We start from the raw sequence: 71,428 nt of genomic DNA, 5'->3' as shown, positions 1-71,428 counted from the left end.
AATCTTGTGTGTTGGGTTATAAAATTGAGTTAAATTGTATTTGAGTAAATCTAATTTGATCCATTTAATTAAATGTATAAACTATAAATCCCTCAACTCTTAGCTTATACTTTTATTTTTTGAATTTGTGTGATCGTGTAACAAATTTTGTCCGGTTATATATATATATATATATATATATATATATTATTATATACATTGATATTTGTAATCATAGATTATACAAGTGTTGTATAATCATTTAAAAAAAAATATAATTTATATAAAAAAATTAATTTTTTAATAATAATTAATTTTTTTATCTAAAGATTGATTTAAATAGTGAGATAGGATGAGATGGTTTTAGATAAAAATTAAATAAAATATTATTTTTTAATATTATTATTATTTTAAAATTTAAAAAAATTAAATTATTTATTATATTTTATATAAAAATTTTAAAAATTTATAATAATAAAATGAGATAAAACAGTATCCGAATCGAAACCATTTACTAATACATACGATACCAACAGAAGACCACATTTACTCCGTCGTAGCAGCGAATCTAAGGAGCTGACGTGTCACTCGAAGATACTTGGGTTGTTCTATGTTTTTTGGTTAAGGTTTGGGAACACGAGCAAAAACCAAACATCGTTATCTCCCCCTTCTAAATTTCCACACATCAGTCGGTTATCACTTGGTCAATTGCCCTCATCCTTTGGACATATATAAATACGCACACGATATTTCACTGCATTTATTCGTCCTTCCATTTGGAACAAAACCCTAAGGGTTCTGCTGGGAACCATTAGCCGCCGGATTGATCTCATCCCCCCCCAAGTGCACTCCTTTCTCCATGATCACGCTGGAACGCTCCTCAGCTCAACGCTGTTTTCTCTGATTTTTCTCGCATCAGTTCTCTTGTGCTTCCGTTTCATGTGGGATTTTTGATGTCACGTGAAAACATGTTGCGCAAAATTTTTTTTCTCTGGTAAATTTATGGAATCGGTTCGGGTAGTTGGTTGCTTGATGTTCGGCTGTGGTCTCATCGCTGATTGTATAGTTTGAGAGTAGTGAAAATTTTGGGTTTTGATTAGGTTAGAAGCGAGAATTATGCGGGTGTAAATATAGGGTTTTTTGTTTAAAGTTTTCATTTTGTGATTGTCTTAGGGTTTGGTTTTTGAAAGTGGGTATTGGTCAGTTCGTGTTGTCGTTGAGAGGGTGATGATCAATTTGGGGCTAAGAGAATGTTGAGTGAATTGGGAAGGAGACCGATGCTTGGAGGTAACGAGGGGTCATTTGGGGATGAGTTGGAGATGGAGATAGGGTTGTTGCTCCGCGAGCAGCGTAGTCGGCAAGAGGCTGATGATCTCGAGCTTGAGCTTAATTTGTATAGAAGTGGATCTGCTCCTCCGACTGTGGAGGGTTCATTGAGTGCAGTTGGTGGGTTGTTTGGTGGTTCTACTGCTGCTGGTGGCAGTGGAGGTGGTAGCACCTTTTCAGAGTTTTCTGGGAGTAAGAACGGAAATGGATTTTCGTCCGAGGAGGAGCTTAGGTCTGACCCAGCTTATCTTTCATACTATTACTCGAATGTGAATCTGAATCCGAGGCTTCCACCTCCTTTGCTTTCGAAGGAGGATTGGAGATTTGCACAAAGGTTGAAAGGGGGGAGTTCGGTCCTGGGTGGGATTGGAGACAGGAGGAAAGGGAATAGAGTCGATGATGGTGGCAGTAGTTCGTTGTTTTCTATGCCCCCGGGGTTTAATGCGAGGAAACTCGAAACTGAGCTTGAGTCAGACAAAGGACATGGCTCTGCAGAGTGGGGTGGTGATGGTCTGATTGGTTTGCCGGGTTTAGGACTTGGGAGCAAACAGAAGAGCCTAGCTGAAATCTTTCAGGTGTCTTGCTTTTTTTTGCCTGTATTAAAAACTGTTTGACTGCCTTTGTTGGTGAGATCCTTGTTTTTGTGTAGTATCGAGCTGTTAAAAGTATTTTTCACTCTTGGATCATCTGTTGTGACAAGCCGAAAATCGTTTATGTGATCGACGATATAGCTAATTGAACTGTATCTGACGGGGATGCAAATGTGTGCCACTCATTTTGGTTTGCACCATTCTATGAATCTCTAAATTGTACATTTATCATGGCTACACGTCTCTGCTATCAGTTGGAAATTCCAAGTCAGTAGGATCTCTACTGGAAATTGATGTTCTTGTAATTAAGAATCAAATGAAAATTAGTTAATCATGTCGTCTACAACATATGAAGTCAGTTTGATAAACCTAGCTTAATGAATCTATACTATCAAAATGTCAGTTAGAACAGAGGATTTCGGATTTCTCCTTAGTGACTACCCTTCTATTATGCAAGAGTCAAGATTGTAACCATTAATGTAAGTTGAACTTTTGGATTAGGTGAGGTTGTTTACCATAAATACCAGTTGATGTCCTTGTTTTGGGGGATTTATATGAGAAGTGATTATTATTATTTTGATAAGTAATAATATGAAACGTGACCATTAAAGTGCGAGGCTATGAAATGTAATGGTTGATGAAAGTTCTTAGTCTACATCTTGCTGTTGACTTGAATTCCCGATCTTTGTAAGGTCATATTTTCATTTTCACCAGTTTTTGTAACTTGTAGTGCTTTTATATTCCTAGATCAGATAAATATGTGAATATTAGTTGCCTGTTTTAAACTCTTGACATATCCTTTCATGGTCTTAACTACATATTTGCTTGTATATTAGGTGCCAATATTGAGTTGACTGCCCTTTGAGTACTTTGGGCCTTTAAATCTGCTTCAAAGGGCCTTGAAATCTGCCAAAAGAATGTATCTTCCTTTGTCTTCTAGGTTATTGTTAATCATTAAATTTTAGTTTGCGTCTCTTTTTGATCTCTTGTATTGCTTAAAGTATGGCCTCTCTCTTTTCTGTGATCAATGTTGTAATGTTGTTCAACTCTCTGCTTCATTAGTTTTGTTCTGAAGGCATATGCTTTTTAAATCTAAGGTTCTTGAGCAGCTGTTCTTTGTTTTGCATGTCTATCTGGCTTACCATCATCAAGTTTGGTTGATCATTATTACACTGATGGGCAAGTTCCCCCTAGTTTGACTTGTCTACTCTTTTCCTCGTAATTTTTTTTTTTTTTTTTTTTTTTTGTCTTGGTGATTTCTAATCTAATAAATGTGCAGGATGACTTGGGGCGTCCAACTCCTGTCACTGGAATTCCATCGCGTCCAGTCAGCCGCAATGCTTTTGATGAAAATGTTGAAGCAGCAGGATCCGCTGAAGCAGAGCTAGCTCATTTGCGCCATGAATTGAAAACGTCTGATGCTTTACGATCTGGTGCAAATGGTCAGGGCTCATCTGCTGTCCACAATGTCACACCTTCTTCATATACATATGCTGCTGCTCTTGGTGCTTCCTTGTCAAGAAGCACAACTCCAGATCCTCAACTTGTTGCTAGGGCTCCTAGCCCTTGCATCACTCCTATTGGAGGAGGCAGAGCTAACACATCTGAAAAGAGAGGCATTACTAGTCCAAATTCATTTAATGGCATTTCATCTGGCTTTAACGAGTCTACAGATCTGGTGGCTGCTTTGTCCGGCATGAACTTGTCAGCTAATGGTGTTTTGGATGATGAAAACCATTTGCCATCACAGATTGAACAGGATGTAGACAAACAGACAAACTATCTATTTGGTCTACAAGGTAGTCAGAATCATATCAAGCAACAAGCATACCTTAAAAAGTCAGAATCTGGGCATTTACATATGCCTTCTGCTCCTCATTCAGCAAAAGTGTCGTACTCTGATTCGGTTAAGAGCAATGGGGCTGGGTCAGACCTGCACAACTCACCCTCGGATAGGCAAGTGGAACTGCAAAAATCTGGTCTTTCTTCTGGTAATTCCTACTTAAAAGGATCTCCTAATGGTGGAGGTGGATTAGCTGCTCAGTATCAGCATGTAGATGGCACGAATTCGTCATTTACTAACTATGGTTTAACCGGTTACAACATAAATCCAGCTTTGGCATCCATGATGGCCAGCCAAATTGGAACTGGTAATCTGCCACCGTTGTATGAAAATATTGCTGCAGCATCTGCTATGGCAGCCCCTGGGATGGACTCGAGAGTTCTTGCAGGAGGTTTGCCTTCTGGAGCTGCTGCATCTGAAACACATAATCTGGGTAGAATGGGCAACCAAATGGCAGGGAACGGCGTTCAGGCATCATTTGTTGATCCGATGTATCTTCAGTACTTGAGGACATCCGAGTATGCAGCACAGCTTGCTGCTCTCAATGACCCTTCTTTGGATAGGAACTACCTAGGTAACTCATACATTAATTTACTGGAGCTCCGGAAAGCTTATCTTGGGACTCTTCTATCCCCTCAGAAATCTCAGTACAGTGTTCCATTGAGCAGTAAATCTGTTGGTTCTAATCATCATGGTTATTATGGAAATCCTGCATTTGGTGTTGGTATGTCTTATCCTGGAAGTCCAGTGGCAGGTTCTGTTATCCCCAACTCTCCAGTTGGACCTGGTAGCCCTATGAGGCACAGTGAGCTGAACATGCGTTTTCATTCTGGCATGAGAAACTTAGCAGGGGGTGTCATGGGACCTTGGCAACTGGATGCTGGATATCACATGGACGAAAGCTTAGCTTCCTCCCTACTAGAAGAGTTTAAGAGCAATAAAACTAAGTGTTTTGAGCTTTCTGAAATTGCTGGTTATGTCGTTGAATTTAGGTATGTACTGGTTATTGATTTTCTTGTGCTCTATTGCTGTGCTAGCTTCCTGATTGATTTCTACCGATAAAAAAAAAAAGCTTCCTGAAATTGATTTCTGTGGTTTTACATCTTCTATGAGCAGTGCGGATCAGTATGGGAGCCGATTTATTCAACAGAAACTTGAAACAGCAATGATAGAAGAGAAAAACATGGTTTACCAGGAAATTATGCCCCAAGCTCTTGCTTTAATGACCGATGTGTTTGGCAATTATGTTGTTCAGAAGGTAAATTACATTTTTCTTATTCTCAAACATATTTAGTTTATATTTCTTGTAAGATTTAATTTAAGTAACACTGGGTAGTTGAATACAGTTTTTTGAGCATGGACTTCCATCCCAGAGGAGGGAATTGGCTAACAAGCTTCTTGGCAACGTGCTGACACTGAGCCTTCAAATGTATGGTTGTCGAGTGATCCAGAAGGTATCAATAGTTTTGTGACTTGTCAACATTTTGGTGTTATGATTTTGTTCCCACTTAACCCTTTGATTATATGATTGTCGAATGATCCAAAATGGTATCAATAATCTTTTGATCTTGCAACATTTTTTATACTATTGTGTTGCTGAAAATTTTCATGTATGGGTCTCTATCCATAACGCACTTCAGGCATGCACCAACTCTTCCTTCATTTTTTTCTTTTGACTGTTAAATCATTTGTTCTCGTTGTTTGGTTGTAATCATTCTTTTTCATAATTTTCTTTCAAGATTGCCTTTTGGTCAATTTAAGGGTTTCATCCCAAAAATTATGGTATAATTCTGATATTGGTTCGGCATGAAATAGTTATTTTGGCACTATTCTATCTTTATAATACTCCTTTAAACTGAAGAAGCTTCAGTCATATCTATAGCTGTGTTTTGGCACTGATTTTTCTCTCTACTTTTGTTTGCACTTAGATTATCTTGCTATACTATGCTCTTCATCTGATTTTGTCAAATGCTAGTGCTGATGACCAAATGATGTGATTATTATGAGGGGTTTTATGGAAGGATCTGGCCGTGACATGATTTGTTTAACTGTTCAGGCAATAGAAGTTGTTGATCTGGACCAGAAGATCAGAATGGTTGAAGAGCTTGAAGGTCATGTCATGCGCTGTGTACGTGATCAGAATGGGAACCACGTCATCCAGAAATGCATAGAATGTGTTCCCGAAGATGCAATTAACTTTATTGTCTCAACATTCTTTGATCAAGTTGTCACCCTTTCCACCCATCCATATGGTTGTCGGGTGATACAGGTTGAGAAATGTTTTACTGTTTAATTCTAGGTTTTGATTATTTCATTTAAACTGTGATTATCAGTGGTTCCATAACAATATTTACTTCATATTGCAGAGAGTACTAGAACACTGCAAAGATCTAAATACACAAAGTAAAGTTATGGATGAGATTTTAGGAGCTGTTAGCATGTTGGCACAAGATCAGTATGGCAATTATGTTGTTCAGGTTCATATACTTTCCTGCATACTGTCTGCTTGGACTCATTGCTTGAGGCAGATATTGTTATGGGAGTAATATAAATTACCATATCATGTTCTGTACTTGGACTATGCCGTTATTATCAATAAAATTTTACTTCTACTTATAAAAAAAATGATTGGAAAACTGCTACTAGTGTCTCAAAGTTGTAACATGATATTGCTGCTCACCACTTATTTTATTTGGGAAGGTTTGTACTATCATAAACTCTTCAATTTTCTAGATGTTTGCTCCATCAATTATTCCAATGATATTAGTTTTTGGTGTTCAACCTTTCTGGTGCATGTGTCACTTTTCTGTTAGTGGTTTGATCTTTATCTACGCTTATCTCAGATGCTAGCTCCTCGTCTCATTTCATTATCGACAACCCAATGTTTTGTTTTTGTTTTTATGCTGCTTTGAAGTCCCATTTGTTGTTCTAATTTTGGAGCTTCCAAATGTATGTTTAATTTGTACCATCTATTCTAGTTTTCATGGATACTTCGTTGATCTCTTGCATTTTTTTAACAGCATGTACTGGAGCATGGAAAGCCTCATGAGCGTTCTGCTATAATTAAAGAATTAGCTGGAAAGATAGTTCAAATGAGTCAGCAGAAGTTCGCCTCTAATGTTGTGGAGAAGTGTTTAACTTTTGGCGGTCCTAGCGAACGCCAGTTACTAGTGAATGAGATGCTTGGTTCTACTGATGAAAATGAACCACTTCAGGTTTGTCCTATCTTGACATGCCTTTAAATACAGACATCTTAAATCTATTCTTATCTTGTATATGTTATGCAAAGGAAAACTTCTTATAAAACCAAAAGAGAGTTGTTTCCAGCCAGTGAACTTGGGGTTTAGAGTCTCTTAGCGTGACAAAATGTCCCATCACCCATGTGAATATTTTATATGGTGCAGACCTTTGTCGTGCTTGAATCAAATTATGGTAGCTTTTAGAGGGGTCATTCAGCCTCTTGAGATGTGATGTTCACATAGGGTGGTGAAATGATGATATTCTGGGACCCATCCATTATTTTATCAACTGAAACTGCGGTTTTATGGTAGAAATGCAAAGATATTCTGTTCAATTGGCTTGCGGTTTCCAATAATGTTTTTTGTAATGTGAAGCCTGCAATTCCATAGTCTCTCAAAACATCAGAGCTTTAGTTTGTACCTTTTTGAGACGACAAGAATTAGATCATAAATCTGAAGATGTGATGCTGACTGAGATATCAGGGTATACACTTAAAAGGAGTTCTGAGGTCTTCATATCAAGCTGGAGTCTTAAGATCTTTAAACTTGGTTTTCTGTGTTCTCTTAATTGGCTCTATTTTGTTTTTCTGAATCATCTGATGATTTGAGTAGTGTGATCCGCAAACTGTGCTATTTCAATTTAGTTAATTGCATGTTTCTCACCTTTCAGAAAAGTGATTCTGATGATAAAATCTCATGTCCTTAAGAAAATGAATTCTTCAGTTAGCTATCAGATTTTTTAAGAAGAAGAAAATCTCGGTTGCTGATGTTTCCATGTTATGTTGCTTGTGTATCTTTGTTTTGCACTATTGCTTGCCATTTTTCCTTTTCATTTTGTCCTTAGTTGTTTTTCATTTATTAACCAGGCAATGATGAAAGATCAGTTTGCAAACTATGTTGTACAAAAAGTGCTGGAGACTTGTGATGACCAGCAGCGTGAGTTGATACTTTCACGAATAAAAGTTCACTTGAGTGCATTGAAAAAATACACTTATGGAAAGCACATTGTCGCGCGTGTAGAGAAACTTGTTGCTGCTGGGGGTATTCCTTCTTCTCTAGTTATTTTTTGCTTTGCATGAGTTCGTATTTTTATGTACTTTTGTGAAAGCTTATTTGTTTATGTATGTATGCATATACATATTTAGTTGCATTTTTATCTATTTGTATTCGCTTGCACACGTATTTTTGCGATTGCTAGTAGATTGTTACTGCAATTTATTGTGCCTGTTAAGCTAACCATGTGTGTATTCTTGAACTCCCACGACTGTTTCACCGAGGTCCTTCATGAGGTAAAACATTGAGTTTATTCTATGAATCAAAATAATTGAACATCTTCATTCTCATATCCTTTTTGTAGTTTGGCCTCCAAAAATTTGTTATTACGCTGTATTGTTATGAATCCATGTTGTACTTGGGTACACCCTTTGGTTTCAATGAATTTGATTGCTTTTATCTTTTATTTATTTATCTGTTTTCTTCTGGTTTAAAGAATTGTAGTGGATTGATCATATGATTTTCCATATGAAAATGGCTTTGTAACTTGTCACTTAAAATGCCTGCAGAGAGGAGAATTGCCGCTCAGTCTCCACACCCTGCTTAGGCAGCGTAGGGAAAAAGTTCTGTACAGCTAACTGAGGCTAGTGTGAGCTTCCTCTTTTCCTCTCTTTCATCCCCTATGTCTAGGCTTATGACTCTACCTGTCTGTTGAAACAGGTACGAGCTGATTGAAAATAAAGTTGTTGCTTTGTGCTGGAAAACTGTACATTGTGTAGTTTTTAAGGTTATTATTTAGATAGAATCGAGCAAGCCAAGATTCGGGTGTGAATGCACACCTGATGCGCCTGCACAGGAGATAAAATGACTATACAAGTTTTTTAATGGTGTAAAAATCATGAAATGTTGAGGTAGTTTTCAAGTTAACGCGACTGTACAAATGTTGCCATGTTAAGAGCTGTTTATGGTTTTAGGTGAGGCCAGAGATATGTTCAATGTATGGTTATTGACGTTTTTTGTTTCATCATATTACAATTTTCTTATGCAGTCTAGTATCTTGCTCTCAACTTGTGTGACAACATTTTTCACTCTTCTTGGATTATTTTGTTATATCATAGGACCTTTAATTCGTGAATGAATATGGTCTTGAGTGATATGTGGCCCAGCCAATAGCATAGTTATTATTTCACCATTCTCTCCAATCACACTCGAAAATCTGTCACATTATTTAACATTTTGACTCACGATCTTAGTCGTGGCACAACGTTTCAGTGTAGTCATTCTAACTGGTTCTACTCATGGAGAGTAATGTTGTCTCTCATCCATCTAAACCACTGGGACTTGAGCTGGGACTTGAGCTAGAGAACCAAGTTACTAAAAACATCATGGGTCACCTGTTAGGGAGAAACTCATTAGACATCCATCAATAGAATTCTACTTTTTACTTTTTATTTCTATTTTTCAGAATTTTGGCTTTTTTTTTTTTTTTTATTAAATGAAAATGACTTTTCTGAAGAAAAAATAATCTTTATTGATGGTTGTCGAATAGGTTGCTAGGTGTCATTTTCCTTAGTAGTAAGACTAGAATTGGGTGGTGGAAATGAGTGAATTGGTGTACCTTGTCGAGTTGAGTGTAGCCACATCAAGTAGCAATGTTGTCCTCAAACAATATAGCCGTACCCACTTCCATAAAACCCAACACTAACTGCCCACAGTTACCAAGTATACATGATGTTTCCATGAATCTGATCAGATTTTGTCTTTTTTAAACGAGTTAGTCAGTCACAATTTTGGTAATCCAGGCACCATAATCCTTGTAGATGCCAAATGGAATATCAAATGTCTGAACCAAATGTCCTAAAAAGTAAGTAAGTTTGTTTATCTTTAATTTGAAAGCGAGTTTTTGTCCCTAAGATGTCCTAATGGAAGACTTGGGAGTAGAGAAATAATGCCAAATACTTCAGCAACTCTAGAAAACACCGCAATGATAGAGCCTTAAGGGCTCAGATAGAGAATTCGTGTATAATCCTCATTCTTCTGCTTCAACTTTCATGATCTCTTTATACTATTGCAAATGTCACTTCGCATTCTTCCCAATGAACTACCAAAGAAACTACCTCAACTTTCACTCCCTCTGTAACCATTTTCCCTTAATTCATTTCTTTTTGAAGTTTTGGATATCTAGGACTTTTGTTTGCATTTAGATTAGATGATTGGAGGGGACACCTCCCCTACTTTTGGACCATATTTAATTATTCAATATTAGTTATTTGCTTAAAGAAACCAACAACTTACAACTAATTAATACTTGCTTCCAAGGAGCCAGAAAAAAAAAAAAAACATTGAACTGCCAGCTGCAAAAAAAAAAAAAAAAAAAAAAAAATATATATATATATATAATAAAAAAGAATAATGCTGGGGTTACCAAAGAGCTTAAAACGCTTACACTGAGCACTCTAATAAATCATCATCTGTCTTTTGACCGAATCCCCTAGGCCCAGCCATTGCTCTCACCTTCTCCTTCTTTCCACTCTTCTTTTCGTTAGCTGCCTCTTCTTTCTCGAACTTCTCTCTCTCTCTCTCTCTCTCTCTTCTGAAAGAAATCTGTCACAGCTACGTAGATAACCTCAGACCCAAACCAACTCAATTTAGCAACGACCCCCCATCCCAAGTTCGCAGTTGTAGCCATTTTTTTTTTTGTAGCCCACTAATACGTGCAAAATCATAATTTAACATGGAAAAATATGGAAATTTGGAAAGTGGATTTACCCCAACAATGAGAACAGACAGACCAACAAAGGCAATGAAGAGAAGAAATGATGCGATGTTGGATAACACTATCACCACTCGTGGGTACTATATCTTGTGAATTCTCTAGTTGGGGGGCGGGGGAATTTTGGTGGCAGAATTTATCCTTCAAAGGCAGTAGAGACTCTCCAAATTTGTGTGCTTTGTCGAGTAATTCTATGAGGTAACTTGTGTGAAATATTGGTTCTTTTGGATAAGAAAGCACGGCTGTTGAGGTAAATGGTGGAGAGGAATCATGGATGCTGAGAAAACAATGAGATTCTGCTTTGAAGTTTGAGAGGAAAGGTTTAGGAGGTAAAGATATACCTGTGCTAGTCATGGTTGATATGCTGCAACCACCTCTCTCTCTCTCTTTCTCTCTCCTGCAAAGTCTGTAGTGGCAAAAGCAGCCTCGGTGTCACCAAGATGGATGGGAGTGTAGAGTGAAATTTAAAGCTACTTGGTCATTACACTTGGGTTGCTACCCACCTATATGGGCGGATAGCCACCCATCCCGCAACCTGTCCCCGCTTGGGCGACGTGGCTAGATCCGCTTGGGCGACGTGGCTAGATCTGACCCCCCCCCCCCCCCCCCCCCGGTTACTTTATCCTTGTCCACATCCCTAACTGTCTGCATGCTTTTGTCAGGCGGGCAAATTGACATTACCGTCTAGCCACCCCATCCAACAATAGATTCTTCACAAAACAATCGAATAAAACCAAAAAGAAACTTCATATCTATGTATAGATCTACTTATTTGTGCACAAAATTGTGACTGTGACCCACGTTCACGACCATGATTCATAAAAAGCCCATAGACCCACGCCCACAACCATGGGTCATAAAAACTCACAAACCCATGGCCGCATCGTGGTCATAAAACTTACAAATCCACGACTGCAATTATGAGTTTTTAACTTACATATTCATGATTCTTACCCATGACTAAGCCATGGTCGTACCTTTGTAGATTGCCACTTGGCCATGACCCATGACCACGACTTGGCTAGGGGTGGAGAAGAATAAGAGGATTAAGAGGAGGAGAAAAAGAAGAAGAGAAGAAGGAGGAGAAGGAGGAGGAAGAAAGAAAGAAAGAAGAGGAAGTATCGCAAGAGACAGGTCTTGGTGTAAGAGGAAGGGGAAGAAGAGAAGAGAAGAAGAGAATAGAAGAGAGAGAAGAGAGGTGGGTGGCTAAAGGAGAAAGAGAGAAAAAAAGTTGAAGTTTTGTGGTATTTATATAGAGTTTATATATATATATATATATATACACACACACACACACATCTACCTGTCCATGCCCGCATGTGTGTTTTTTAGTTAGGCACCCCACTTGCACCCATATCTAGAAAAGGTGGGTTGCCTGCCTATCCCTAGTTTGATGGGCAGATTGGAAGAGCGGGCCAGGTTGCAGGGCTCGCCACCCAACCCCAATTACACTATCCTTTTTGTCTTTTAACCCATTGGTCTGTGAATTATCAAGTATTTATTCTCAGAGCTTGGCACAGCTTTTGCACATTGGTAAGTTTGAGTGTTGTGATCTAAAATGTGATATATGATAGATTGAAGCTTTTAATTTTTTGTTTTTGAAAGATAAACCCTATCATGTTAAACTAGTTACATAATAAGCGTTAGATTTATATAGAAATTTTAGGATGTCAAATTTAGAAATTTATGTGATTTGATGTGATACGTTAAATATACTTTATAATTTGATGTATCACATAGTCAATAAGTCATGTTGATTTATATATTTTTTAAATATATGTATAAACCAATAATCTATTTAATATTATTACCCAATTATCCAACCAATTTCAGCGAGCATCAACTAAACACAAAGGATTGACTTTGTTTTCACAGAAAATGGTGTTACTGTCTATTTTCACACGAAATGCAATGCAAAATCAGTAGAAACTAAAAGTAGATATTCTGGCAAATGCTTTGTTTGAAAAGTCCAGTCATATTTAGATTGATGTTATAAAATGATTAGCCATAGGCTCACAGCTATTATCAGAGTTGCTTGGAATCATGATAACATCTAAAAACTTGTATCTTGCAAGATGAGAGAGACCATAGCATTTCACATGTTTATAGAGAGAACTGATAGGCTTATAGAATGATTTTATAAAAATAGATGTACATACTGACGTAAGTTGACGTGAGACATTAAACTAATTTTACAATAAAAATAACTTTACAATATCAAATTTTATATCAAGTCATGCCAGTTTATAAATTTACTTTAAAATTTCTATGTAGATCACGTATTTATCTCTAACAATCATTCCCTTAGGTTAGTGATGTCATGTACTTCCATAAATGACTACATAATTAACAAAACCATTATTAATAACATAAAAAGAGTTATCAAATAAACCATGTCCTGAATAAAAACATAACCAAAGTTTTCAAACAACCAAATTGAAAAAATTGTTATCATAATATAAAATCAACTAATGTGCCTGGGACTAAGTTTCATCAGAATGCTCCATCTAAGCATGACCCACTCGCTTGTCCTCATTTTCTTTCATACCTAGGTGGTTAAAAATATAAAACAAAATTAAAACGAGTAGAAAACTCAGTAAGAAACCCATCACAACATAAACATAATAAATGTAAGGTTTTTCCAAAAATGTTTTAATGCATAATAGAATTATAAATTATGACTGTTCATATATATGCTTATGACATGCATGACTTAGAAATATATGTTTGTATCTTAAATTATCTAACTGGCTAACACACATTAATCACGTGTGCAAGGTTGTGTATCGGTTCCACATCTTATGGCCATAAGGGGAACCACTGATCGTATCATAACATACTGTGGTGGACCAAGCTTAAATCTATGGCTTGCACATCCACCCATGAGTGCATTGGTGCCATGCATTACTATGTTCATGTTATCAATCTTAATCTTGCACTTTATCATAAGAAGGCTTACATGTCTTATGCGACGTGAGATGCATGATATACGTAATAGCATAATTGGCTATAATAACAAAACTAAAAATAAATATGATTGTGTGTTATGATGGATGGTATGCTTGCATATTTCATGTCATACTTGATACATAAAAATTGGCTTCCAAATAATTGACTTTAATAATTAATCTATCTAACCTAGCTAATGTGTGTTAATCCTAATTTTATGATCAAACTACTTACTTTGTAACGATAATTCTGAAATCTCACCTCATAGCTCATCACCTAAACAAACTAACGTTCGTCACTAAATTTTCTAGAAAAACATGTCATAATATTCTATTTAATTAAATACATACCATAGAAATAATTTAATAATTATTTTGTTTTATACAAAACTAATATATGCTAATATTAAATAAATGTCCTTAACATATCTTCATTTTCAAATTATAACTAAGTAGAATAATTATATTTTATACATAATTTTCAAAATAAGCACTAGGAAATTCGGTTTATTAATATAGACTTAATCATATTTAAAGTGTTTAATATAAAAATTAAACTCTTATGATTTACTACTAGGTAAAGATTTATACTTAAAAATATGGATTAACCCTAAAAGTTCTATTTGTATAAATTATGAGACTTAAAACAAAGCCTGCAATAGAGTAAGCCCAACGTAAAATCAAGCCCAACGTAAAGCAAGTCCAAAGTAATATCAAACGAACGTAAAAGTAATAGGGGATGGGTAACGGGGCCCTGTCACCCGTCCTGGGGCAGACAAGGGCCCTTGTCTGTTAATGGGCATCATGTGATCATCCACCTGCACGTTATGAAGAAGTGGGAACGGGACCTAAGATATCTCCGTAAGTCTGGAGAGCGCGCGCGCACGTACACACATGGTTTATAATGAAACGACTCCGTTTTGGTATTCCCAAAGCGTCATCATTGTATTACAGGATTAATATATTAATACAAAACCCTAACTATAAATATCACACACACACACACACACGCACACGCACACACTCTCTCTCTCTCTCTCTCTCCCTCCTCTCATTTCTCTTCTTCCCACTTAAGAGTACTCTCAATGGATTAGTTAAAGCTAAAGTACATTTTTGATAAATGTAAGATGAATTTAGTTTTTGGCTATTCCATTCACATAAGTCTCCATATTGAAATAATCATTTTTTCATTATATGACAATAAAATAATATAAGATGAATTTGACTTTGGCTATTCACATCAAATCTCCACATTGGATTATCCATTTATTCATTATATAGTAATGAGTTATTAATAATTTCAAAAATATTTTAATTTTTTTAATTATGAATTTATTTTATTTTATCATATTTTACTATTCATAATATTATATATTAATTAGTAATCATATTCTAATTATATTTTTTCAATTGTCATTTAAAAGGGAGAGAGAAATAATTGATATAAAATGTATTTGATGTATGAATAGTTACTTTCAAATTTGGAAATTATTTTGGAAGTGACTGTAGCTAAATTCCAATTATTTAGAATTTAGCTAATCCATTATGATGCCATTTTATGTTCTAATAGCTAAATCCTCAATGGATTTAGCTTTTAGCTAATCCATTGAGGATGATTAGCCGCCGTCCTCCCTTTCCCTCTCTTCTATTCTCTTGTCCCCTAGTCTTTTCTCTTCCGTCTGTTAGGCTTTCACGCTTCAATGCCAATGGCCACCATCATCGACTTGTCTCTCATTTCTCTTATTCTCCCTATTCCCTTCTCCTCCTCCTTCTCTAAGCTGGCAAAGAACTTCTCTACTTTGTTGTGGGTAATGGTTGGCGGCTGTGAGTTTTATTTTCTCTATTGTTCTTCGTTTTCATGGCCCGTGGGTCATCTTTTGTTAGAAACCCACTATTGGTGGCTGTGACCATGGGTGACACCGTGACGGGTCTTCGAGTTTTATGGCCCATGATCGTGACCATGGGCCATGCAGATCTCTGAAGATTTGTGCATAGGTCAGTATCACCCATGACTGCAATCATGGCTCGTGGGTCTGTGCACAAATTTGAATTTGGTTTTTGTTTGAATTTGTAAAATATTGAGATCTGTATCTTAGCTTTGTGCGATTTTGTTAGGATTTTCTGTAAAAGATATGGTGTTTGGAAGCCAGACAAGATGGCCAGACAGACTGGGGGCAAATCCACCCTTCGACATCCAGACGGGGGCACCTGCCCACGAGGGGCAGGGACTAGGTCAGGGGGCCCATGTGGGCCGGGGGCTGCCCTCGTTCGAGGGTGCGGGTAACATGCCTAAAAAATAAGCCTAAAATTCATTCTACCATGGCTCACAAACTAAAGGCAGTAACGTAATTAAGCCCTCAAAGTATACATGTTTTATACTATATAGAAGCTTCACAATATCTTTATATGTGAACGAACGAGTAATTGAGCAATAGAGGGACATTTGAGACTCACTGAGAGAGAAATGAAGAACGTGTGACAAATCTGGGAGCTAAGTCAAGGAGGTCGGTGAAAAGGTGATATTCGATTCTTCTGGGACACGGTGGAGGAAATGATATGGTGACGTTAGACTGAGAAATCAATGGGAAAAAGGATGTGTGAGATCGGGTATGGCTTACCAGAATCGTGCAAAAATGATGGGAGACATTATGCAGCAGTTTTTGGGCTGTCCAACGACTTCCGACTCCTTCTGTAGTGGTCAACGACAGAGCACAAGAAACCCATGTAAAATAAGTCATTTTCAGTAGAGAAAAATGATTGAGGAACGAAATAGGGTCAACGCTTGTCATGTAAGGAGGGGGAACTTACTGTCAATATCATTTGTGGTTGTTTCAGCGATGATTTATGGCATGGCTGGAAGTTTGGTGGGTGTCTTGGTTCATGAGTGTTTGGCTCTATTTCAGTAGTTTTCGATGCTCACGACGTCGGCTTGCAAAGCCGAGCTTCTCGTTTGTTGCTTGGGCTGGTTGATGATGGGAAGAATTGGTGGTTTGGTTACAGTGATTCGTGGTGATTTGTGTGTGTGTCACAGGTGACAAGGGTTTGAACAAGTCCCAGAAGTGAAATGGGTGAGGTCGAAGTTTTCGGGATAGAAGGAACAAGGGCTTAGAACTCTGGACATGAGCTTTGAAGTATTATGGATGGGATGAGGAAGACTGTGCCAGAAGATTTATAAGTGGGCCAGGCTAATATAGAACTAGTGCTTATTTTTAATAGTAGTAATATAGTCAAGTGAAGGCGTTTATTATTGGCCGTCATTTAGGGACCATGTTATCACAGGTGGTAATAGTAATTTCTTAAGTTTGTTATTGATGCCCTTTATATGAGAAATGTAACTGCTACACATACTATGCATAATGATAAGAATTTTCCTAAATTTTCTTCTCTCTAATTTTCTGGAGGTCCTCCCCTCGAAGTGAGGTTTATCAATTCTTGTTAGTTAATTGTTACAAAGTGGTATCCAAAACCTTTGATCCTTCTTATGGTTGAAGGAACAAGAGTTAATCAATTACAAGAATGATTAAATTCCTTGAAGAAAGCAAATGAGTCACAGTTTCAGACTGTGGAAACATAAATGATGGCCTTAAAGCGTCAAACAGAGGCTGTTGCCCAGCAGGTGGCTGCTTTCATAGTGGAATTGCAGAAAAAAAATAGTCATTTGCAGATGGAAGGAACCTCGTTTGTAGATTTACAACATCCAGATCAGGCATTAGTACCAATGAGAGAGGTCCCCGCAACTCGATTTTCCTGTGTTTAATGGCGAAAACTCGGATGGATGGCTTTACAAGATAAACACTTCTTTATTTTCCATAACACTTTCCTTCATCACAGGCTACGTCTAGCCTCTTTCCACATGGAGGGTAAGGCCCTCACATAGTTCCAGGACCTGGAGGAGTCAGGTTCCATCATTGACTGAGATTCCTTTGTTCAGGCCTTAGTCATTCGTTTCGGGCGAAATTGCTATGATGACCCAATGGAGGCTATCACTAGACTCACACAAAAGGGCTCTGTTGAGGAATATAAAACACAGTTTGAACTCTTATCTAATAGTTTGAGAGGGCTATCTGAGTAGTATAAGCTCAGCTGCTTTCTCAGTAGCCTAATGAATGATATTCGACTTCCAGTCAGAATGTTCAACCCTCATAATCTTTTGACAGCTTATAGTTTGGCTAAGATCTAGGAGGAACATATGACAATTAACAAAAAAAGCACCAAGTGGCATTATACACCTTTACCAGAACTAGGAATTCTAAAACCATCATAAAAACCCCTTGATTACTCCAAAAATCCCACCAAACACTTTTTACCAATCCAGAAAATTAACCACAACTAAATGAAAGAGAGGTGAGAGAAGGCCTCTGTTATTACTGTGAGTGTAAATGGACTCAGGGCCACAAATGTCAAAAGCCAAAACTTTATTTAATTGATGAAATTTATGATACCCAGAGAAGGGGGCTAATTCATAAGTGCCTCCAGAGTTGGAGAAAAGGACTGTGGAAGAAACTCAAGAAAGCTTGGTACTGGATCTAGGTGTCCTTAAGGACAACCCAGAGATTTCACTCCATGCTATCGTGGGGTCTTTTAATCCAACAGTAGCATAATTTTCTTAGTACCAATGAGAGAGGCATTAGTACCAATGAGAGAGGTCCCCGCGACTTGATTTTCCAGTGTTTAATGGCAAAAATTCGGATGGATGGTTTTATAAGGTAAACACTTCTTTATTTTCCATAACACTCTCCCTCATCACAGGCTACATCTAGCCTTTTTCCACATGGAGGGTAAGGCCCTCACTTGGCTCCAGGACCTGGAGGAGTCAGCTTCCATCATTAACTGGGATTCCTTTGTTCAGGCCTTACTCATTCGTTTTGGGCCAAATTGCTATGATGACCCAATGGAAGCTATCACTAGACTCACACAAAAGGGCTCTGTTAAGGAATATAAAACACAGTTTGAACTCTTATCTAATAGTTTGAGAAGGCTATCTGAGTAGTATAAGCTCAGCTGCTTTCTTAGTGGTCTAAGGAATGATATTCGACTTCCAGAACTAGGAATTCTAAAACCACCATATAAACCACTTGATTACCCCAGAAACCCCACCAAACACTTTTTACCAATTTAGAAAATCAATCACAACTAAATGAAAGAGAGGTGAGAGAATGCCTCTGTTATTACTGTGAGTCTAAATGGAATCAGGGTCACAAATGTCAAAAGCCAAAACTTTATTTAATTTAAGAAATTTATGATACCCGGAGAAGGGGGCTGATGCATAAGTGCCTCCAGAGTTGGAGAAAGGGACTGTGCAGGAAACTCAAGAAGGCTTGGTACTGGATCTAGGTGTCCTTATAGACAACCCAAAGATTTCACTCCATGCTATCATGGGGTTTGTTAATTCAACAGTAACATAATTTTGTTAGTACCATTGAGAGAGGCATTAGTACCAATGAGAGAGGTCCCCGCGACTCGATTTTCCAGTGTTTAATGGTGAAAACTCAGATGGATGGTTTTACAAGGTAAACACTTCTTTATTTTCCATAACACTCTCCCTCATCACAGGCTACATCTAGCCTCTTTCCACGTGAAAGGTAAGGCCCTCACCTGGTTCTAGGACCTGGAGGAGTCGGGTTCCATCATTGACTGGGATTCCTTTGTTCAGGCCTTACTCATTCGTTTTGGGCCAAATTACTATGATGACCCAATGGAGGCTATCACTAGACTCACACAAAAGGGCTCCGTTGAGGAATATAAAACACAGTTTGAACTCTTATCTAATAGTTTGAGATGGCTATCTGAGTAGTATAAGCTCAGCTGCTTTCTCAGTGTCCTAAGGGATGACATTCAACTTCCAGTCAGAATGTTCAACCCTTATAATCTTTTGACAGGTTACAGTTTGGCTAAGATCTAGGAGGAACATATGACAATTAACAAAAAGAGCACCAAGTGGCATTATACACCTTCACCAGGACTAGGAATTCTAAAACCACCATATAAACCCCCTGATTACCCCAGAAACCGCACCAAACACTTTTTACCAATCCAAAAAATCAACCACAACTAAATGAAAGAGAGGTGAGAGAAGGCCTCTGTTATTACTGTGAGTCTAAATGGACTGAGGGCCACAAATGTCAAAAGCCAAAACTTTATTTAATTGAAGAAATTTATGATACCCGGAGAAGGGGCTGATGCATAAGTTCCTCCAGAGTTGGAGAAATGGACTGTGGAGGAAACTCAAGAAGGCTTGGTACTGGATCTAGGTGTCCTTAAGGACAACCCAGAGATTTCATTCCATGCTATCGTGAGGTCTGTTAATCCAACAGTAGCATAATTTTGTTAGTATCAATGAGAGGTACCAATGAGAGAGGTCCCGTGACTCAATTTTCCTGTGTTTAATGGAAAAACTCGGATGGATGGCTTTACAAGGTAAACACTTCTTTATTTTCCATAACACTCTCCCTCATCACAGGCTACATCTAGCCTCCTTCCACATGGAGGGTAAGCCCCTTACTTGATTTCAGGACCTGGAGGAGTCAGGTTCCATCATTAACTGGGATTCCTTTGTTCAGGCCTTACTCATTCGTTTTGGGCCAAATTGCTATGATGACCCAATGGAGGCTATCACTAGACTCACACAAAAGGGCTCTGTTGAGGAATATAAAACACAGTTTGAACTCTTATCTAATAGTTTGAGAGGGCTATCTGAGTAGTATAAGCTCAGCTGCTTTCTCAGTGGCCTAAGGGATGACATTCGACTTCCAGTCAGAATCTTCAACACTCATAATCTTTTGACATCTTACAGTTTGGCTAAGATCCAAGAGGAACATCTGGCAATTAACAAAAAAAGCACCAAGTGGCATTATACACCTTCACCAGAACTAGGAATTTTAAAACCACCATATAAACCCCTTGATTACCCCAGAAACCCTACCAAACACTTTTTACCAATCCAGAAAATCAACCACAACCAAATGAAAGAGAGGTGAGAGAAGGCCTCTGTTATTACTGTGAATCTAAATGGACTCAGGGCCACAAATGTCAAAAGCCAAAACTTTATTTGATTGAAGAAATTTATGATACCCGGAGAAGGGGGCTGATGCATAAGTGCCTCCAGAGTTGGGGATAGGGACTGTGAAGGAAACTCAAGAAGGCTTGGTACTGGATTTAGGTGTCCTTAAGGACAACCCAGAGATTTCAGTCCATGCTATCATGGGGTTTGTTAATCCAAGAAGTTTGTGGGTCTAGGCTGCAATTGGTAGGGTGGAAGTGGTTGTATTGATAGACACGGGCATCACACATAATTTTTTGGATCCAGGGGTTTTGCACAAAATTGTGCTACTGTTGGCAACAGGTAAACTTTCTATAGCATATTTCAGCCAGGCCTTGAATTGAAGGGCTCTAGCCATGTCAACCTATGAAAAGGAGTTGCTTGCCCTAGTTTTAGTAGTTAAGATGTGGAGGCCCTATCTCTTAGGAGATAAATTTACTGTGAAAAATAACCATTAGAGTTTAAAATTTCTGTTTGATCAAAAGTTGGCACACCTATGCAACAAAGGTGGATGTCAAAACTTTTGGGTTATGACTTCCTTGTGGAGTACAAGCAAGGGAAGGACACCAACGTGGTATATGCATTTTCTAGGTGCCTGGAGGGAAAAGGAAATGAAGGAGATTACTCTCATTATGGTTTCTGTTAGTACTCTTGAGTTGCTAGAGGAACTTAAGCTGCTGTATACCTCATACCCAACCCTACAAGCCTTGCTGAAAAAGTGGAAGGAAGGGACTTTGGGTCCTCAGTATTCACTTAGGGGAGATTTGTTGTATTACAAACACAGGTTGTACGTGGCCCAAGACAAGACCTTTAAAATGAAGTTACTGAACTTGTTTCATAGCAGTCCAATAAGAGGGCATTCAGGCTTTGAGAAGACCTTCCACAGGGTTAGAAGAGAGTTCTATTGGCCCGGTCTAAGATTAGAAGTGAAGTAATTTATTCGTAGTTATGACACATGCCAGTGTGTCAAACCTGAGAATAGCCTTCCAAGGGGGTTACTACAGCCCCTAGCCATCCCTTCTAGATCTTGGACCAACATTATGATAGATTTTATTGAAGGACTTCCTACCTCCCAAGGACTCAATTACTTGTGGGTTGTAGTTGACCATTTAACCAAATTCAGCCACTTTATTCCCTTATCTCACCCATACACAGCCTCTACCCTAGCCCAAGAATTCATCAAACATGTTTTCAAACTGCACGGGATGCCTACTTTCGTCGTATCTAACAGAGATAAGTCATTCACAAGCAAATTTTGGGGAGAGCTGTTCAAATAGCAAGGGGTCCAATTGGCTTTCAGTTCAGCCTACCACCCTCAATTTGACAGTCAAACTGAGACTGTCAACAAAACCCTAGAAAACTACATTCGATGCTTCATGGGAGACAAATCCAGAGATTGACCTAGAGATTGGCCTTCTGGATCCCTTTAGCCAAATGGTGGTACAATACTACCAAACATTCATCTACCCAATTCACCCCTTTTAAAACCCTTTACGGCTACCCCCACCCGGTACGGCTACCCCCACCCGAAATTACTTAGCTTTCAACAAGGAGTTTCATTGGTAGATGCAGCGAATACTAGCCTGAGATCATGGGAGCAGATGCTTCAACTGTTAAAGCAAAACTTGCAAAAGGCTTAGGAGAGGATGAAACGTTATGCTGATTTGAAGCAAAAGGAGAGAACTTCCAGTATCGGGGATTGGGTTTACATGAGGTTACATCCTTACTGATAACAATCCGTGGTGCAGAGGAGGAATGTCAAGTTGTTCCCATGATTTTAAGACCCATACCAAGTCATAGAAAGGATTGGGGAGGTCGCATCCTGTTTGGGCTTCTAGAGTCAACCGAAATTCACCCCATGTTCCATGTTAGCTTGTTGAAGAGGAAGGTTGGGCATATGGTTCAATTGAGTCCAACGCTGCCTCCGGTGGACACCTTAGGGATTCTGAAACTCGAACCCAAAGCAATTTTAGACAGAAGGCTTAGGAAGAAAGGGTGTTTCTTTGTAGTAGAGGTGCTGGTTCGATGACAAACGCAAAGTGATGAAGATGCCACTTGAGAAGGGTTTCATTAGTTAAAAAACTCCTACCCACACCTTGTTGGCAATGTGTTTGAAACGAAGGGGGCTCTGTCACATGTGACAAGGGTGAAAGGGGTGAGGTCGAAGGCTTTGGGATATAGGGAACATGGGCTTAGAACTCTGGACAAGGGCTTTGAAGTATTATGATGGGATGAGGAAGACTGGGCCGGGAGATTTATAAGTGGGCCAGGCTAATATAGAACTAGTGCTTATTTCTAATAGTAGTAATATAGTCAAGTGAAGGTGTTTATTATTGGATGTCATTTTGAGACCATGTTATCATAGGTGACAATAGTAATTTCTTAAGTTTGTTACTGATACTCTTTATATGGAAAATGTAATTGATGTACATACTATGCATAATGATAAGAATTTTTCTAAATCTTCTTCTTCTATCTAATTTTCTGGAGGTCCTCCCCTCGAAGTGAGGTGTATCAATTCTTGTTAGTTAATTGTTACAATGTGAGAGAAGAATGCTACGGAATTGTGACGAGAAGGTGACGAGAAGAATCCTACTCAAGTACTAATTGGATGATAGTAATTTTTCTTTAATCGTTCCACTTAATAGTATTTAGTGATTTTACACAATCTCCATAAAAATATCAAAACATTTTATAATTGATAGTTCCCTTTAACTATAATACTATGCAGACAAAACTTATGAAACTTCATTTTCTTCTTGTGCGTTGTTTTCCGTCTTGTTTTTCTCTCCGGTTGTTGTTTTGGAGCGAAAACAAGCTAAAAAACAAACAACTAGACAAGGACACTTTTCCCAATTAAGCACTCCTCATTTTGGGTCGTGTACTTCTAGCTTGCTTTTAAGTCTTGTCACGATCTTTGTCGGCAATTTTTAGCATAATAATTCTCACATTTTTTGAAAAAGAAAATACTTTACAATAATTTCATAAATTAATACAGGTTGATGTAATTTATTGGATTATAAAATTATTTTTATTATAAAATTGATCTAATTATAAATTAAATAAATTCACGTCAATTTATAAATATTTTTTTTTTGTATAATGTCTTTGAGATTGCAACACTCCTCTTTGAAAAAAATTGAAAAACTAATTTCCCGCAAATATTTGATATTATATCTATGTCTTAAATTTTTAATTATTCAATTTTAATGGAAGATTAGGAAGTAAGATTAATTTTTTCTGGAGTTTGTTTTTGAAACTTGATTTACAACAAATGGATTTTTCACCTTCCATTAAAAATAAATGAACAAAATCCAAAGATTATAGGAAAAAAAATCTATTTTGTTTTCACCAAAGCTAAACATATTCACTAATTTTCAGTAGAAACTGTTATTAATGTTTTAACAATTAACCCTCCTCCTCCTCCTCTTAAACCCGTTTAAATTTAAAATAAAAGGGATGGAGTCTACGGATTATAAATAATTAATGAACTTAACATAAAGAATAATCCAAAACTCACTTTCCGGATATACCTATATCATCAATCAAATAGCTATAAGTCATCCACTTGGCAAGCATCTATCTAAAGACAAAAATTCCTGAAAACTTAACAAACAGGAATATTTCACCAAAAATCTTGTATGAACTACAAATAAACCAACTTCTTTCGTATGTCATATCTTCTCGATGTGTTATTAAGAATATTTATTAAGTGTTATGCTACATACTATCACTTTTATGTATTTTTTACGCATTCTACTAATATTATTGGCCAAAACAATTATTTTGTATTAAAAAAAATGACGCAGCTAATCACATTATTGGAGTGCGTAAAAAGTACACAAAAGTTACTGCACATAGAGTATTTGATTTATTAATGAGATTATCAATGTTCTCCGATCCTTCAAAATAGACTTATTTTAGTGATTCTCTTCTTGATTTGTAAGGATATGTTTGAATAGTGAGTTGAGATGAATTGAGATAAAAGTTGAAAGTTGAATAAAAGTTAAATTTTTTATTATATTTTATGTAAAAATTTGAAAAAATTGTAATGATTAAGTGAGATGAGTTAAGTTGATGTGATTTTTTTAATCCAAACCATGCCTAAGTAAAGCTCTACGATAATCCAACCATTCACTAGTTAATGGTTTGAGAAAAATATCATCATATTCAAAAATTGAATCCTATAATAATGTTAAATATTAACATATCATAGGTCTATTTGAAGTTGGGATATATCATATCTTGACCATTGAAATTATCTAGTCCGATTTAGATATAATAAGTGTTTCATCTCATCTAATCATTACAATTTTCTTAAATTTTCACACAAAATATAATAAAGAAAAATTCTAAACACAAGCGATTTTGCGCAATCGTCAGGTATGAGACCCACAAAATGAAAACTCATTTATTCTTTCTGCCCTTGGCAGCATTTGAAGCCTTGACTTCTTCACCCCACAGATTTTCTTAGCCCTGTTCTTCCTCTCCTTTAGCTGCTTCCTTGACTTTTCTACCTTGATATCAAGTCCATTCCTGCTGAGCGTGTATTTGGGTTCATATTTTTTTGCATTCTCAACAGAATCATAAATCAACCAAAACCAGTTGATTTTCCATTTCCAAAACAAAGATCGAGTTTGGTTCTCTTCTTTCTACTACCTGTGATTTTCTTCTTGGACGATACTTGAAGATATGTTGGTTTAAGTTTCTCTAGTTTTGTGATTTCTTTTCCAGAAGCTTGCTTTTCTTTTTCCTCTATGGATTGGAATCACTTGCCTTAGGAGCTTCTGGGAACAGGTGCATATAGGCCTAAAAAATCAAAGGCAGCTTACTGATCTTTGTCATTTTTTTTCCCACTAAAAAGCTTGGCGAGATTGGGCATTACCTTCTTTTTCTTCTTAATAGTGAATGAATTAATATGTCGTGCTCTTGGCAAGGCAGACTTTTGAACTGCTGGTGAGTCTGAATTTCGAGCTACTAGTGAAGCAGACATTCGTGACTTAGCTCGCCTGGATGGAGTTAAGGACTCAAGTTGCCATTAATTCTTAAAGATTTTCTATGAGATGCAAGTTGAAAGTTTTAGCTCTCAGGGTCCTTCTGTGGAGGGTTGGGACGCGATAAATCTCTAGTTTTTGCGGGTTTTCTTAAATTTGATGATATGTGTTTGCTTCGAAGTCCGACGAATTCTATACATTTGGGAATTGTTTCTTGAAGATTTTGAGGCCGAACCAGTAAAAATTAAAGAGTTCTATGACCTCCTCTGGGTCCATTGATGGCGACTATGAAGGAAAAAAGATAATGATTTTTATAATTTGTGTACAATGAGAACTTTTGTAAATGCATATATATTTAGAAAATTATACTTGAAAGTGAATTCACCAAATACTGAGGGGAGACAGAAATAGGGAAATAAGGACGATACACAGTCTCTTCTTCTTTCGTTATTATTATTATTTTTTAAAATTAAAACTGACTTCCATGTCAGCTTCATCCGCAAGATCGATGTGCCAAGGTTTATGTATCTAGAAGGACTCTATAATAAGTAATACAAATTTTTTAAATTTTAAAATAATAATAATATTAAAAAATAATATTATAATAATATTTTATACCATTTATAACTTCAATAAAAACTCATGTCATTTAACTGTACAAATCGAATCGAAATCACTCAATTTTATCACCGAAAAGGTTCTGCCGTCACAAAAAGTCCACGTTTTCATTGTCCAGCTGTCAACCAACTCTCTCTCCTCCAATTGGTCCACCGCCTTTAAAAAAATAAAAAAGCCTTGCCTTTTGAACTTTTCCCTAAATATATATTATATATAATCATAATCACATACAAACGAGACTATACCAACATCTCCGTATGAAATTACCTAAAAACCTCAAAAAAGCGTACGCTTTTTACCCACGTGGCCACTCTCAGCAAATCACACTACCTTAGCCGTTTCCCATTGTAGTAATTCCGTGATACGGATCCAGCACACTCGCTTTCACTCGCCGTGGCGGCACTCCGTCGGTATGTTGGACAGGTGTGGGAAATAAACAGCGAGTATTGAAAGGAACATGAGAAGCCGAGTGGGCGTAGGTGGTGTGCTTAGTGGGATAGATATTTAGAGGATCAAAAATATCGGGCTAAGTCTTCCACGTCGGCACTCGTGGTGGACCGAACTTCGAATCGGGATATTGCACTTTTTCGCTTCCTAAACACTTTTTTCTTTCATCCAAACGCACTCTCTCGAATCTTACCAAATATCTCTTTCCCCTCTTCTTCGTCTTCTTCTTCTTAGATCCCGATAACGGAGCCGAAGTTCGCAATTGCTTGAGACATGCCCCCCTGAAACATGCTACAGATTACTGTGATTTTGTGTCTAGCTAAGTGATGGGTAAGGAGGTCAAGATGACCGACTGCCATGGAGCCGGTGGAGATGACGACCGAGTGGCCGAGTGGGAAGCGGGTTTGCCCTGCGCCGACGATCTCACTCCTTTGTCTCAGGCTTTGATCCCTCCGGAGCTTGCCTCGGCGTTTAGTATCTCGCCCGGACCCTACCGTACCGTCGTCGACGTCAACCGGGCCTCGCAGACTACACTCTCTACTCTTCGCGGGCAGCACTCCGCCAAGGGGTTTCCGACCGGTCCGACCGGCGATAACTTCAACGAGGGACGAGGCAGTGACCCTATGGCCGTTGAGGAAGCGGATGAGATTGCGGATCGGGATGGGTCCGGATCCGGATCCGGTTCCGGTTCGGGACTGCGGAAATCTCGGAGGATCGATTGTGCGGAACTGGAAGCCGATTCGGTTCTACGTACCGAGAACGCAAGCGACGACCCCTCCTCCGCCGGCCGGACCTCGAAACGGGCCCGTTTGGTGTGGACCCCGCAGCTTCACAAGCGGTTCGTGGATGTGGTGGCCCATCTCGGGATCAAGAGCGCGGTTCCGAAGACGATCATGCAGCTTATGAACGTGGAGGGTTTGACCCGCGAGAACGTCGCGAGCCATTTGCAGAAGTACCGCCTTTACCTTAAGAGAATGCAGGGATTGTCGAGCGAGGGCCTCTCCTCCTCGTCGGACCACCAGCTCTTCGCGTCAACGCCGGTGCCGCCGCAAAGTCTGAACGAGGCCGCCGTCGGGAGCTCTCACGTGCACGGAAATGGCCACGTTCCTATGCCGATTCCGATGTCGTACCCGCCGCCACAGATGATGCCAATGCCCGTTCTCGGCGTAGGACACATGGGTATGCCTGTGGGGAATCATGGGTTCGAGTGGCACAATCCGTACAATATGTTGCAGCAGAGGGATTGGTCGGGAAACAATAATCACAACTACGGCTCGATGGTATCGTACCCTCATGTTGCGCCTAATGATAAATGAACCCCCAAAAAAAGAAAAGAAAAGGGAGGTGAGGTTCTTTATCTCTATTAAACTTATTATTTGCTGTTTTATTTTCTTTCCTTTTTTTGAAGAAAATTATTTATTGTGAGCTTATGCTATTGGATTATGATAACGGACTTCGGATCTTACTCAGTAAATTGGAATTGTGTCTGGGTGAAACAATACTAGAAAGTTTCTATGAATAGCATATATGAATGTGCTGCGTTTGAGTATGCTACTTGGTTTTACTAAAATATTACTTTCCTGGTTTGATATAAGATTCATTTTCTTTATTTCTCTCTCTTTTCTCCCTTTTGGTCTTACCATATTGGACAAATAGCAATTGAGATTTTGCATGTTGATGGGAAGAAAGTAAGGCTGAATACCTTCCAAATCGTTGGGTCTGCACATGTCAGTTTCCATTGACTAGTCTTTGTTTTGCTGCAGTAGCTTCTCTTTTGTTCTTCTATTTTTTGGAAATAAATGTTCCTATCATGGAGGTTATGTGTGACACTCGTGCATATTTTTTTTTTGTACCTTTTTATTTTTATTTTTTATTTTATGTTGGGGAACCTCTCCAAGACATGGCCCTTCGGACCCACCAGTAAACCCCGGTCCTGTGCAGCACACTCTCAGAAGTTTTCCTACATGGAATTAGTTAAATCGCTGGCTTTTCACTGGGGGTGTGGCTCCAAAGGATTGTTTGCACCTATGAGGTATTGAACCTTGGACCTTGAAGGGAGTGATACCCCAAAACCAGATGTTTTTTGTACCTTGGAATAACTTGTTGTCAAGGCCATATACATATAGTGATATAGCCACGTTCTGGGGTTCCTTAACACTTGCTAAGATTTATCATATATGACTTAGTTTACGGTTACAATATGTTTTTGTGTATAAGAAGTTGACCAAGTTGGCGAGAGCTAAACTCTTTCAGCTCAACCGAGGTTGCTTCTTAGTAGCCTTGAATTTCACAGACATAAGGGGATGTTCTTAGGAATTATACGGTGACATTTCCCCGTGTACTTGGACTATGCCTACTTTCTACCATCAATAAAATTATTATTTACCGATATAAAAAAAAGGAATTATATGGAGACACTCTGAATCTATGCTCCTATAGAAATTGGAATTTCGAATTTTATCAAAACCAGGCCAAGTAAAATTTTCTTGCAGTATATAAAGCTATTTTCAGTTTTCTGATAGTGGTACAGGGTTCATGGTGGTCTATTATTTTAAGTCTATCTACTTGACAGAAATTCACAAAGTACATTCTTAACTACTTGTCTGTCTAAATGATACATGTTATCATCTCAAGTATTAATTGAATGTATTACCCACCTTATTTTTTTGGTGAAAAGCTAAAACAAATAATAATTAAAAACAACTTGGCAAAAGTGAATCAGGCTGTTGGTCCTCTGGGGTTTTTGACACTTGCTCTTCATTTATTGCATGTGATATGGTTTTCAGTTTCGTCTGCTTAAGACTTTCAGAGTGTTCATAGTATGTTTTTGTGTAGATTCAGAACTTCAGCAATTTGGTTGAAGTGAAACTCTTGCAACTCAACTTATAAGGTTGCTTCATTGGTTGTCTTGAACCTCACAGATGTGGGAGGTGGTGTTCTTAGGGTATATATTGGAGACATTCTGAATCCATACTCCTAGATGACTTGGACCTTCACATGAAGCAGGCCAAGTAACAGACTTTCACTCAGTACACATAGCTATTTTTTCTGGAAGCGGCAGGGGGTTCATTGTATTTATGTTGAGCATATCTAATTGATGCCAAGTCATAAAGTATGTTTGTTACGTTTATGATGCTAGATTCAGTATACATAGCTGGGTTCATTGTGGATCTGAACAAACGTTTGGTTCCTGGTTTTGTACTTAAATCCTGGCAATCTATTTCCATGGACATCACATTCTTGTGCTTTGTAAGAGGCACATTCAGACAGTTTGCAATATGAGATTGGGTGGGAATGCCGGGTTTGAGACATAATGGCTAAAATGCCCCCACCCATTTTCCATAATTCTGGCCACTGGTGATCTTCACTGCTGACTGTCCGTCCGGAACTATCTGCAGGCCGTCATATTAACCACCATTTTGAAACACCCTTTCCTTTGGCCAGAGTCTCTGGCACAGGGCATTTTTGAAAACTTAGATAAAACTTGTATCATTTCTGGGAATGTTTTAGTTCCGCTAGATGTGGAAGCTTTACATTCCTGGGAACTCAACATTGCAACCCAAAAGTGGAAATTCCACATTCCGAAGCATGTTATTGCGAAAACACAGGAGTCCAAGAATGTGGGCTTTCATGGGAATACTGGATTTCTTAAACCAGATGGCATCTTAGGGCCCTTTGTTTGCAATTATGTGGTCTTGAGGCTATTTTGAATTCATTACATTTAGGCTTTGTTTGGATTTTCAACTACTCTCAACTCATCTCAACTCATCATTACAACTTTTTCAAATTTCAATACAAAATATAATAAACAATTCAACTTTTTCAAATTTCAAAATAATAATAATATTAAAAAATAATATTTCAATAATATTTTATTATCTCAATTCAACTCACTTCAACATCCAAACACACTCTTAGTTTATATCTTTTATTAGGAGTTCTTTCTAGTGAGCCAAGGAGCTGTGGGAAAGTTTGCTTGCAGAATGATTGAATGTAATGCACACATTATTTAACCAGTCACCACTTAGTGTGTATTTCTACGTTTGTAGAGTGCTTCAAATTCTCTTCACTTTATTGTATCATTGTGTGCATTAGTCTAATCTCAATCAGATCTGTTCTACTTCTCCCCATGTAATTTTTACTGGTCTATGTGACCTTTTAGCTTAAACAAGCATTTACATTATCCTTTTGGTCATTTTAGGAACATAGCCTTTGTAAGAGAATTATTACTTTTGACCAGAGTCTTTGGTGGTTGGAAATGGTCTTGGTGTTTGCTTTTGGCATGATGTTTGGTGTGGTACAAGGGCTCTTAAGTATGTGTTTCGGTCTCTTTACCAAATTTCTAGTGATAAAGAGGTTGTGGTGGCTGATTTGTTGGTATGTTCTAATGGTTCTTTTCATTGGAATGTCAGTTTTTTTTAGAGCAGCTCATGATTGGAAACTTGGAATGTTTCCTGACTCTTTTTGATTCCTTGTATGCTATGTCATTCGGTATTGTGACGGAGGATATGATGACTTGGATTCATGTTGGGAGTAATAGGTTCTCGGTGCATTCCTATTACAAGGCTCTGTCGGGATTCTCTAATGACCATTGTTTTCCTTGGAAGGCTATTTGGAAGTGTAAGGTCCCTTGGGAGATTGCTTACTACTGATAATTTGAGGAAACGCGGTTTCATCATTATGAATTTGTGTTTCTTGTGTAAGAAAAATGGAAAATTTGTAGATCATCTTTTGTTACATTGTGTGGTGGCTCGGTTCTTGTGGAATGATATCTTTAACCGGATTGGTGTGGGATGGATTATGCTCGGAAGTGTTGAGGATATTCTTAGGTGTTGGAAAGGTATTAGGGGAAATGCTCACATTGTTGCTGTGTAGAAAATGATTTCCCTTTGCATTATGTGGTGTTTGTGGATGGAGAGAAATTATAGGTGTTTTGAAGATTAGGAGCGTCCCTTGGATGAGCAGAAGAGATTCTTTTACATTACTTTATTTTCTTAGGCTTCGGTTATTAGTTGTAATGAGGACAACTTTCACATTTTGTTTGTATACCTCACCAGTGCTTAATGGTACTTAGGCATTTTCTGTGTACATGGTCTACACCTATTTCTATCTATAAAGTTTTACTTTTACTTGTAAAAAAAGAGTGATTAGGTGAAATATAGTTTTAGTAAACCCAAATCTTTCATGGGGTGGTGGTCATTGGAGAAGAGCTTATGTTTTTATATGTTGTAACTACTCTCCAGGGGTTGGCTTAAGCGGTAAAGGGGCTTAAGCGGTAAAGGCATTGGTCTTGGTAGTATGCTCTATTGAGGTCTAAGATTCGAATCCTATTGGATGCAAACAATTCCTAGGGGCCATCGGATTAGGGGATTTTTTTCCTTGAATTATCCAAAGTGAATTTGCGGGAAACTCATTGTTGAGGACTTGTGCACCCCCGGGATTAGTCCGGAGGATGCTGTTCCCAGACACCCAATGCCAATAAAAAAATGTTTTTATTTGCTGTCACTGTTTGTAGTAGTACAAAATTCTATGCGTGTGAACCATAGATATGTCGGAATATTTTTTAGTTAAGAGGATGATATTCTAATTTTATTAAAAACCCTTTCTTGTGCCTGAAGAATACCTTGTTAAAAAAAACTTTGGGGTTATTAGGGGTGTAACCGGTCCGGTCCTGTCTGGTTTTGGACAAAATCTAGGACTGAACCGGTATGTATCGGTTTTGTATTTTCCAAAACCGATTACGCATCGGTTACCCTCCTAAACCGGTACTTCCGGTTTTCTGATTTTTTTAAAATGTAAGTTTCACAATTTGTCATTAAAAATTTGTTTACAAAAAAAAAAAAAAAACTAATTTAAAAAAACTGTTTTATACTTTTATTAATATATTAGACTATATAATAGTATTAATATTAGACTATTGGTATAAATAAGTTATATATTAGTATTAGTTATAAACTTTTAATGATTTAGTATTAACATTTTATGTAATAATTTATAAATTATAATAAGAAATTATTTCATATATGAATATATATAAAAATTTCACATAAAAATTTATAATTATACATAATATATAAAACTTATATATATTAATATATATATATATATAATATTTTGTATAAAATTTATATATACAATAATACAAATATTATTTTTTATATATATTTTTTATCAACCGGTCTAGTCCGATCCGAAAAATCCTAAAACCGGAACCGGACCGGAACCGGCCGGTTTTCACATTCTAAAAACAGGTCCCGGACCGAACCGGAGGTTTTCCGGTTTGGATTTACACCCCTAGGGGTTATAATAAACCCCAAAACAAGCTTTTATGAAAATTAAATTGACTATTGTTTTACTTATAAAAAAATAAAAATGAAAACTAAACTCTTTTTTTTTGTTTTTTTGATAAGAAATGGCTTTCTCTATATTGCATCAAGGATTACAAGAGATTTTATCAACCCAAATAACATGGGTAATAGACTCAGGTACAGAATCCCCCACACAATCAAATCATCCACATTCTATGCCATTCTAGCTAACTTATGAGCAGCACAGTTACCTAACCGATTAACATGTTGACATAAACAAACATCGAAAAGAGACATCAATCTTTTAACTTCTGAGGTCAAATTTCCTAAACATGCTGCAGTTTGTAGTGCCTCTTGTTGCAGACTGTTCACTACTATCTTGCAGTCTGATTCTACCATTAACTTTGTGATCCCAGATTGGAGACATAGCTGAAGACCCCTTAGTATTGCTACTTGCTCGATAGTTTCTGATTGAGATTGTGGTTCACGGGTCAATGGCTTACTCTAATCATATCCCCCTGTGGGTGGATACAACTAGGTCTCAAATTCGAAGGAAAGGCCACAAACCCTTCAGGTTTGAGTCAATGTGGATAGGTGAGGAAGGTTGCTCCAGGATCATTAAAGATTCATGGAGGGATAGGAGTGCGGGGGGGCTTAAATTCCTTGTTGCAATGGTCTCAAACTGTGGGAGAGAAACTGCAGAAGTGGAACAAATTAAGTTTTGATAATGTCCAAGTTCAGCTTACTAAGGCTGAAAAAAGATTAAAGCTATTGCAAAAGAATGATCTTACTGGTGTGGATATTCAAGAAAACAAGCATGCCAGGAAAGAAGTGAACAAATGGATAGGGAGGGAAAAGGAAATGTGGCATCAAAGATCAAAGGCAATGTGGATTTAGGCTGAGGATCAACTGGGGATCAACTGGGGATCAAAACTCAATGTATTTTCACTCTAAAGCATCACACAAGAAGAATAAGAACACCATAAAGTGACTGCAAGATGACCAAGATAATTGGAAAGAAGGAAACGATACGGAAGATCTGGTGGTGAACTATTTCAAACAATTGTTCTCTAGTTCAGTGGAGAGGGACCATATGGAGTCTGTTGCTCAGGTGGGTTCCACAATGACCATTCAAATGAATGAAGAGCTGACCAAACCATATTTTGCATCAGAAGTCAATATTGCTCTAGCCCAAATGCACCCAACAAAGGCCCCTAGCCTTGATGGTATGCCCCTTATCTTCTATCAAAAATATTGGAATACAATAGGTTCTTCTATGACCCAGGCAGTGTTAAGGCACTAAATTCTGGTGTCTTTCCAAAAGGTTTAAACCATACCTTTATATGTCTTATTCCAAAAAAGCACAACCCATCTAGAGTAACTGAATTTCGATCCATTAGCTTGTGTAATGTTCTCTACAAGGTTATTTCTAAGGTGATAGCCAACAGATTGAAGCTTTTTCTACCTTTGTTAATTTCTGAATCACAATCAGCTTTTGTGCTAGGTAGATTAATTACAGATAATGTATTAGTGGCTTATGAGATTATTCATTTTCTAAGACACAAAATAGGGGGGAAGAAAGGCTATATGTCCATTAAACTAGACATGAGTAAAGCTTATGTCCGAGTTGAGTGAGATTTTTTGAAAAGGGTTATGTTTCAAATGGGGTTTGAAGCTAGGTGGATCAACTTGGTTATGCGTTGTGTTTCCTCAATCTCCTTTTCGGTTTTATTGAATGGAGTTCCAAAAGGGTGTTTTAGTCCAACTAGAGGGTTGAGACAAGATAACATCCCCTCTTTCATCTCGAAGTACTGCTCCAATCCCTGCTTTTTTCTTATCAAAAAAATAAAGCCCCATCAATATTAAGTTTCAGGAAACCCGCTGGAGGAGGACCCCAACAGCAATTATGACCATTCTGGTTTGTGCTTTTCTGTTGAGAGAGAAAAACATAACTACTTTGGACAGAAATAGCATAATCAACAACTTGTTTAGTAGGTAAAATGACCGCATCATGTAGTTTTTTATTTCTCCTGAACCAAAAACTCCAAGCTATCAGGAAAAAATTCTGCAGTTCTTCTGTTGTACAAGTATTGTGCACATGTTGGATTAAATCAATGAAATAAAGAGGTTTTGGGATATCAAATAGACCAGCAAGTGACCTTTCCAAAGCTCAACTAACTGAGGGCAGAAAACAATGGCATGGCCTAAGTCTTCAACCTGTTCAGAACACATGCTGCATTTTGGATCAAGATCAACATGTTTCTTGAGTAGGTTTGAGCAAGTTGGCGAGCAATCTTTGCATAGTTTCCACGCAAAAATCCTAACTTTCAATGGCACCTTCATTTGCCAAATTGCTCTCCATAGGCTGTTCAGCTTACTACTGTTAGAACTCTGCCCTTCTGAATCATTAATGACCCTTTGTAGCAGTTTGTAGGCACTTTGGACACTGTATTCCCCACTTCTCTCTTCAGTCCACATCCACCTATCTTCATTTCCCATTGGACAGATAACTATTCTCAAAATTTTCTCTGTTAATATTGGATTGAAGAGAGCTCGTACTTTTTGAGTATCCCACCATCTATTTTCCACACTGATGAGAAAGTCCATAGTTTCTGTAATACCTTCCTGAAACTCCTCCTTTTGTTTGCTCATGAACCAAATTTCTGTAACCAGGCACCCATGGATCATGCCATATCCTTATAGTCTTTCCATCTCCTACTCTCCTTTGACATCCCTGCAAAAGCAAAGATCTTGTTTCCCATATTCCTTTCTAAGCATAAGAAGGATTGTGACTAAGCTTTGATTCTAGAAAATCTGTTCTAGGAAAATATCTTGCCTTAAAAACTTGATATAGTAGAGAACCCGTTTGAGTAACAAGCCTGCATCCTTATTTTGCAAGTAGAGCTGTGTTAAAAAGTTTAAGATCTTTGAATCCTAGACTCCCTTGGAACTTTGATTTGCACATTTTCTTCCAACTAACCCAGTGGACCATTTTTTGGTTATCAGAACTGCCCCACCAAAATTTTGCCATCAAACTCTCAAGATCTTTAAAGAGACAATCGCGTAATTTGAAGCAACTCATAGCATAAGTTGGTATGGCCAAAACCATAACCTTGAGTAACACTTCATTTCCTCCTTGGGAGGGTTGTTTTTCCTTCCAACATTGCAACTTCTTCCATACTCTTGACTTGATTTCAGAGAAAGCAGTAGACTTCTTCCTCCCAATCATTGGAGGCAAAGCCAAATATTTTTCATACTGTTGTGTCACACTTCCACCCCACAGGTTTCTGATGTCCTTTTGCATAGTAACACTTACATTTTTGCTAAACACCATACTCGTTTTTTCCATGTTCAATTTTTGTCCAGATGCCAACTCATACCTCTTTAAAACATCTTGTAATTCAAGGTTAGTATGCACATCAGCCTTGCAAAAGATGACACTGTCATCAGCAAAATGTAAGTGGTTTATAGCTGGAGCTCCTCTGCAGATTCGAATACCAGGTATCAGTGAGGCCATAACTGCTTGTTTCAACAGCTGAACTAGTCCCTCAGTGTATAGTAGGAAGAGGTAAGGGGATTGATAGTTAAATGTGTTGCTCATAAGATAGTACTGCTATTTCCTATGAAAACTAAACTCAATCATAGGAAATAGAGCAAAACTAAACAGAAGACCTTAAGGCCTCGCTTGGATAGCAAGATCTTCCCATACCATCTCATCTCATCCTGCCTGATCTCAACATTCAAACACTACAAATATAAACATTTTTCAACTTTAAATCTTCAACTTTTTCATCTAATTATTGTCTAATCATTGCAACTTTTCCAAACTTCCAAATAAAAAATAAAAAATAATTCAACTTTTTCAAATCTAAAAAAAATTATATTCTAATAATATTTTAATTTTATAATATTTTTATTTAAATTCTTGTTTTTCATTTCTTAAAATTCATAAAACATCTTAACTCAAATGATTTTACTATTATTCATAACTAATTTCATTACTATTCACAGGTCATCTCATCTCACTATCTAACCAAGCCTATCTGAATGTAAAAACTATCCAACTTGTACAAACAATACAAAAACCAGCTATCAAAAGCATGTGTCTGAACCTTGCAATGCTAAGCAAGTACATTTTATACTCACCTATAGCAGTCTTTGGAAGTTGAGATGCTTAGACAAAGGTACGAGAGATTCCAACATCTCCTAGCTTTGCCAAGCAATTTGCTTTATACAAACATTATAAAACTTCCTAGGAGGGCAAGATTTCAATCTTTAATACGTAGCGCAGGCAACATGGCTTGTTTGGACATTTGTATCTCAGAATTATTTTAATGGTAGTGAAATGGTTTGTGAATATTAATAAAATAGTTTGAGTCAAGATGTTTTATTGAGTTTTGAGAAAGAAGATAGAAAAAATTGAATAAAAATATTATAAAGTTAAAAAATTGTTTGAATATAATTTTTATTTTGAGATTTAAAAAAATTGTATTATTTTTTGTGTTTTGTTTAGAAGTTTGGAAAAATTATATTGGATTTTGTGTTTGGATAATAATTAGATAATAATTTTGTGTTTGAGTAATGTTTGGAAAGAAAATTATGAGAAGTTTTGAAAATACCCGAGAATATCTAGTTGTCCAAACCTAAATAAACAACACAAGGGTTTTTACGATTCGACATTGACACATACACCCACAAATGTTTGAAAGAGATAATTAACTATGAAAATATATAGAGTCCTGTTGCATGGTGAAGAAGAGAAATTGAAGAGTGATAAGAAGTGGAAAAAGTCCCTCTTTTATGCTCATGCTTCCTCAATACACAAAACCCTCTCTCTTATCATGATTGCCTTTTCCTTTATTAGAGCATTAGTATTAGTCTATACATATGCATATCCACTTTGTCATTCAAGCAAAACTCTCACATTGACTTATACATATTTGAGACAAAATAATAAAATAATAAAAATATTTTATTATTATTAATTTTTTTGCCTAAATACAATTTCATAGCATCTAGTACATATATATTAATACAATTTCATGCATCCAAATTTAGCAATTCCATATATAATAAAATACATCAAATTTACATACATAAAAAATGAATCTCATGTGCTCATAAACAACACATATTAACATGTCACATTCAACTAGGTGATCTGCTAAATCAAGGTATTGTTCATCTTAATACAAATTCCATGTCAAGTAAACAAATTTTGTGTGCTCAAAAACAATTTGTAATGTCAACTTAATATAAATTCCATGTATCAAAATCAACTTGATACAAGTTCCAAAAAGTTGATTTTGATACATGTTCATTATAATACAAATTTCTCCAAGATCATTACAACACAAATTTCCAGCAAGAGTATGGAATGAAAAATTTCCAGCAACACAACTTTCCAACAGCAGTAAACACATCCAGCAACTACCAACAAGTCCTCCAGCGGCTCCACCACCAGCAAGCAGCAACAAAATACAGTTCCATATAGAGGTACAAAAAATGATTTCCATTGCATAGAACCAGTAGTACAATAATACTCAAAACATGTCACCACAGTGTAAAAAAAAAAAAAAAAATTATCAAAAACTGCACAAAACAAAGCATACAACTATATACGAGATTTTGCCTTATTCCTTTGTTCCTAAATCATTTCCATTTGAAGATTATGGAAATACTCTTGCTGCACAGAATTCATGGAACCAACATCCAATTTCATAATTTTCATATAATTTTTCGTCTTCTTTTTAGTTAGTATTATAGATCTTTCTTCATGAGCTTTAATTTCGATTTCAACCCTTCTCTTCTTAACAGCCAATAACTCAGACCTTTCATTGTCTAACCTCAAATTTGATTCTTTTCTCTCCAACATATGAATCTTCCTATCGTGTGTCATTTCCCTTAAGGCGTCACTAAATTCATTATCTTCTCTTTCCCTAACTTTTCTTTTTTTCTCTCTTTCTTTTTTAACTTTTTTGTCCGGAGGTCTCTCGCGCTCCACGAGCACATTTTCCATCTCTTCCCCCTAATTGTACTTAGTTTGGAGTACTACCTGAATGTGAGACATTGTCTCTTCTTCTTATGTTACCCATGTGTGTTTGTCATTTCGGTTGGTGCCTCAAAAGATTCCAACAATGATCCATGGTGAAGTTGGTTTTTTGGGTCTCTCGGTACAAGATTTTTGCCTTATCAATTTGTAATTTTGTTTAACAATCAGTGGGACAAATCATTAATAATTAGAACAATAACAATAAATAAACAACTACAATTTTTTTAAACGATTATACCTTGTCCAACTCGGTTGCATCGCTTGGATGCATTCCTTCAACTTGGGATATAGAACCACAAAATTTATTGACACATTTTTAAATGGTTGACCACCGATTGGTCAAAGAATTCATGGAACGTTCTTGACCATTAGGTTTTTTATAAGTGGAGTGGTAATCATAAATTCTACACCACAATTGTGTGAATGTTTGGTCAGTCGTCCGTATGGAATCTATACTAACGTTAAGCCAAGCTGAAATGAGGAGGGTATCTTCCTCAACAGTAAATGACACACCCCGTCGAGATTTTTGTTTAGATGCCCTTTTTCTCGTTGAAGTTGTGTCGCTTGGACATCAACAAAAGCAGCATCCATAGTAGGGTTGTTACTACCACCCTCACCACTTTCCAACAGTGTGATGAAAAAAGGATCCTCATCAATTAAAGCATTCATCCTTCAATAAAATATTGAAGGACAAATGTTATTAAAACATCACATATTAAGCAAAACAGGGTGCACATCTTGTAGGGCTTCAATAACAAACCAAAGAGAACAGCAAAACAAGGTGCATATATTGCACATATTGTAAAATAAAGCTAAAAACAGGGTGCACATATTGCATAAATCAAAACAGGGTGCACATATTGCATAAATCAAAGTACTACACCAACAAAACATGGTGCACATATTGCACAAATCATGAATATAACCCATATGAACATTAGCATCAATATTTAATAATCAGTGTGACAAATCATGAATATCACCCATATGAAATGAATCAGTGGGACAAATCATGAATATAACCCAATATTTAACAATCAGTGGGCAAATCAGTGGGACAAAGCATGAGTTCAATGGCTAAAATTTGCATGTAAAAGTAAAAGTCTAAAAGCAAAACAAAATCTAAAAGCAAGAATAGAAAATCTAGTCCATGAGGTATAAAATGAAGTAACCCTAATCTAAAACCAGCATCATCGAAACCCTAATCTAAAACCAAGAACAACAAATCAAGAAATAACAGCATCATCAAAACCATCATCATTGAAATCCTAACCTAAAACCAAGAAATAGCAGCAACATCATCAAAATTGGCATCATCGAAACCCTAATCTAAAACCAACATCATAAAAAACCTAATCTAAAACCTGTTCATCGAAACCCTAATCTAAAACCAAGAACAACAAATTAAGAAATAGCAGCATCATCAAAACCATGAAGGGATAACAACACTTCGAAACCGTGAAGAATTAGAGGGAGAAATACTTGCTTTTCAACCTAGCGATTTCATACCTGAAATGTAGAGAGCTAGCAAAAAACCCAACCATGACGAGTCCAGAGTCATTGCAAGCTCTGTCGACAGTAGTCGTGAGAGAGAGGTGCATTGGTTTGATCTTCCGTTGGAGTTGTTTGAGTCTAGAGAGGAATGGAGAAGCAGAAGAAACCGTATGGGGAGAAAATAGAAAATAATCTTGTTGGGGGGGGGTTGGAGAGAGAGAGAGAGAGTGGGAGGAGAGAGAAATAATGAATAAAAAATATTTTGTAAAGTGAATAGTGTATCTCCAAATTTACACAAGTACTGTTCATAGCTAGCTAAATATATGCATATGCATAAGTTAATGTAAAGGAATTTAAGCTCATATTATACAAATATGATTTTGCATACGCATATACATATACATATACATAGACCAATGTGGATGCTAGAAGTGCATATGCACATTTTTATTACGGCTTGATATTTCCCATGCTGACGTGCTATGCTGTGATTCAATGACTAATGAATGAATGATTGCCTCTATTATCTTCCCCCACTTCTGCATCCACTATCCATATCAACCAAGGCAAGGCTCCCATGCACTTCCCTAAGCACCCGTGGCTTCTATGCTCTGCCTGACTGACCTAGCGGCTCACCTTTTACTGATATTATTCTTTCCATAGTCTCTTCATTTTGCTAATTCTCAGCGCCAATTAACAGTCAGTTAATAAAGTTGGCATCGATTGCAACTTTAGAACCATCCCCCGTATGATCTTGTGCAGTCTTTTCTTTCTGCAGTAACGTCGCTTCTTATTCTCATCCATCCAAGTATTATTTATGCAATGTGTATATATATATATATATATATATATATATATATATATACATACATATATATTATAATTCCCAGTTAGCCGTGTTTGTTTTCGCAAATGAGATGAGATGAGATGAGATGAGTTGAAATTAAAGTTAAAAAATTGAATAAAATATTATTAGAATATATTTTTTTAATATTATTTTTGTTTTGAGATTTGAAAAAATTAAATTGTTTATTTTATTTTGTATGAGAATTTGAAAAAGTTGTAATGATTAGATGAGATGAGATGATATGATATGTGTTGAGAAATTTTCTAAAAACAAACGAGGCACTGTAAGGTATTTGACAGTTGTAAATATAATTTGGAAGACTGGCTCCCGCTCCTATTCCTTTCCCCCCTCGGTCTCTCGGTAATCTCAATTGAGAGCAGTTGGACCATCAAACATGTAGATGCAATTCATGTTCCTCTATTCTTCAAAATTTCACCCTGCTAATTCATGATGTCCTTATGTCACTAACACCTTGAGATGATTCCTTGCATCTTCAATTTGGCTGCACAGAACTCATTGTCCACAAGAGTCAGCTGAGCTGACGGACAATTTACATCCTTTGAGTTTCATTGGAGAACTGTCATAAGAACACAAACCATTGATGATTGATAGCAGAAATGTAAAAATGAGTCAGAAGGGAGCTCTGGTGAAGAAATATGAGAATAATAAAGCAAGCACGAGGCTGATGATGACTTGCTGGACACCCCAAAATTTGATTATACTACTCTGTTGCAAAGTTGATGCTATCACACTCCCTCCACCCAACTGCACCCTGAAAAATCTTTTCCTTTCCTTTTCTTTATTATATTCTTCAGTCTTGCAACATTTCCCCAACTGCCAGTGTCGGCATACAAATTCGACAACAGCAGCTTGTTTCCTGCATTGTCAGGCTCAAGCTCTGATAAATGCTTAGCTGCAACTTTAGCGAGATCAACATTCCCATGATTCCTACATGCCCCTAACAATGCACCCCATACGAATAAATCAGGCTCGACAGGCATTCCCTTAATCATATCATAAGCTTCAGCAAGTTTTCCTGCTCGACCAAGCAGATCCACCATGCATGCATAATGCTCTAATCTTGGAAGAATCCAATATTTTTCTTGCATCAGTTGGAACAGACTTTGTCCGAGTTCCACTAGGCCAGCATGGCTGCAAGCGGTGAGAACTGCTGTGAAACTTAGGTGATCCAGTTTCTTTCCCTCTTCCTTCTCCATCTGTTTGAAAAGCTCGATTGCTTCGTTGCAGTAACCATGATTAGCATATCCAAATACCATTGAATTCAAAGTAACTGTGTTGATCTTAGACATCCGATAGAACAAATTCCTTGCCTCAGCTATAAAACCACATTTTGCATACATGTCTACAAGGGCACTCCTTACAAATATATCATCTCCGACTCCAATCACCAATGCATACCCATGAATCTCCTTCCCACGCCTCACATTGGCCGTGGTTGCACATGCAGGCAAGAGACTAGTTACTGTAGCCGAAGTTGGACAGAACCCATGATCCAACAGCTTTCTAAAGGTAGCAAACGCCTCCTCGTTACGAAAATTCTGCACAAGCCCTGATATAACCGATGTCCAAGATACCACATCAGGCTCAACTCCGTTTCTGTGCATCAAACTAAAAAGTTCAGAAACCATCACCTCATCACCCTGTTGTGAAAACCCCGCAATTAAGGTATTCCAAGTCACTACATTAAGCTTTACTCCTAATGCCTGCATATTTTCTACCAAGATGAGTGCTTCTTTAGCAAACCCATGTTGAGCATAACCAGAAACCATCGCGTTCAGTGCCACCAGATTCTTCTCAACCATTCCATCATATACTCGCTGCGCCATTTTAAGTCGACCACATTTTGCGTACATATCAATCAATGCACTTGAAACAAAATCATCAGACTCAAACGAACATTTCAAAACTACAGCATGTATCTTCTCCCCGGTTTCTCTATCCGAGACACGCCCACAGGCTTTGAGAATGCTGGGAATGACATACTTGTTAGGCCTCAGGCCATGCTCCTGCATTTCACGGAACAGACCCAGAGCCTCTTGATAAAAACCGGATCGAGCGAATGCACCAATAAGGACAATCCAACGTCTTACATTTGTAGTGGGAATTTTATCGAACAGCTTGCGAGCATTAGATGGCTCTCCACACTCTGCATAAATAGCAATGAGCTTGCTAGCAAAATGAGTCAGACGAGCCAAGCCGGTGGTGATCAGGTGGGCATGGAGTTTTTTTCCTGAGTACAACGCTCGATCGTGACCGTACAACGTAGGCATCGGAAGACGTTTGGAACAAACGGTGAATGATGGTGATCCTGAGGTGGGGCCTAGGGAAAGTCAAAAGCTGTGCCGTTGGATATAATAAGAGGAGGAACCATAGGACTGATTCGGTTCAAAGAGGGTTAATTGAGGAGCCATCATTTTCATTTGGGCCCATCTAAAATGAATGCAGTGGCTTAATTTCATCCGTCCGATATATCTAAGCTGATCAAAGCTTTCGGGGATGAGAAGTGACGACTTCAAATTTCCAAACTAAATACCATTTCATTTTGCAGCTACAACAGTCTTAGGTTTCACTTGTGGAGCTTCCAAATTGATTTAAGATGCTATTAGAACCCAATTAGGGTAAAGGACACCAACTTCTGGTCTTCTCTTTCTCATATTTGTGTTGATGACAAATCATATCATCAACTTCGATCCTTTGTCTATAAAGTACAGATAAAAGTTGACAAATTTGATATTAGAGGTGTGCAGCGAGGGCCCGCCCCGACCATCCCGCCCAAGTATGAGTGGGCGGACTACCTGCTATTTGATACCTACATCAAAAAAATATTTATTTTTTAAAAAAATACACGATATTTATGCACTTTAAAAGTCCAATTTAAGAGCAAATTTTCATATTTGTTTTACCAAATTGCTATGGTAATTACAAAGCCTTCTAAGACACAATTTAACTAACCCGACAACTATTTGTGACCGTCCATGGTTACAAGTAGAAAACTGGACCAATACTCAAAGCGATATGTCTCGACGAGAATCTTCAAGGACAAGATCACTTGACGAATATGCATGGATTGGCTCTGCCTCTAACGCCACCACACAACCTCTGTTTCTCTCACCTCTGCTCCAGATCTCTGGCTCACCCTTGGCTTCTCTCTTTGCAAAACCAACCTAAACCTTCGATACGGATACCTAGATTCTGGAATTACAAGCAGAAAACGAGGACTACAAGGATTACCCCTTTGAGAGCGAGTCTCAGAGAGTCTCCTTATGAGGTTTTGGGATTGTCTCCCTCCGCAACTCTTGATGAAATCAAAAGGGCTTATCGTAAACTTGCTCTGAAGAATCACCCTGATGTCAATAAGGAGGTACTATATTAAGCATACAATTCAATACAAGTATTTGTGCTTTCCTTTAAAAAAAAAAAAAAAAAAGTTTACATGAGATTTTTTGGGGCATTTAACTCGAAATAGAGAATGCTTTCCTATTTCGGGTTATTTGAATTCTGAAAAGATGTGGTAAATTCAAGGCTTTATCTTTACTTATTTTTGAATTGCATTAATTGATTTCCAAGTAATTTCGTTTGGTTGCGTCATATCGTATGTTTTAACTCAATTATAGTTTACATGATTTAGGATATATGGTTTTGGTTCTCTAGAAGGATCCCTCCCTCTGAAATTTAGGACTCAAACAAATGAGGTGAGAATTTTGTGAATAGTAGTAAGATATTTTGTGAATAGTAGTGAGATAGTTTGAGTTTAACATTTTTTGGATTTTGATAAAAGAGAGAAAAGGTTGAATAAAAAATATTATAAATTTAAAATATTGTTAAAATATAGTTTTATAATATTATTTTTGTTTGACGATTTGAAAAAGTTAAATTATTTTTATTTTTTGTTTGAAGAAAGTTTGATAAAGTTATAATGATTAGGTTGAAAAGGTTGTAAGGATTAATTTGAAAATTTTATATTTGAATTATATTTGAGAAGGAGATGAGATAAGATGAGATGAGTTGAGATTTTGGGATGAGATCTATTTCCAAACAAGACTAGAGAAAACCAACGGGAGAATTATGGCACAGTTTGTATCTGTGTCACGCATACTTGTGCTAGAACCAAAATATAACTAAATCCACTCTTTATTGGCGACCACATAAAATCATGAAAATCTTTGAACTTCGTAGAATTCGCTCAGGAAAGGAAAAAAATGGGGAAATCCCAAAATATCTTTCAAATTATGTAACAAAATCCCATTGGCCAAATCTAGTGCTTTAGGACGATTATGCCTTGGCAACCCTCCTATACACACCCATATTCTTATAGAGCAATGCCCAGTAGTCCTTGAAACTCAAAATGTCATCACGAATTGGTTATGTAAGAGAGTAAGACCAGAAGTTGGAAGATGACTTCTACTCTAAACACTACATTTCTTCAAATTTCTATCTTCTATTCTATAAAGTTATAAACAGCTAATTTAAACTGCACTTTTGCCGATAGTCCAATATGTCATCCCTGAAGAAAAAGGACGAATGTTGGATTTTGAACTACGAAGGAGCTTTGCAAATTTTTTTATGTATGCAAGGTTGAAGGGTATTCCAGTAGAAAGAAGAATATTTTGCAGAACCCTAACTTTTTACATTGTTTACGTTCCTAGTGCTTCTATTTATATTATTAATTTTTTTTTTTTTGTTCTTATAGACTTTAAACAGGTGCCGCTTATCTCCACAAATGATTTGCCTGTGCAAGGCTATCATGAGAAAGTAATTGACCTTTGTTTGGAGATCTCAACTTGCTTCCTATAGTTCTGACTTACAGTCTTGATTCTACCAGCATAGCTTTTCTTGTTTCTTATTACTGTGTATTTTTTTATGCTTTAAAGGAAGAGGGGTTAAGTGCTTAACTATATGTTTTTTGTTCGGCAGTTTATCTTGTACCATAATAATTTGGTTTATTGATGTTCAAGCCACTGCTACCGTTTCTAGTTTTGTGATTTTATGACATAAAGTGATTGGGAGTAGGCCCGCCACACGACTTTGTGTAATTCACTGACAAGTTGACTTTCTTATATGTTCTTCCATCTTACCTCCTCCATACTTTGCGTTTCTATAAGTTGCTAATCTAAATCTTATTCTTTTAGCAGCATATAGATAGATGGTGCTAACATGAAAACATATTTGGTGCACAGGCAAATGCGCAGGAGAAATTTATGAGGATTAAACATGCATACAATACATTACTGAATTCTCAATCTCGGAGGAAATATGACACTAGAAATGACGGATCTGATTATTCCTATTCTCGCGCTCAAACAAGCCAAAGTAGGAAAACACACGATGAAGAAGAGTTCTATGGTTTTGGTAAAATCTTTTATCCTATTGCAATCAAACTCATCTTTTATGAATTTATAAAGCTCGTGTAAATGGAAGTCAAATTTCTCGTTTACATGTACTATTCACTTGAGGAAGGGTGTCTACTTCAATGTTAATCCCCTACAACTGGTGCCAGATAGCCATTGGGATATCTATCTAGTAAAAATATGATAGCTGCTGACATGGCACTATTTGGCTGGCACAGTGAGATACTACTTAATTGGAACCTTTACTGAAGGGATCTCTTGGGCCAATGGACTCAAATTCATTCTTAACATCCAAGTTACTGCATTCATCCACAGAAAGTTCTAAAAGATGTCTAGATGGACAAGCATGTAGGGAATGTGAAGTTGAACAGATTTATAATAACAGGAGTTTCCAAATGAACACTTAGACCAATAATCCCGCTGCCTATTTATGTGAGCTGTGTATAATTCTTCCTGTGTTATAGACTCTAGTGTCCATGTTCCAGGCACCTTTGATTTCCTTGTTGCCCCTGACTTTCTAACATGTCATCAAACCTTTTTTTGTCATCTGTTGAAACTTTTTTTTTAAAGAAAAAAAAAAAAGCCTGGTGGTTAGTCTTCCAGAGTCAAGGAAAAATTTTCTAGCCTTTTTCACGTTTTCTATTTTATCCTTGTTTTCAATATTAGGCTTGTTTGCTACGTTCTTATGATTAAGCCCTTTATTCTGCAGGTAATTTTTTGAGGGATGTTCAAATAACACTAGGTAGATATGTTTTCGCTGTGAGACATCATTTGGGCCATAAAGCCAAATTTCATTATCCTCGAATCTTGTTGTGCTATTGTCATTCCCCTTAGTGTTGCAAGTTTACTTTGTCACAGACTCACATTGGTAATTCTGGTTTTGATGTTACAGAGGACTTCTTTAGAGATCTTCAAGAAGAATTCCAGAATTGGGAAGCAAGCGCTGCTTCGCAAGGAAAGCCGAAGAGCCTATGGGAAGAATTGGCGGTGAGACCTTGTTGTCTTCATTAGTTGTGTCGTAGCCGCGAAATTTATTGTGATCTCTCTCTCTCTCTCTCTCTCACTCACACACACACACACACACACGCACACACACTTTATTATGTATAGAAGAAACCTTTTTTCACATAAAATTATATTTCTTGTAAAATTGCACCTGGCAGGAAATTGGAGAAGAATTTGTGGAATTTCTTGAGAAAGAACTCAACATAACTGATCAAGAGGCTGAAGTATATGATGGAACTCAGACAGGCAGTTCTTTTAGAACATCTGGGACACAGAGAACAGGAAGTGGCGGTGACGATAAAGCAAGCGAAGGGAGCAACATTGAGAAGAATATTGATGATATAGAAGCTACTCTTGCTCAGTTGAAAAAGGAATTGGGTTTATAGAGGGGAAATGAATATTTCCAGTGATACTGATGGTATAGAATCTAGTCTTGTTGAGATGAAAAGGAAATTGGGTTTATAGGAGGGAAGTGCAGCTTTAAAGGTGAAGATCAAGTTTGTTGCTATTTTAAACGTGTCGTGTTTTGGCTGTAAGGTCTAGCGAATGAGAACTTCAATTACAATTGTCTTGAGATATGGTATGCCCATTGCCCCTTCCCCACTCCCAATGTTTTTATCTTTTGACCTTCGGTATATTAAAAACTCCCAAAACTTCCGCTTCATACGCCTTCAAACAATATCGTTAAGACTGCGATTAGATATTGAATTGAACTGAGTTGAGTTGAATTAAATTGAGATGATAAAATATTGTTAGAATATTATTTTTTAATATTATTATTATTTTGAAATTTAAAAAAATTGAATTATTTATTATATTTTATATTGAGATTTGAAAAAATTGTAATGATGAGTTGATAGATAAGTTAATGTTTCAAATGTTTGGAAGTCAAAAGTATCTCAGCTCAGTTCAAATTTGAGCTGAGCTTGCTATCCAAATGTATTTGAATCGAGTTTTGTCATTTAACTCAGTTTAAACTGTAGATGGACATAACATGTCCTTCTTTGCAGAGATTCCTGACTCTGCATTTAACCCAGCTTTTATTATTTTTTTTACCGGACCGTTATAACTCCTCCCTCTCTCTTTCTCTCTCTCTCTCTCTCCCCGTTTCTTTCCCCGTCATTCTTCTTCCCCAACCCATCGATTAGGAAAATAAACCCATTTCCGTAAAATCAAATCCCTCTCCACAGCGACTGCAATTTTGGCACCAAAAATTGTTTAAAATATTTCCCAATTGCAACCTTGAGCTTCAAATTTAGAAAGCTACCGAACCCATAGTCATCGCCCATAGTCGACAGGTTGGAGAAGGAGATGTTCTGTTTCAACGGAAAAGCTTCCACCATCAACTCCTCCAACGTCTGCAGCCCTCGTGCTCCAACAGTGATTGGAGTTTGAAAATGGGTTGTCCTTCCCTACTATAAACCCACTGCAGCCTATGGCTTACATCCTTTCGGCGTGATAAATAAACAACGCCGATCAGAGTGAGCTTGTTCCTTTTTACAAACTGAACTCTGGATCTGCTAAAAAATTTCTTTCCAATCTCTCAACTCATAGGTGTTACTGTAAACCCGTGTGAGCATCTCCTATGGTCACCTATTTGTTTATTTGTGTATTGAGGTTCCTATATAATTCCCATGCCAATATCAGCCCAAACCACCACCAATTTACTATGGAAGCAAAGGTCCTCCAAGGTCAAGCGGATCAATCGAAGGGTTACCTTGAAGAGATCAGCAATCACGGGTCCTAGGACTCGCTTGTATCGGGTAAGCAACGAACTCAACTTTTCGGAAAGCATTTGACTACATGCAGTTTAGAATAATTTACTCAAACACGTGGAGTGCAATTTTCCCTAGTCTTATGCAAGATTGGTATCACCGAATCTATGAACAAGTAAACACTTACATATGTAAATCTGAATGGAAGATTTTGTTTTTATAATATTTAGATTTTTGTTTAGGAACAAGATTTGAACATTCGGCTGGATATTGAATAATTGTGGAAAATATATGTTTTATTGTTCTGTTCTTTTTTTTTTTCAGCTGGGTAGTGAGTTTTCTCGGCTAAAAGAGAGAGTTTTGCAACTTTTGTTGTTTTTTTCTTGAAATTAGTTTCAGATTAGTACGTTGGTTTTAATGTAGATTGAGAATGGAATATACTAATAGATATATTTTAGTTTTATTGGTTTATTGGAGTCAATAGAAAGTTATTATTATTGTTTTTTTACATTTTTTGTAATGAAATCATAGGAAAATTATTAGATTAACAAGTTTAGAATGGAGTTCAAAACAGACACATTACACCCTCAAATTATTATTATTATTTTTTGATAAGTCATTTCACCCTCAAATTATTAAAAATAAATAGTTTCACACCTTCATTTTATATATATAATATATATATATATATTTTAGGCTGGGTAGTATTTGTTTCATTTGTGGGTTTTACACCTTCATTCTAATTGCTATGTATGACTTGCGGCCCTACTTTCTACGCTCATCCGGCAACTCCTCGTACAAGGTATTAAAACATTTTCAGTACAAATATTTTGATATTTATCTTACTCGTATATAGGCCTCGATTCCTTGAACAATATATTACATGCATTTGACTTAAATACAAAAATAACATTGCTATGCATCTAATATAGTGAAATTTACTAGTTTTGGACTTGATGCATGTACCATGTTTATGATGCATAGCAATACGTAAAAATATGGATTTAAGTGCATTGTCTATTGTTTGCATTGTCTATTTTTTGGATTGTCATTGTTCACCATTAGCAGGATACCATGGATGACGTAGAGGTTATACGTGATCGTGAACTGTGGTCTAGTGAGTTGGAGAGATGTTGGTTGATATTTTGTACCAATAAACATTAGAGGGTAAATTGGTGGGGTCCAGAATTACAAACCGTGACACAGACCGACTTGTCACGCGCCTCAATCAACTTGGAATTAGGCCAGTTAATGCATTACAAGTGAAGGGGAAAATTTCCCGTCTTAAGAAGACGCAACGCAAGTTTACAGATTTAATGGGCCAAACGGGGATGGGTTGGAACCCCATCACAAAAACTGTTGTTGCTACGGAAGAATATTGGGCAAACGCGATCCGGGTAAACACTGTCTTCATTTGGCTTAACCGTCACGCATTTGAAATTTCTTGCATTTATTTTATATAATTTATGGCTAAATATATGATAAAATGCTTTTATCAATTTGTTTCAACTTGTGTAATTATTTTTACCATTTCTTAGGTCCGATCCCAGTGAAAAAAGTACAAGACCAACGGTTGTTCTAACTACGACATCCTCTGCACGATTTTTGGTCAAGCTATCGCAACAGGGGTCTTGCATTATGCTTCAATGCAAGAACCCCCTTCTAGAGAGGAGGAGCAGCACCTGGAGGAGGAATTGAGGGCCCGAGGTCCCGTGTTGGGTAGTGGCGTTGGATTAGACTCGACCATTGATTTGGATGATATTTCCATGACTCCATCGACGCAAGGAGGTGTCTCACAGCGAAGGGCTCTTCATAGAGTACGTAAGGACGCAGTCGGACCAGCATTCTTACCAGAGCTTAGTGCTGCCATACAGATACTTGCCGCCACTTCTAAACAACGGGTAGAGTTGGATGCAAAGATGTTTGAACTTTGCAGCTCCAAGCGCAGTAGAGGCGAGAGATCGAATAGTGTGTCGGATGCAGGCTTTAGTAGTGTAGCACAATGTATGAAGTTTTTGCAGGATATCACCCCTCCCCTACCGCCGGACGTTCATCTTCGTGCAGTAAAAGCGTTTATGGATCCTCATGTCCTAACTGTCTTCCAGAACATGACCCCATCGATGAGAATAGATTGGGTTTAGTCACTAGGCTGACCATACCCACTCCGGCCTTGCTATGTTTTTCTAAACTAATGAGACTTTATTTTTATGTTTAACTTTATTAGATGGTGTATGATTTCTAACAATCTTATTTCGTGTTGTCTAATTTAAGTTCAAACTTGGTATTTGGTTTTAAATAATTTTGCATTGCTAAGTTCCTGCTCTATATGAATTCCTTTTGATACATGGGCGGGCTCTAGTAGTAACGCGTCAAGTACATTTGATTTTGATACATGGGCGGAATGGTACGCATGGTCTAGCCGTAACGATGGTACGGAAGAAGCAGTTCTTCTTTTGAGCATGTTGATGGAGGAGCAGCAATCCCATGCCCAACGTCGTATGCCCAAGCCACAACATAACATTGGTTTGCGTGGTTATCAGTACATCATCGCAGTACTTAATGGACATCTTGACACCTGTTACAAGATGTTCCGAATGGAGGTATATGCATTCCGGGCCTTATGTGATCGTTTACGTAGAGATGCTAGCTTGCGTGATTTGTCACGAGAGGTCACGGTTGAGGAAGCCTTAGGAATGTTTTGCTACACTGCCGGACATGGTGTCGTTCAACGGAATGCAGCTAACTTGTTTCAACATTCGGTTGAAAGTATAAATCGACATGTGTACAACGTAATGCGTGCATTATGTCGCCTATCTCGCCGTGTGATTAAACCGAGCCAGACAACTGGGGTGATGCCTTATATTGAAGGAAATCCAAGACTTTGTCCATGGTTCGAGGTAAATATTGGCCATTACATGATCTACTTTCGTAGCTTAAAATTCTACAAATGTCAAAAACTGTTTGCATTTCGGTATTTTGGAATTTATGAGAATTTAAAACGAAATCTACAGAAATGTCATGGTGCAATGGATGGGGTCATGATCAACGCAGTTGCGCTGACTTCCGTAGCAAATGCATACTTAAATCGGTATCACAGGATTACCCAGAATGTCTTGTGTGTATGTGATTTCGATATGAAATTCACATTCGTATACGCCGGGTGGGAGGGTACAGCCCATGATGCTCGTGTTTTAATTGATGCGTTGAGGCGTCCGGAGAACCATTTTCCATGGCTTGAAGAGGGTAATTTGTACACATTATTTTATTTGTACCTTGAAAGTTTGCGAGAATTTGAATTCTTCAAACATTATAAATGATTAATGTTGTATTCTAAATTTTCAGGTTATTATTATCTAGTAGATTCGGCATTTTCCTGTACCGAAGGATTTATGCCACCATATCCGAGGGTAAGGTACCACAGATCTGAACGAAGAAGCTCTCGTACCTTCTAAGGATATAAAAATCTGTTTAATTATTGGCATTCATCCATTCGGAATGTCATTGAATGAACTTTCGGTGTGTTGAAGAAGCGTTTTCGAATTTTAAATTTAATGCCCCCATACCTTCTAACTCGGCAACGATATCTTATTATTGCATGTTGTACGATCCATAACTTCATTCGTACAGTTACACCTAATGATTGGGATTTTCTAGTATATAGCAATCCCGATGATTATCTAGGAATGGATGCGGATCAGAGCACTAGTGAAGAATCTCATGTTCCTGACATGTCGACTGCATCAGCACAAGCGATGGCCGCAACTAAAGATGCTATTGCATTACCTATGTGGGAGCATACTTATGATCAACAAGGAAATACCTAATTGCTAGTATGGTGTTGCAATCTTTTTTGTTACGTCAGTATGAAACAATAGATGGTCAATTCGGGACCCTTTATTTACATATATCGATGTTTAATATGTAAATAAATTATTAAATAAAATGTGGCCATGCTCCTGGTAGTATTTTTTCCCACTAATTCAATAATTTTTAATTTTTAATTTTAATTTTTTTTACTTTACATTTCAAGAATGAATTTACATACAAAATGTAGTGGAAATTCCGTTTTTACATGCATTGACTCATTTAAATAATAAAGTGATATTCTTTATTAATTTTGTTGTAAAAAATTAAAAATAACAAAATCAATAAATATTTTATACAATCAAATAAAACCTTTAGGAAAGATATATAATGGTACTTGGCACTACTAATTTTACTCAAATCATAAATAACAAATAATAGAAATAATGAAATAAAAGTGATGAAAAATGAAAATAGTGAAATGATAATATGAAAAATGATATGAAAGGAAACGGATAAAAAAAAATTAAAGAAAAAGTAATATAAAAAATAACAACTTCAAAGAATACGGAATTGTAAATAGTGAATACTATTATAAAAATAAAAAATAAATAAAATAAAACCGGATGGCATCTTTCCATTTTGCATGGTCAAGCTTGGCGTCTTAGCTACAGTGCCAAGTGCGACAGTATTTTTCCTTTGCTGCATTTGGCGCCAGCTACGGAATGCATTTCCGTTTTTACTATAATGTGAACAGTATAAAATAATACTGCATTTCTTTTACAAATTTTCATAAATATATTTAAACTCATCTTAACATCTAAATATATTTTAAACTCATCTTAAATAGATTCCACTAAACTCATTCAACAATCTCAACTCACTACTATTTAGAAAAAATTTAACTCAACTCAACTCAACTCAATTATCTCAACTCATCTCAACATCTAAATATAATCTAAATATACAATTTTGGGAGAAACATGCTTTCCACCCGAACTCAATAATATAGTTGGTTTCACGCCTCCCAAAATGCCTTTCCGAATTGACAAACTACTAAAAAGTTCTACGCCTATACCTAAAGACTAGAATATACTCTATAAAATATGCAACCAATTGCATCTAAGAAGTCAGAACCGCTCTCCAAATAGGAAGAAGAATGCGCCAGTGCCGGAGTTATGATCAATGGCAAACTCAGCTCGTACTAGACCTAGCTTGGCGCCAAAACCATAGGAAGACCCATGACCCAGTCGCCTGTAGACCTCGGTCGGGTTCCACTTGACATCCTTTGAAGTTCCTAGATCATTCCATGTTCTGCAAATGCATAGACGTGTACCTTTTACAGGAATCCGTATCTCAGCTGCCAGCTGTAAACAGCATCAGGAAGAGGAATCAGATATTTGCTGACCCATTTAACAGTACAAATACAATAAGCATAATCATATTTTGCATACGTAGAGAATTAGATAGTGTCTCTTGTAATGGATTACACACACACTCACTCTCTCAAACATTCATGGCATATGATGACTATTTGAAGGACTGCAAATCAAACTCTTATCTCCTGTAATTTCTACCTCAAGAATGTTTCTGGCCGCACAAATCTCACCCATGTTGTAACCCCTCACAGAATAGGGACCTTCAAGGGTAAAAGCATCGTAACTTGGAAGGTCCCCCACTCAGCCACCATAGTGACCATGAAGAACAAGGACAGGTGGTGGTGGTTCACCAGCACCTTCCTCCACTTCCTTCAGCTGGAAAAACCGTGTCAATGTTAGCTGGTGGCGGTTGAAAAATGGAAACTTGCTGCCGATGCCTAGGCCTTGGTCTACCTGCAATTTTAACTCTGAGTAAACGTGTAGAAAATCTGACAAACTGGATGACAGCATCCATTCTTGCATATGGACAGAACCTTCCACTTTGAGTGTTCATCAACTCCAATAAACATAAATACTGTGTATCCATTGAACATTGCCAAAGTAGATAGAATGAACGACACGAGTCCTATGGACTTCTCAGACACTATCATTATAAGACCAAAAGGAAGTTTCCAATGGGAAAAAAATGACTGAAAATAAGATGATCACAAGTTCCTTCGTAAAGATCTTTTATGCACTATTGTCTGTTACCTAACTCTTTTCAAATCCAAATTAACCAACCAAGAAGTTATACATCACAAGAATTTAAGTTACCTGAAATACATTCCTTGAACCAACTATAGCTTCATTTAAGAACTTGGTGTTATCAAGCGTAATATTCGCCTGTAAAAATGCCATTTGGTCAATGCCAGTACCGCTGAGGGTTGTTGGAGGTCCATCTGCACTAATTCCTCCATTTGGCAACACTCTTTGACCATTTGGACAGATATTGCTGCTTTCATTACGTGTTGTTATCTCTTCCATTACAAGACCATAAGTGAATTTGCTCCGACGGGTAAAATTCTGCTTGTCGTAGAATGATCAGGATAACATTAGAGTCACCACTGTAAAGTTTACTGAAAACTCCTCACATAACAAAGCAATGAAAAAGAAACCCTCAAACTACCTCTGTAATATTAGCCTTGACACCAGTTCGATCAACCCATATAGGGGGGACTTCATCCGCCCCTGGCCCACGGGTGAAGACCGGACTCAGTTTCCTGCTATTGAAGCAGCTTACTCTCAGAGTTTGGTTGCGTAGACTATACATGCCATCCAAATAAGGATGCACATACTCAAGTTTGAAGGCAAGATCATCCTGAAAAAAGAATATATCATTGACATCTTATGATACAAGCTTTTGCACAGATGAAATGGAATTCCGAGAATAAAATAGACAAAACTCAAAGCGCATATTGAGCTAAGCTTACTTGAGGATTCAAGAAATTGCTGGTAGTCACCGAACCATTAATGGATCTATTTAACCCGTTGATATTCTGGTTTTCAAAAGTAATAGTCCCACCAGGCTGCAATGATGCCTAAGCACGCAACATAGAGATACACAAAGGTAATATGAAAGAAAACACAGTAAAGCCTTCAAACCGGAACCCCAGAATTTTGATGGTGTGTGAAAGGGGCAGAGATATAATTGGTAAAGTATACCAGAGTGGGACGTCCTCCACGTCCAGGAACAATACTCCATTCAGTAGGAACTTCAGCGGTCTTATGTTCTAGCTCCTCAAGCTTTAGTTCAACAATGATCCCTCCTTCCTTCTTCTCATCAGGCCGGGGGTTCACCTCAATGTTGGAAAACAAACCTAGAGCGTTTATGTTCCTCAGAGCTTGCTTCCCTGCCTCTATGTTAAAAACTTCGCCTGATCGAAGCTGTAGGCGGAATTCAAACATTCACCAAGAAAATTAGAAACTTTAACTACCAATCACACGTTTAAGGGTTTAAAACCAAGCCTGCAATTTTAAAGTCAATGACTCCGCTTAAGTTTGAAATTAGAAAGCGAGTATTCCAAAAACAGCCAGTCGCAAATTTAATATCTCAATTAGAACAATTCAAAAATTAACAAAGCAAAGAAAGTAAGATGAAGTACCTGTTTGGGCATTTCCCTTCTCACCACGGCAACTTGCGTGTTCCCCTCAATGACATTGCCGAGCTTATCTAGGAACTGGATATTCGTCTGGGTAATATCCCCTTCCACCACCTCACAAACCACCTGCTTCGTATTCAAATTCCCGAAATTCACCACCTGCGCGCACGCATACCCTTTGTCGAAGTACCACTTCTGGACCAGGTCCCGAATCCTCTGCAACAGCCTCGCGCTCACCTTCCCCTGGTCCCTCAGCATTTGCATAATCTCTATGTGCACTGGCATAGGCAATAGGCATGGCTTTGCCCTCTCGATCCTCCTCTTGTAGTCCTTCTCCAGGCACCGGTAGTACTCCATCTTCTCCTTATCGGTCATATCAGCGTCCATTTCCATCGGCTTCGACTGCGGCATTAACCCGACATTGATGCAACGAAACTTATCGGCGCGGACTGCCACGTCCTCTCCGTGAACGATATCGTAACGCCGATGGTGCCGTCGGAATTGGTCTTCCCCTCCATGTCGACTTTCTCGAACATCCCGCAGGTTGCTAGGGTCTCGAGTTCTTTCTGGAGCTGAGCCTTGTTGTAGATCCCACCGGGCCTCAAGGAGACCATCTCGAAGAAGGAGTCTTCGGTGCCGACGGTGGTCCAGCGTCTCTTATCGAAGAAGAGGATCTCGGGGACATTGTACTTCTTGAAGCCGCAGAGCTTGTTGAGCTGGACGACGATGTTGGCAGGAAGGCCATGTGAGTCCCATCCCTCGTTCTGCGGCTCCTCAGCATTGGCCACTGCGGGAGAGAGAAATCTCCTTCAGAAAATCCTTCCACCGCCACCGTCTCCGTCCCCTCCGCCGCCTCCACCGAATCCCCAGCCGCCTGAACCCCCACCGCCGAATTCTCTAGAGAGAGCGCGGATGTGGAAGAGCAGAGTGGCGGCGGAGGAGGAGGAGACAAAGGTTTTGAACGAGGGGTTTGAAAGAGGATTTGAGGGGTTTAGGTTTTGGAGAATAGGAGGAGGAGGAGGAGAAGGAGGGAAGGAGAAAGCCGCATTGAAGGGTGCGTTTAGGGGTGCGAGAAGCGAAGTTGGTCCTGAAGGAGAGAGGGGAGGAATGGTGGTGGTGGCTTGAGGCTGTCAAAGACTGCATCTTTCTTCTTCTTCCCCCAACCCCAACTCCCTTAGGGTTGAGCAAAAATCCGACAATCCGACTCCGCTCCGAGTCTGGTCGGAGTCGGAGTCGGAGTTTTTTCCCTATTGGAAGTCGGAGTCGGAGTCGGAGTCATTGAAGAACCGACTCCGACTCCGCTCCGATCCGCTTCCGACAATCCGCCTCCGCCTCTGACTTGGTCCTCCGACTCCGCCTCCGATTTTATACATATTTTATAAAAAAATATATGTGTTTTTCTATATATTAATCATTTAAATTTTATACAACTATATCTTATATAGTTAGTTAAACTCAATAATATACTAGTTAAATAATATATTTATACTATAATATATAGACTAAATTGACTAATAAATAATAATAGTTTAGTATATGACTATATGTAAATATCATACTATTACAAATTTATAATATTACTACCATGTTACATGTAAGTTGTAACACTAAATTACTAATGTATAAATATAATAACATGTAATACTAATGTATATATAATATACTATAAACACTAAGATGCATAATAACATCAACATGTAATACTAATGGATAAACACTAATCTATAAATTTAGAATAACATATAATACTAATGAATAATAACTAAAGTATTATTCATATAAATTTTATATAACAATATCTTGTATTAATTATATTTTTTGACTTAATAAATTCTCAACATATTCATTTTGATAAATATATTAGTAATACTAATATACATTAGTATATTAATTAGATTTATAGTCTAATACTAATACTATTAGTAATCCACTTTAACTAATACTAATATTTATACTAATACTATTATAGACTATAGTTATAACTTATAGTATTATACCTACACTAAATCACTGATTCACTATAACTTATACTAATATAGTTATGTTAAATCACTATAACTAAAACTAATGTAGTTATACTAATCATTATAACTATATATAGTATTAATATCACTATTAGTATAATATATAGTATTAATAATAACTAATACTAATATAACTATTAGTATAACTAATGTCACTACTAGTATAACTAATACTAATATTAATATACTAATACTATTAGTGTATTACTAATATTTATATATATTAATATATATATCAAGTATAAGAGATTAGAGATTTAATATATATAATATTAAATCACTAACATACTAATAGTATGATACTATAGTATTAGTAATTATACTATAAGATATAGTAATAGACTAATAGTATAATATATTAATACTATATTATATATAAAATAGTAATACTATATTTTGAATCTTCATTTCATATACGGTGCCTTTTTTTTTAATATTCATATATAATAATATATATCATATATATAATATAATTAAAAATAGATTCATAGTAATTATAATAGTATACTATAGTAACTATACAGTGCTTTTTTTTAATCTTCATTTCGTATATGGTGCCTTTGTTTATTGTAATGATTAGTTGGATGTGGATATGGAATCATGGACGATGGGAGTACATGTAAAAATATGACTTTCTTTTTATTTTTTGAATGTATGTTAGTATGTTACTTGTTTTATTTAGTTGTATTTTTTATTATAATCAAAAGTTTAATAAGTTTGGATTGTAATTTTGAGAAAATTGAAATTTGAAAGACCACAATTTTTTTTAAAGTGGGTCAAATATGAAGTTAAAAAAAATTAAAAAAAAAGTCAAAAAATCCGACTTCGATCCGACAAGTCGGAGTCGAATTCTCTACATGTCGGAGTCGGAGTCGGAGGTTGGATTCGACCTCCGACAAAGTCGGAATCGGAGTCGGAGGTTGGGCCCCCCTCTCTCTCTCTCTCTCTCACACACACACACACACACACACACACACACACACACACACACAGGTTTTGGGACTGAGGCGGAGGGGAGTGTCACAGCAAGACACGGGAGGTTTTGCACTTTGCTTCGTTAACAATTTTAACGACATTGCATTCTTTGATGAGACGTGATCCAAACTCCCAAACTACCAAATAATTTTCCTCCAATTCTTGCTTAATATACGTTTAGAGTTTGGGATCTAACCACCAACTAAGCGAGTAAAATTCGAGCGACTTGTTCATTTGATTTTTATTTCAACGTCAGTTGAGTTATGGATTTTAATTGAACATTTCATTTATATATAATTGCTTTATTTAGATAAATATTTATATTTTATTTTATAAATTTATCTACAACTATTGACTTTTTGCTAATATCTTTATGAAATTATATATACATGTATCAATTCTTAGATTCATCACTATTCAAGTAACATGTTCAGCATTAAGAACGTGATTTTCTCTATTTTTTTTAAATATTTTAAATATTCTAGCTCATTGTAAATATAGAGATAACACTGTAAGAAATAATGAATATGAAATTACTCGAGTTTATACAAGCTTATACGAAGCTAGCTGAATTTTATGTAAGTTGTATCGTTTAATAATTGATCTTAATTTTATATTCACGAACAACTCATTTAATAATCGATCTCTCATTCAAAAATGGAAGGTTTAATTACCTCGCGTGTTTATCTTACATATTATAGGACTTATCAATCTATTAGTGGGGTTCTTTGAAAGATAAAATTTAAAATTTAAATTTTACAAATCAAATTATGACATGTAAATAGTATGTAGTGTAAATGCATTCAAATAGCACTATTCATATGGTATTACTAGGTTGACTTTTAATATTACCTCTAACAAGACCAAAATCTTTTACTACTTTTGTTTTAATATTATTTAAACAAAAATAAATTTAGGGCAATAAAGAAATTTCATAAAAATAAATTTATAGACTAATGCAATTTCATGTACTGATACGTTAAATCTACTTTACTATAAAAATAAATTTACAATTTGACGCATTACATCAAATCACGTAAGTTTGTTAATTTATTTTTATAAAATCCATTTACGACTAAAGCATTTCTCTTTTATTATTGTTCTAGGTACGCCCTAGAAAAAATTACTATAGCTAAAATGTATAAAATGTAATTTCCATCTTAATCAAGTCTCAAAACAAGAAATTCCTGTCCTAAGGCATGAGCCTTAGGCGGAGGAAGATCAATGTAAGTCCTTAGCCTGGTCAATGCCTTAGGCGGAGGAAGATCAATGTAAGTCCTTAGCCTGGTCAAATTTCTATTTCGGCCAGTCTTGAGTTGCAGGTGGTAAGCAAACCTCCCTACGTTCTTTGTAGGCCACAAGTATCTGCATGAACTACATGAAACATGTGGCTCTTGTTCATTATTATTGTCCATGCAAAAACTCCGGAAGCTAAAGGTACTTGAGCATCATTCTTCTCATGTCTTAAACTTTGAAGGCATAGATTCATCAATTATCAGAGATTTAAGGAGCAACAGAAGAAGAAAAGGGTTATTTGAAGGCATAAGACCCTCACTTGTGAATTGCAGCAGCAATGGCTCAACTCGACCGCGTGCTCAGATCATATGGTGACAAACCTAAATCAGCCCCCAGCAGCCCCACTTTAGAACATTTATTCCGAGGTATTGATTTAAGTAATTGGATTCATCCTTTTTGTATCATTCCAAGTTGGTAGCATATATTTGATAATTTCATCAGGATCCTCGAGAAAACATTGATAAATATATAGCATCGCTGTTTTGGAAATTACATGCCTTGATCACGTAATTAGCTGCGTGAATTCCAATTAGTTCTAACTAAGTTTAAGATGCACAGGAGGCGAAAGTTCAAAGTGGTCGACAACATCTTCACCTAGCTTTGGGAACCACCATGATTATGAAGAAGATCATTCCCACCATCACAAGAAACCATCAGTTCTGACAAAAATGAAGGAGAGGGCCAAGAAGTTGCGACATAGTCTTAGCAGGAAGAAGCAGAGTGAGGATGATAATTCTACACCCTCTTGGGGTGTCAGCTTGGATGACGATGAAGACCTAGAAGAAGATGCTGAATACCTTGGAGCCCCAAGTAATGGCATCACACCCTTCTGTTTTGTTTTTGTTTTTTAATGTAGATCATCCGCTCCCACATTTTCTTTTCAAGAAATTTTTGATTCCCAATTTTATAGAACTAAGTTCACAAACTAAAATGATAATTTATTGTAGTGTATCATATTGTAAAACTTTTTGTTTACCGTAAAATATATCTAAAATATTATGTTTAGGGATGTGCAACCTGGTCGAATTATTTTTCAGTCTGGTCTGAAACCTGAAAATTCGGGTGAATTCGGGTGGTTATCCGCCCAGATTGGACTCGGGTGGGTAAGATGAAACCAAATATAGGCCCAGTTATGAATCCGGTTATCCGTAACCGGGTTTTATCTAAAAACAAATATAAAAAATAATTCAATTTTTTCAAATTTCAAAATAAAAATAATATACAAAAATTATATTATAATAATATTTTAACTTTATAATATTTTTATTTAGTTTTTTATCTCTCATCTCTCAAAACTCCATAATACATATTAACTCAAATAATTTATTACTATTCACAAATTATTTCACTGCTTTTAACAAATCACCTATCTCATTGTACTATTTAAACCAGGTAATCTCATCTCAATATTCAAAACCACGACTTAAGGGAAAGGTTTGCTAAAATCTTAACATTAATCATGCATGCATGCAAAACTTTTCTGTGTTTTCTTTTTCTTAATTTAAAGCCGCTTTAAATTTAACCTATTTGTTATGCAAATATACTGTCTTCAGAAGGTGCATTTTTACAAACTTCTTGGGTACTTATTCTGACACGTCAAAGTCATATATATACCAACATTAATTAACATGCATGCATGAGTGATTGTCCCATGCAAGACTATTGGAACTTTTTGGCATATTTTTCACTAGTTTTATGATAAATTAATGCTTGGAATAGCATTCCCCACAAGAGTTAATCTTAATTTCTTATTCCTGATATACATGTTCTTCATTTATTACCCACTAAGTAATTACTAAGTAAACTGAAACAATCGGTTTGAATAAGTTTATATTGAAGGCAAATAGTATTGAGTGTTACATCTTGATATTGTTGTGATGTATTATTATTTATTTTGTTATTTGTAAATTGATGTTTTGCATTGTGATGTAAACAACAATGTAATATGTAGTACGCATGCATTGTGTGTGTTGATGTATTATTATTTATTTTATATAAAAAAATAAAAAACATAAAGGCCTATAAAAAAATCGCCTTTTGAATTGTTAAAAAGATTATTTAAAAAAAAATTTTTTAAAAGTGTTTAAAATATATTTTTAAAAAATTTGAATATTAAACATGATATCTGAATTTTTTTTTAAAAAAAGTACTATAAAAACATTTTTAAAAATTTTAAAAAGACTTTAAAAAAAATAAGAAAAAGATAATAAACCCGGATATCCGGTTACAACCCGAATATACTTGGACATCCGGGTTTACATTTGGTTATCGCCCAGATTTGTTCTGGGCTTATCAGGGCAGATAACCACCTGGTTTTTAAGACCCAAATCCGGATTTGGATCCGGTTCTACACCTCAAATTATATTAAGTCGATGTTTACTTTTCTCTGAGTTGTTTTATTTTCAGTGTACGAGTCGGAGCTTGCTCCCGAGGGGTACAAAGAAGCAGCTAGGCATCATCCCAGATCATTTCACGTGGTTTCTGAGAAACATGTTTTGGCAAGCAGTGTCAATCGTGGTGATGAAGCAGATAAGGAGAACCCTAGCAGCATTCCAAACAAGATAATAACTAAAACTGTGAGTGAAACATTAGCACCAACTTATTCTGCACTATCGGATGCAACCCATGCTATTGCTTCAAAACTTCAAGGCATCAGTGTTACAACCCTAGCAGAACCCCAAACCTTTCGAGGAGCAGCATCTCCACGAGTTCGGTCAGCACCGGCTGCTGCACAAAGCAAAAATAATGCTATAATGAGTACTGCTGATCATCAAATATGGGATAAGGGTGTTTCAATGAAGGAGTATTTGAAGCATAAATTTGAGCTTGGGGAAGATGAGAGAGCCCTTAATTCCCAAGTGACATCTAATGCAGTGAGTCCAAGGAAAAGTACCACTCCTGGGGATATGGGTGTGGTGGAGAAGGTGAGAGAAGCTGTAACTTCTTTGCTTCGGAACGAGGAGTCACCCAAATCCACAGCTGCTAGTTCTGCCAAAGACTCAACATTACACATGCCAATTTCCACCCATGCGCATTCGACTAAAAGCTCACCAGCACAGCTTCCGACGGTTTCCACCAATTTACACGAAGTTGGTAATCTTTTCTAAACAGAAATTATTCACTACTTGTCTTTAATGTTAGAATATAAATCATATGTTTAAATTTAATTTTTTCTAACTTTAACCTTTGAACTAAGAAGTGATTTGATATCAGTTCAGTAATTTGGAATTCATCAAACTTTGACAACCACGCTTTATCCTAAACATATATGGGAAAAAGTTAACGGGAGTTTGTTGATAACTTCTATAGAATAATCAATGTAGATAAATAAGATCATGCATATACTAGATCAATACAATATTTGCTATATGGTGGTAAAATGTAACTTAGTGAAAGGGATAAATGTGCTTTGCCATTCGAAGGAGGATCTAACCCTCTTGTGGATTTCATCATGTAAATGGTGTGATTTTTTTTTTTTTTTTTAAAAAAAATGTTTCATTTACAAAAATACATACAAATTGCTGTAGATTGATAGGATATATTATATCTACACAAAAAAAAAAAAAATTATAATCAAATATATCGCATTAAGTTACGGTGAATTTACTTTTGCGATATCTTTTAGTTGACGTAGCCCTTCTCTTTTCTTTCTTGAAAAATAATCCAAATCTCATGAGTCTTTTCTCTATTGCAGTTGGGGAAGAAAATAATCGAGGAAGAATACTCCAGGCCAATTGAGAGACAAAAGCAACTGTTAATACAGAAACATTTAATTTTTCTGTGTAGTATTCTTAGGAATCAGTAAGTAGTTTGCAGAAATCATTCCCAGTGCTGTTTGAATAAGCACTAAGCAGTATATGTTCACCAATAAACTGTTTCTCAGCTCTATAAATTCAAAAGTGTTGAAATCAACGCAACGAAATGTGGACCTTTCCTATTAATAAATGTACATTTTTTAAAATAAAGTCAAGAGAGTTCAAAGATACATGTATCATTTTCATGCCAAATCATTAAGGTTGGTTTTGAAAATATTTCAAAAATTTGTGAATAGTAATAAAATGATTTGAATGAAGATATGTTATTAGATTTTGGGAAACATGAGATAAAAAAAATTGATTAAAAATATTATAAAGTTAAAAAATTATTTGAATATAATCTTTTTATATTATTTTTGGTTTTAAATTTAAAATAGTTGTATTATTTTTCATGTTTTGTTTAGAAGTTTAAAAAAGTTAAATTAAATTTTGTGTTTTGATAATAATTAAGCAATTAGTAGATAAAAAAAATTCAAAAATTAAAAAGTATTTATATTTAAAAAAGAAATTATAAAAAATTGTGAGAATATCTGAAACATCTAAGATGATCGGTTTGTATTTACAACTCATCTCAATTCATCTCAACTCACCTCATTACTATTCGTTACTATTTATCAACTTTAATTTACAAATTTTACTATTATTCACAACCCATCTCATTACTATTTACAATTTATTTTAACTCATTTTCGAATCCAAACGACACCTAAAAATATCTGGTTATCGAAACAAGCCCTATATCGTCATTATCAAATCAGAGAATGAGTGGCACCAGCAATGTTTCATGGGCTTGGATAGTTGAATGCAGACTGCGTGTGACGGCTTCGGGCCCCATTCTAGACCTTGTAAACCAATCAAATAGATAAAGATCCCTTTGCCACCCAAAGCTTTTGAGAAATAAAAAGCCCTTGGGATAAAGAGTATCTCCATATTGAGAAATTCTTATTGCAGTCCCCGAATGGGGGACTACAATACAATCCTTTAATGAAACGCTGCGTTTCATTAAAGGAAATGAAACACTCCGTTTCATACAATCCTCAAACCCATACGAATTTGAGGCGCTGCGTCTGTTCCAGACGAAATGAAACACTGCGTCGCCCCAGACCCATCGCCCCTTCGCCCCTGCTGGTTAGAGTCCCTTCATCGCACTAGGACTGATCGAGCACACCAAGCCCATCGCAGAGCACTGTCGCCGTGCCCAAGCCCATCGCGACGCCATCGCCGAGTGCCATCGCCGTGGTCATCTCCATCTGCCGCGGGCATCTCCATCTTGGTGAGGGATTTCTATCTCTCGATTTTAGCGGTAAAATAGTGATCAATTTTCTCTGTGATTTAAGCTATTTCTAGTTTGTGATTCGCTTGAGCGTGAATCTTGAATTGGTATAGCTTGTTTGTAAATTTGTGTTAAGATCTTTACTTGGTTGTATAAAATATTTCTACTTCTAGAAATGCACTCTACGTGTTTGTTAAAATTTGTGAACGGGTTCCATATGATAATTTATGCTTGAAGTGTATGTGTTTTTCACTTTCAGACTTGTTGAAGTGTAAGTGTATATAAAACTATTGGATTATGAAGGCTTATTTCCAGTGGTGCTAAGGATCAGTTTCCTGATTCCAAAACATGAAAACGTGAAAACGTGTTGAGGATCAGTTTCCTGATTCAGCCCAGCCATCCATGCACTCATACCTCAATATTAAGCATCTGCTATACTGGTGAAAAGCCATTTCAGGAACAATTAAAGAAATAAACTTTTAGATGAATTGTATCAACTTTAGTTGCATTTCACTCTAATTAACAATCAAAGCTCAAATAAGTAAAACATCATCATGGTCAGATTATTTTCCCTATATATGCCTTTCTAACTTCCTCATGGAATTAAAAAAAAAAAAAAAGGTCAAAAAGAAAGAGAACTAAGGAATAGAGAGGAAGAAATGGTTAGTTGTATTTAACTTGAACCCCAAATTGATTCATATTTAACTTTCCTATGTGGCTACATTTTTTTTCTCTTCCACACTTAGTTTATATCACTGCTAGTCTGCTACAACTATATACAAAATGCCCAGACTATGGTTTTTTTTCCCTTTTTGTCAAAACACTCAGTGCTAGTGTGCATAAAGATTCACACTCTTTTCATTCAACCATGGGTCATTATTCAAGCACTCTTCATTCTTCTATATATCATGTGTTTTAATATATCTAATTTTTTATCTGATGTTTAGAATCTAGACTTTTGCGCATCTAATATATTTGATACGCAATGTCTTCATCGCATTCTTCATCTTCTTTGAATCATACTCCAAAATGTCTATGCGGAGAGATGGCACGTTTAAAATTATCGAGAACAACAAAAAATCCAAGCCGACCTTTTTATTCTTGTCCAAATTACAATAGAGAGGTAACATTAAAATAATTTGTGATTTCATATATTGTTGTATTATTTATAATTTATCACACTAATTAGATGTTTGTTGCAGGGAAGGCCATACTGCGAGTACTTTTTATGGGCATATATTGAAGTAGAAAATGAAGGAAAAGTTGTGTGTGAAAGAGAATGTCGACTCCAAAAAAGAGAGGAAGAACTCAAAAAATGGGAGGAAGAACTCCAAGCGAGGGAGAAAGAGCTTCAACGTGCAAGGGTACAAATGCATAAATTGGAAGATGACATCCGAAATGATCGGGATGAGCTTCAGGGTGTAATGAAAGATATTAACCATACAAGCATGCGACCCTGCGTGTATTGGAGATTTGCAATTCTAATATTTTGTTGTTGGATAGGATCAAGAACAGTGTAAAATTAGTATAAGTGTATATCAAACTGTGTAATGTTGTTAAGTAGGTTGTAATAGATAGGTTTACAACCTTTATCAATATTGTATTATTCAAACCCATCAGCCTTGTGAACATTATGAATGGTTATGAGAAGTATTTTCCTTGCACTATATTTCATGTATTTTGTTCTACATTGAATAAAACCAATGAGATTATTACTTTGAACTAACACTTTAATATAAGCATTCAACACTTTGATCAATCCTCATTCCGAACAATAATAACATATCTCATACCCATAACATTTCAACAAAGTGAAATGGTATAAATATCCAATGTTACAAAAATACACCAAGTTTACAAGAATACAAAGTAGAGTTATACAGATGAAGTTATGATCTTTTCTCAACATAACAGTCTACAACGTTTTCAATTCTCAAATACTTTGATGGGGGCAGCAGTCTACGATGTCTTTCATCAATCATCGAGAGGGCCAGGGCATGCGAAGTTCACCTGCAAGTAGTTTGAAATATTTTGTAAAACATTATGCAATACTCAACATTATTTGTTCAAAATATAGACAAAAAGGAATATTATTTACCATTTACCTGAGAAATAACGCTTTGTTGTATACCAGGCAACTGTGAAACAACAGCTTCTGGTGTGTCGTGCAGTATTACCGATTCTGTGGGGTTTAATACGTCTTCCATCCGTGATTGGGGCTACATTTGAATACATAAACAATGACATAACTTATGTATAAATTTGTTAAAACTATATCAAAATCACATTATTTAAATATTCCGTACATTCTTTCTTTGTCGCTTGCCACCAGCTTTTTTATTTTTGGTTTGTAACTTCTCTATTGTAGGTTGTCTCCTCTTTGATGGGGGCCTGCCCTTGCCTCTAACAACACGAGGGCTCAACACTTTCTTCGAACTTCCAGTTTTGGCATCAATGGAAGCATGAGTGCTTGCAACTGTGGCCTTGGGCTTCGATTTAGTGTAAATGTCATTCATTGCCTTCAACTTCTGTATCATGTCCAGAGAATTATCTTCGTTTTCACATGCATTTGTAGCTACTTGATAACATAATTTTATCAAACCAGAGTATCGACTAGCAGCTGGTTTACCACTCAAGTCATCGTAACTGCTTCGAATGAGACCATATCTACGTTTAATGTCCTTCCTCCACCTCTCCAGAATGTACTTTTCTGGCAACACTTGGACATCCCTTGCGGCAAAAATTGAAAGAATGTGCCTACATATAATCCCTCTCATCTCAAATAGTCCACACATGCACTTGGCCTCACACTCATCTTCATTGAAGTACGCCTGCAAAGTTGATTTCTTGATGCCATCTTCAACTACCCTTTGGTCATTAACTTGATACGTGGTAATTGCCCCTTCTGTTTTTATGACAACACAATGAGAGTAGATAATCCCCATTACTTCTGACTGCACTTCTTTAAATTTAGAATTCGTATACACAGCTTGGAATTTTTTCTCCACGGGTAAATGAGATATACAAGGGACTGTGTAATGGAATGAGTGGAAATCCGCTGCCATCTCATTCTCTACTTTCTTCCTCAGTTCATTGTCGAATTGATCAACGAATTCTTTCAACGTAGTCCCTGAATGTACATATCCATCAAAAAAGGCATTCATGCTCTCACTCCTCTGAGTTGTGCTCATCCCAGCCCAAAATGTATTTTTCAGGTATACGGGAACCCAATACATTCGCTCACTATAGAGACTTTGAAGCCATGCATTTTCCTTCAAATTGTAAGTGTTAATAAACACCTCCCAAGACTTCTCGAACTCGTCAGAAGTTTGAGAATCATAAACACATCTCTGCAATGCACTTTTCAACCCACACTTAAATTCAGCATGTGAGCCCAACTTCTCTGGTAGTTTTCTCATTATGTGCCACAAACAGTATCTATGCCGGGTATTTGGAAAGACTATTGCAATAGCATTTTTTATGGCCCTGTCTTGATCAGTGATAATAGATTTTGGCGCCCTCTCATCCATATATTTCAACCAAGTGTCAAATAACCAAACAAATGTTTCAGTATTTTCACTTGATATCAAACCTGCTCCCAGCAGTATTGACTGTCCATGGTGGTTAACACCAACAAACGGAGCAAATGGCATGCCATATCTATTTGTTAGGTATGTTGTATCAAATGTCACAACATCTCCCAAATAATCATATGCTGCTCTGCTGCGTGCATCGGCCCAAAATACATTTTTTAATCGACCCTCATCATCCAAATCCATTGATGAGTAAAACCCATCATTCTTATACTGCATCCTCTCAAAATAACCACGAAGTGCATTAGCACCTCCTTTGCCAAGTCTAAGGTGTCGAGCCTTATCTATATAATTCCTTGCATCTTTTTCAATAAATGGAAGTTTCTCAAAACCACCAGCCTCGACAACCAATGCGTTAAAACTTTTGGTCATACCTATGCCTGCCTTGTCGTTAATATCTAACTGCCTCTTCACAGAATCATCAATTGCTCGATTACATCTAAAAAATCTTGCCTTTTGTGGACTTAACCCATGGTTATGTGCATTGCAGACAGTAGTTATACGTAAGACACCATCAGCCAAAACTGCATTAATTCTCGCCTTACAATCAGTCTTCGTTGTCGGGCGTGGTTTAGAAATGTTGGTAATACGTTTCCTTGCCTTACAGCCACGAGCACACCCAAGTGTTACATATCTAACACTCCCATCATCTTCGTTTTTATTTCTTTGGGTCATTATGCCGAATCCAGCCTGTCTCCCATATTGCTTGTAGTAGTAAATGAGTTCTTTTTCAGTTTTAAAAAACATCCCCGGCGTTGGTTCTGAAACCTCATCAGCATCATTTCCTGGTGTTGGTTCTGAAACCCCATCATCATCATTTCCCGACGTTGGATCTGAAACCCCATCATCATCATTTCTCAGCACTCCATCATCATCATTTCCAGGTGTTGGCTCTAAAACCACATCATCATCATCATTCCCCATCAATACAACATGATTATCAATCACTACCTCATCATCTCTCACATTTGGGGTATCCATATAATTACTGCTTTCTGAAAAAAACAGTGGTCGCCTAGTAGATGTGCATTCTTCCCCTTTCTCCATCAAGAACAATCTTCATATATTTTTGAAGCACAACATGAGAGTAAAAATATATATATATATATATATATATTTAAAGCACAACAAATTAACACTCCCATATGTTAGTAGAAGCAAATGAAATAGGTAAAATCATTTATACTGTTTCTAGAAATAATCTAGTTAAATCTTGTTTATCTACTCTCATTTACTTCCACTAAAATCTAGTATAAGCAAATGAAATAGGTAAAATCATTAACACTCCCATATCCAACCCCCCATTACTTCCACTATCTACATGCCACAATTATCCAACCCCCCATTCGGACTGGGCTCTATTTATGAATGAGAGTAGATAAACAAGATAGTTGACAAAAAATGGCATGTAGATAGTGGAAGTAATGGGGATTAGATAGTCTGTTTTTATAATTGTGGCATGTAGATAGTTGACAAATATTGAGAGTAGATAATTGTGGCATGTAGTCTATTCCCATTTTTCTTTGATCAATTATCCTTGCCCAGCCCAGCT

At 36.8% G+C, this 71,428-nt stretch overlaps 7 protein-coding genes across 10 annotated transcripts; 4 read left to right on the top strand and 3 right to left on the bottom strand.

Annotated features, from left to right (window-relative positions):
- Positions 1–731: 731 nt before the first annotated feature.
- LOC121239139 (pumilio homolog 2-like) lies at positions 732–9,017 on the top strand. Of its 3 annotated transcripts, none has more exons than XM_041136285.1 (10): positions 732–1,880; positions 3,175–4,730; positions 4,855–4,996; positions 5,085–5,192; positions 5,795–6,007; positions 6,105–6,215; positions 6,759–6,953; positions 7,844–8,018; positions 8,540–8,613; positions 8,691–9,017. In XM_041136285.1, the coding sequence occupies exons 1-9, from the start codon at positions 1,230–1,232 to the stop codon at positions 8,575–8,577; spliced, it is 3,189 nt and encodes a 1,062-aa protein (XP_040992219.1). In that variant the 5' UTR covers positions 732–1,229; the 3' UTR covers positions 8,578–8,613; positions 8,691–9,017. The 3 variants fall into 3 exon arrangements, with proteins under 3 accessions (XP_040992219.1, XP_040992218.1, XP_040992217.1); XM_041136284.1 differs by having other exon boundaries at positions 8,540–8,619; XM_041136283.1 differs by having other exon boundaries at positions 8,540–9,017.
- A 17,885-nt stretch (positions 9,018–26,902) lies between these two features.
- LOC121239138 (transcription factor PCL1-like) lies at positions 26,903–28,338 on the top strand. The gene has a single exon (XM_041136282.1). It carries the CDS (start codon positions 27,116–27,118, stop codon positions 28,103–28,105), a length of 990 nt encoding a protein of 329 aa, XP_040992216.1. The 5' UTR covers positions 26,903–27,115; the 3' UTR covers positions 28,106–28,338.
- A 13,449-nt stretch (positions 28,339–41,787) lies between these two features.
- On the bottom strand, positions 41,788–44,177 carry LOC121239137 (pentatricopeptide repeat-containing protein At5g59600). The gene has a single exon (XM_041136281.1). The coding sequence runs from the start codon at positions 43,779–43,781 to the stop codon at positions 42,237–42,239; it is 1,545 nt and encodes a 514-aa protein (XP_040992215.1). The 5' UTR covers positions 43,782–44,177; the 3' UTR covers positions 41,788–42,236.
- Positions 44,178–44,406: 229 nt separating this feature from the next.
- On the top strand, positions 44,407–48,447 carry LOC121239136 (chaperone protein DnaJ-like). 2 transcript variants are annotated; one of them, XM_041136279.1, is made up of 5 exons: positions 44,473–44,872; positions 46,689–46,860; positions 47,569–47,601; positions 47,752–47,846; positions 48,023–48,447. In XM_041136279.1, exons 1-5 carry the CDS (start codon positions 44,570–44,572, stop codon positions 48,248–48,250), a joined length of 831 nt encoding a protein of 276 aa, XP_040992213.1. In that variant the 5' UTR covers positions 44,473–44,569; the 3' UTR covers positions 48,251–48,447. The 2 variants fall into 2 exon arrangements, with proteins under 2 accessions (XP_040992214.1, XP_040992213.1); XM_041136280.1 differs by lacking the exon at positions 47,569–47,601 and having other exon boundaries at positions 44,407–44,872.
- Positions 48,448–54,344: 5,897 nt separating this feature from the next.
- Positions 54,345–58,068, bottom strand: LOC121239135 (protein TOC75-3, chloroplastic-like). Its single transcript, XM_041136278.1, is given in 7 exon segments — positions 54,345–54,750; positions 54,961–55,215; positions 55,576–55,824; positions 55,928–56,119; positions 56,232–56,339; positions 56,464–56,685; positions 56,904–58,068. Coding segments are annotated over 7 exon segments (1,671 nt in total). The 5' UTR covers positions 57,312–58,068; the 3' UTR covers positions 54,345–54,513.
- Positions 58,069–61,442: 3,374 nt separating this feature from the next.
- Positions 61,443–64,302, top strand: LOC121238095. The gene is made up of 3 exons (XM_041134951.1): positions 61,443–61,560; positions 61,754–62,005; positions 63,602–64,302. Exons 1-3 carry the CDS (start codon positions 61,473–61,475, stop codon positions 64,300–64,302), a joined length of 1,041 nt encoding a protein of 346 aa, XP_040990885.1. The 5' UTR covers positions 61,443–61,472.
- Positions 64,303–68,257: 3,955 nt separating this feature from the next.
- Positions 68,258–70,857, bottom strand: LOC121238094 (protein FAR1-RELATED SEQUENCE 5-like). Its single transcript, XM_041134950.1, has 3 exons — positions 68,590–70,857; positions 68,389–68,502; positions 68,258–68,293 (listed from the first exon to the last, which is right to left on the bottom strand). The coding sequence occupies exons 1-3, from the start codon at positions 70,855–70,857 to the stop codon at positions 68,258–68,260; spliced, it is 2,418 nt and encodes an 805-aa protein (XP_040990884.1).
- Positions 70,858–71,428: the final 571 nt, after the last annotated feature.

This window comes from Juglans microcarpa x Juglans regia, chromosome 7D, assembly GCF_004785595.1.
Source record: "Juglans microcarpa x Juglans regia isolate MS1-56 chromosome 7D, Jm3101_v1.0, whole genome shotgun sequence".
NCBI lineage: Eukaryota > Viridiplantae > Streptophyta > Magnoliopsida > Fagales > Juglandaceae > Juglans > Juglans microcarpa x Juglans regia.
Note: the sequence above shows the minus strand (reverse complement) of the source record. Positions and strands in the feature narration are given on the sequence as shown.

Bases quoted from the DNA above. Each gene is read 5' to 3' on its own strand.
- LOC121239139 (XM_041136285.1), top strand. From the start codon at position 1,230: ATGTTGAGTGAATTGGGAAGGAGACCGATGCTTGGAGGTAACGAGGGG. The intron at 4,997-5,084 runs GTAAATTACATT...AGTTGAATACAG, and splicing joins GCAATTATGTTGTTCAGAAG to TTTTTTGAGCATGGACTTCC. The intron at 6,008-6,104 runs GTTGAGAAATGT...TTCATATTGCAG, and splicing joins ATGGTTGTCGGGTGATACAG to AGAGTACTAGAACACTGCAA.
- LOC121239138 (XM_041136282.1), top strand. From the start codon at position 27,116: ATGGGTAAGGAGGTCAAGATGACCGACTGCCATGGAGCCGGTGGAGAT.
- LOC121239137 (XM_041136281.1), bottom strand. From the start codon at position 43,781: ATGCCTACGTTGTACGGTCACGATCGAGCGTTGTACTCAGGAAAAAAA.
- LOC121239136 (XM_041136279.1), top strand. From the start codon at position 44,570: ATGCATGGATTGGCTCTGCCTCTAACGCCACCACACAACCTCTGTTTC. The intron at 44,873-46,688 runs GTACTATATTAA...TTTGGTGCACAG, and splicing joins ACCCTGATGTCAATAAGGAG to GCAAATGCGCAGGAGAAATT. The intron at 46,861-47,568 runs GTAAAATCTTTT...TTTATTCTGCAG, and splicing joins AGAAGAGTTCTATGGTTTTG to GTAATTTTTTGAGGGATGTT.
- LOC121238095 (XM_041134951.1), top strand. From the start codon at position 61,473: ATGGCTCAACTCGACCGCGTGCTCAGATCATATGGTGACAAACCTAAA. The intron at 61,561-61,753 runs GTATTGATTTAA...TAAGATGCACAG, and splicing joins TTTAGAACATTTATTCCGAG to GAGGCGAAAGTTCAAAGTGG. The intron at 62,006-63,601 runs GTAATGGCATCA...TTTTATTTTCAG, and splicing joins TGAATACCTTGGAGCCCCAA to TGTACGAGTCGGAGCTTGCT.
- LOC121238094 (XM_041134950.1), bottom strand. From the start codon at position 70,857: ATGGATACCCCAAATGTGAGAGATGATGAGGTAGTGATTGATAATCAT. The intron at 68,503-68,589 runs GTACGGAATATT...ATTCAAATGTAG, and splicing joins GCAAGCGACAAAGAAAGAAT to CCCCAATCACGGATGGAAGA. The intron at 68,294-68,388 runs GTAAATGGTAAA...AACTACTTGCAG, and splicing joins AACAAAGCGTTATTTCTCAG to GTGAACTTCGCATGCCCTGG.